The 71,027-nt window shown below is 44.9% G+C and overlaps 2 protein-coding genes across 3 annotated transcripts; one reads left to right on the forward strand and one right to left on the reverse strand.

The window, feature by feature from the left end:
• Positions 1-12,987: 12,987 nt before the first annotated feature.
• RHOV (ras homolog family member V) lies at positions 12,988-20,057 on the reverse strand. Of its 2 annotated transcripts, none has more exons than XM_030949281.1 (3): positions 19,656-20,057; positions 16,131-16,189; positions 12,988-15,808 (listed from the first exon to the last, which is right to left on the reverse strand). In XM_030949281.1, the coding sequence occupies exons 1-3, from the start codon at positions 19,849-19,851 to the stop codon at positions 15,368-15,370; spliced, it is 696 nt and encodes a 231-aa protein (XP_030805141.1). In that variant the 5' UTR covers positions 19,852-20,057; the 3' UTR covers positions 12,988-15,367. The 2 variants fall into 2 exon arrangements, with proteins under 2 accessions (XP_030805141.1, XP_030805142.1); XM_030949282.1 differs by having other exon boundaries at positions 16,131-16,184; positions 19,656-19,998.
• Positions 20,058-29,006: 8,949 nt separating this feature from the next.
• On the forward strand, positions 29,007-38,286 carry VPS18 (VPS18 core subunit of CORVET and HOPS complexes). Its single transcript, XM_030950174.1, has 5 exons — positions 29,007-29,135; positions 32,020-32,161; positions 32,349-32,440; positions 33,142-35,012; positions 35,734-38,286. The coding sequence occupies exons 1-5, from the start codon at positions 29,045-29,047 to the stop codon at positions 36,460-36,462; spliced, it is 2,925 nt and encodes a 974-aa protein (XP_030806034.1). The 5' UTR covers positions 29,007-29,044; the 3' UTR covers positions 36,463-38,286.
• The last annotated feature ends 32,741 nt before the right edge of the window (positions 38,287-71,027 follow it).

Raw genomic sequence — 71,027 nt, forward strand, 5'->3', positions numbered from 1 at the left:
GTTGCTCTTGGGCCTCCCCATGGTTCTGAGAGCTTTCCCCTACACCATTTGTAGCAAGGCTGGTCTTTGGGCAGGCAATTTCCCTGCTGTCCTGCTTTGGCCCACAGTGCTGAAGCTGAGGGAGCCCAGGTGCTGCCCTAAACTGCCCTTACCTGCCCTTTCACATGGACCCGCAGCAACCTCATGAAAGGCTCCTGCTTCCCCCATGCCTCCGGGCTTTCTGCAAATCGCCTCATCCAGCTGCTGAGAAAAGGGGGCTTTCCCAGCTTTCTTTTTTCCCCCACTACATTCAGGTTTATGTTAATTGGGCATGATTAGTTAGCTGTGAGCTGGAAACTCTTCTGACTGTCTTTTCCAAGGAAACCATGAGGGAAGAGCCAGGAAACAGCGGTGGTGCATATGAAACGGCAAAAGTTTCTCCCTTGAGCCTGGATTTCTGCAGCAGGAGGAGCAGGCTACAAATGCCCAGGAGTGCAGTGTCAAGTAGGACCTGTCTTTGGGAGAAAAGCGACCAGTGATTTTGCATAAGTCACCTGAGACAGCCGGTCAAATATTTCCAGGCAGGGTTGTGTGTGTGACCATCAGCAGGTCAGGAGAAAAGCCTTTTTGTTTTTTTTTTCAGGAGTGCTGAAGAGCTCGTCAGGTGTCTAGGCTGGAGGGAACCAAGCCCTTTGTCCCTGCTCCCCTTCCTGTGCTCAAGAAAGTTCCTCCTGAAGTTTTTGTGGCTGAGTTGATTGCGAATCTCAGAAAACCTGCAGACTGGGCTCTTGAGTCTCTCTTTACTTGCTGTCTTCAGCAGAAGCAAAGAAGAAATGCATAGTAGTTGTCTCCAAACCTGGAGAGGAAACTGAGGAAATGAGGACGGCAGAGGATGGCAAAGGACAGGATGCTTGTCCTTCCTTGGGAGATAACTGTCTTTCCTGACTCTGTCCTCCTAATGCCCTTTCCACTTCATAGCTCCTAATGAGCTTTCCTTCTGAGATGGCCTAATTGATATGTAATTAATGAAATCCAGAACAGTTAATCTCAGTTTGTAATTGGCTTTGGAGTATGCTGTTTCTGTTTCAAAATAGAGAAGAGCTTGTGTGCCCATCCGTTTGCTTTGAGTCCTGCCTCTTCTTACCAAGCTCAGAGCTTGGTCAGACCATAGAGAAATCATACTTTGTAGGGTAGCAGAAAGGCAAATGTTCTGGATAGGGAGGGTCATTTCTCTTCTGTAGAGAGAGGATCATGTCAAACTGCAATGACTTGTGAATCTACCTGGTCCTGTAGCCAGGGCCTCCTCTGCCATCCCTTTCAGCAAGCAGGGATGCTGCTGAAAGCAGCCATCCTTTTCAGCAAGAAGATGCACCTTGAGGTGCACTGCAGAGATCACTGAAACCTCCTCTGTCACCATGCACTTGCTTCCCAAGTCCTGAAATGGATGCCACACGTGGATCAGTGTTTCCTCTCCAGGGCCATTTCTGGTTCCTGCACATGAACCTGTGCAAGGGCTGCCAGCTGACTGGCACACTCATTGCAGGCTGTCTTGGCCACCTTTCCTCCACAGGAACACGACCAGCAAACAAGCCCCATGCTCAGCACTGCTCAGCACCCCAGTTCCCACTGCAGTCACTGGGCAGACTGGTCTGTGGTCAGGCTGCAGACAGGTAGAACCAGTACCTGAGGCATGACTGGGCTTGTTCAAAGTCTTAACTTCCTATTGCTCCTTTGCCCCTCTCCCGTTCACTTTCCCATAAACTCTGCCTTTGTTTGACTCTCAGCACACCCTCCTTTCCTGTCTTTCTGTTTTTTCCACCAGAGACTTCTGATATGCATTGCAAGATGTCTGGAACTGCCAGATTGTGTGGCACAATCTAAATATCACAGCATCAGGCAGGAGATAGCATCTTTCTCCAGTTGCAGAAACCCCATGTCTCTCTGTATGTTCCTGGACATGGTAAACTTTCTGCACCAGATATAAGGGTGACAAAAAAGGAAGTGATAATACTTTTTCCCAGTTTGAACCACTAAGGGGGTTTTTGGCACTGTGCAAACCACTGCAATAGCTCTCTGGGCAGGACACTTGCAAACTTCGCAGAAAGCTCCATGGGAACTCTAAAGATTGAAAATACTCCTGTCTGTAAAAAAAAAGGAGTGCCTTTGATTTGAAGAAAGCCAACCTCAGTTGAGTAAACAGTGAAATTCAAGATAAGGAAATGTTCACCCCAGTATATCCACACTGGACCCACACTCCAGCTCCTATCTGTGGGCAATGTCCAGCAATTGTATGAAGATAAAAACGACCTGGCTGTTCTCTCATCCAGCTGAATGGTGCTTTTCAGCAAATATGAACCAAACTGTCCTCTCTAGAGTGCCTTTCATCTTCTTAGAGCAGAAGACAAAACAACTCCTCCTTAAAACGTTCAATGCTTGATTAGCCACCTCCTTGTGACCAGACTGCTGCTTATGCGGCATGGGTTTGGGGCTGTCTGCTGAGATGTGCTCCTGGTGTCTCGGGTAGATTTTTGTGAGTCCAAACCTGTGGGGGTTAGAGTCCTTGTCCCAGCTAAAGCAGTAACTAAATCAGCTCTCTGTCCAGTTTTCCCTGGAAAAAAAGTGGTGATCAGGAGCCCAGGCTCTCACTAAGGACACTTACCAGGGAAAAGATGATGCATGGTGCATCTTAAAAGTGGCCACTGAAAGCACTGAGACAAACCATGCTTGGTTCCTAACCAAGTCAATGCTTATTTGTGCTGCAATTAGAGTGGAATAATACATGTTGCATATGGTACAGTCCAAATTTCTCATAGAGATGAGTGTTGTGGAGCTGGGCAGAGCTCAGGAGCCAGCCCCAGCCTCATTGTAATTGAGAGGCACGGCAGTCCTTTGAAACTGCTTTTAATGCAGGGCTGGAAAGAGCCTCCTGACTCATGTCCACTTACCTTCTATTTTAGACAACTTTGTCATCTAGTGGTTTTCACAAACAATACATGGTCAGTATCCAAGGGAAGGGGTTGTCCTTACAATGTTCCATCTGCTAAACTCTCCAGAACCTCCAGGCTCTGTGATGAAAAAAAATCTGCTTTCTAACCTGTCTTGAATTTTGTCCAGCTCATACCCACTTAATTTTTGGGCAAAATTGCTCTTTTTTTAAAAAAAGCTTCTTTTCTTTTCCTAGTATGAGCAGGCTGAGAATCTCATGACGCGGTTACCCAGTGTCTGTGTCTCAACTTTTTGCAGTTCATCCCAAAATGCAGTGTGTAATCATTAGAGCATTGGATCTCCTGGCTCCATAGGATTAGCAGTGAATCTCACAAAATAAGAGAGATTTCAGAAATTCTTGGGGTGTTTAAAGAAACTAAGACTGCTGATCACCTCTAGGACAAATTAGAGGGACTACCCTGCTGTTCCAGCATCCCTGTTCCTCTCAGGCAAGGGTTAGTATCCAAGAGGATTCTGCCATGGCCAGTGACTCTTTCTAAGTCACTTGTTTGCCAGCCGTACTTGGCCAAAGTTTAGACAGGGTGATAGGAAAGCAAACCTCCATGTTCTCATGACAAAATATATTTTAACATAGCAAGACCTATTTGCTCATTTAGTTTAAAAGCCCATCCGTTTTCAACCTCCCCAAACTCTCAGGAAGCACCCCTCCCCTTTGCCTCTCCAGTCCCCAAGCCTAAAGCCTTGCAGGTTGTCATCGCTGAATTGAGACAGCTATTTAAATTAGGGATGGGAAATCCATTGATGCTCTCTGCTTCCCAGATACAGAAGAAAGATCAACCCAGCTCTGAGGAGTTTATTAGCTGATGCAAGCATGACCCCATGCCATCTAAACCTCCTGGAAGCAAGTCAGATTGATGCTCTGCTGATAAACATATCAGCAGCTGAGGAGCTGAGCACGGTGCAGCTCCCATAATTACTGACTCTGGTTCAAAGGCTTTTATGCAAAGGAACAATGGGCACCAAAACAGTTTTCTAGCCTGTTATGCACTGCAGTGTTTTGCTGTGAAGGAAAGGCTTGCTCTGTCAGAGAAGTCTGCTTTTCACGTCCCTGTCCTCTTCACAGCACAGAGGTAATTCCTGCTGGTAAGGAGGCTATTGTCCACCTTTTAAGAACAGAAGCCAGGGGTGTACCTGCTGGCTAAGGAGATGAAAAAAGGTCTTAGTAAAAAGGGAAGCGCCAAGCAAAAAAATGTTCTTCTCATTGCAAATCTGTCCCTATTATCAAAGGATTTCCCTGTCACCAGCAGTGCCTGGGATGGAACTGACAGCTCATTTGTTTTGCCTTCACTGCCAGCAGTGGAGCACATCTGTGCAAGTCATTAAGTAGTGTGCAGAAGACATTTACATTTACATTTTTTCCTCATGTCCATTTTTCCTCTTTGCTCACTGAGCTGTGAGCTTAACACAATTAAGTCTGTGTTCAGCATCATCTGGGAAACTGTGGGATGTGAGCTGCTGCCCAGCCAGGCCCTGCCATTCTGGGGTGCTCTCAGAGCTGCTCTCACCTACGTCAGAACCAGCTTCTTCTTGTGCAACTCTGCAACGAGCCATGCATATTATGACTGGACAGCTTCCTTATACCCAGAGCAGTATTTACTTTGCAGGGGAATGCTTTGTGTAAAGTATTCATGCCCTGCTCACTCAGCAGTGCTGAGGCAGGACTCTCTGTGCAGCACCTCACATATGGAGTGAGTCCCTGCAAGGTGCTTTCCAGCCTTTATGAAAGGCCGGCCTTTTTCCAGTTCCCTGGGTTTCTTTGAACTCTGACCCTTGTACACAAAACTAGATTATCCCTTACAGTCTTTCATCTCTTTACTGGGATGTGGTTTATTTTCAGTCGGTTGCTTTTCTTCCTGCTCATTTTTCCTTTTTGACCCCAGAACAGCAAAGCAGTGTATTTGCACAGCAGCTAGAGCTACAGAGAGCGCATCCATGCTATTGCAGAAGAGCAGAATTCTGTCCTAGATGATGGACTGCTTGGAGGCAAGGGAAGAAATAAAAGGCCAGCGATCCTCATGGAGTTATCCCAGCAGGCTCCTAACACCTGTACTTTTCCAACCTCATTTCATAGTGTGACAGCTGTGATGTGAAATGCTCTGCTTCCTGACCAGCCAGAGAGGTTGTGCTGGAAGTCGTGATGGAAGTGCAATTTTAAACCAGCTGGCTTCTTTTGCTCTGCTGCAAATGCTTGCTTGGATCTCTGGAGGTACAGGCAGGCTGGTAGGCAGGGTCACCTAAGTGTTTATCTACAGTCAGGGTCTCTGTGAGGTTGACACAGACTTCAGCTGTAAGAAAGCCTACAGCCAGCATCCAGGAGTGTGTGTTGGCAGGCTGAGCTGAATAACAAAAACATGAATTAGCTACTAATAGTAACATAGTACCTTCTTCATATTGTGCATAATACTAATTTTCATTTTTCTTCCAAGTGCTGCACCTTGCTGGAACTCGATTTCTTCTCTGGGGCATATATTCATACTGCTTTGGAATATTTCTGGCAAATATTCCAATGCAGATTTTTGTTATGAGCTACACTGAACCCCAGGATTTCTGTAGGACAGAAAACTTCCCCTCTAGGAAACCATTAATTCTTTCTCTCATAAATGAAAGAAGCAGCGTGGTGTGCTCACCTCTGAGATCTCTTTTCCCACAGACACAAGGGATCTTGAAAGAGATATCCTTCCAGCCAGGGTTCTGATGGTATCAGAGCTGCAAGGGCTGAAGGTGCAACTTGTTTCTTTTCAGCAGGAAGGCAAGAATCCAGAAGATGACCAAATCAGGAATGGTCAGTGTGGTTGGCTTTTTTCCAGAGTTCATAAAGACTCACTGCTGAGAACAGGCCTGTGATCCAACAGCCCCGGTTGCATTGCAATGGGTTATCACCAAAATGGGACTGTTCCACACACAAATCTATTGGAAAAAAAAATACTCGATCAAAATGTGAAAATGTTGGTTAGATAATTCCTGGCCAGTACCAACCTGTAACCCTTTTATCAGTCATGCTGTGTGAGATGAAAAGACAGGTATGCAGAGTACATGAGGCTGTGTAGTAGCTGGTGCCTGCTCCCTGCCAGGAGAGTTTCCCAAGAGTAGAATGACCAAAGGCAACAGCTGAGGACTCCAGTCAAAGGAGATGTCTGGAAGAACCTCGCAGGGGGAAGCGATCTTGCAGTGAGTCACCCTCGGCTCAGGTCTGATATCCCTGCCCAAAGAGGCAAAGGTAATTGCCTCTGATTAATGCTGGCAAACTTCTGTGAACTCCAGTGAGGATATGAAAGGACTGACATGCCTCTTTGAGATGGGGGTAAGATAGAGTACAGCCAAGTGTGGGAAGAAAATTAAGCTGAGATGTAGTTTTTAATTACCAATAAAGCCATGCTCTAGAATAGAGGGTTGAGAGCAGGACTCGGTCTCTTCCTACTCTTTTGTGATCCTTGATGTATAGAAAGGAGTTTAGGGAAGAGCAACCCAGGATTGCTGTGGAGTCCCATTTGTAGCATTTAAATGCTTGTGCTGCCCCCTCACCCTTTCTTGCTCAGAGGCTGTAATTATTTAGACAACAGATGTAGCCAGAGATTTCCAGTGGATGCCAATAAAACATGGAAGGGCAGCATCAGTGAAGTCAGCACTGATATTTAGCAGAAGAAGCACTACATCTTTACTGGCTAGTTATGTGGATGAGGCAGGAAGAAGGCTGCACCCCAGAGTGTGCTGTTTCCTCTTGATGAACATCCCAGGTGCTCAGCAGCCCCACTCTGGTCTCATCTCTGGAGGAGGGAGAGGGGAATGGTCCAAGCCATGCCTGACAGCAAGTGGCAGCACAAGGCTTTCATACCCCTTGGGTGCATCTGTTTGCAGCTCAGTCAGGAGGAATGGTGAGAGCCTGGTGGTGCTCAGCTCGCTTCGTCCAGCCATGTTGAGTGTCATGACAGCAGCAAAGACTTCAGTGTGGCTTTGGACATGACTGCCTGGGCACCAGCTGCTTACCCAGAGACCTTGGCCTGCTTGGAAGCCTGTGCTGCTCATCAGCTGCTCTTGTCTACCGAAGTCTGCAGAGATGTCTTAGCATTCAGAATGCCTCTTCTCCCTCTGCCCCTCCTGAAAATGATAGACTCAGAATGGGATGCCGTTTCTACACCCATAATTAAAGCTAGCTTAGACTCCTGTTCTGGAAGTGTTCCTGCTGCTTCTGGGCTCCTGGACTTCCTGTGTGGTGTCCTCTCATCCACATGGGCTGCGGCTATGCTCAGATACTGCTGCTTGTGCTACAGGCATCACATGAAAGAAGCAGAACAGGCATGAATGTCCCACATTCTGCTCTTGGGCCCATCTCTTTATTTTAACCAGGGACTTGATAGCTGTGTGAAGACACCATGTTTCAGTCTTCCTCTTCTCCCACCACATCACCAAGGTGGTATATGCACAACTAAGTAGCAATAGACATAGAGCTTCCTTTTAATCATCTCCTAACTTTGCAAACCATATGATTCATGTTTCCTTCAGCAATACTAAAGATATTATAAATATATAATATTATAAAGATAATATAATATTATAAGATATATATTATAAAGATATATTGGAGATCATTGCTCTCAGAGCTGGAGGTATAACCAAGAGAGTTTGATTTTCCAGTTCTCTCTGGAAACTCACAGGGGGCAATAATGGACACATTTCGGGACTTTTATCCCATTTTAAGGACCATGAAAAAAAGCATTGTCATGTTCCTGGCAATAACCTTCCCCTCTCTGTGTACCAGTTCATGAATGTTTATCATACTCCATGAAGGGGAAGGAACTCCATTTTGCAAATTGAAAAGGAAAGTCATTCACGCAAAACTGCACAGGGAAATTATGTTAAAGCCTGGGATAGCATTTCCAGGTTTCTGATGACCTAAATTATATTTAGACTTACCTTCTCCCTCAACACCTGATGCAGTATCTTCATTATCCAAAAATAGATGTTTGGAGATAGTGAATAAGTGCACTGCATGTAAAGCTAGGATACTGCCATTACTGGTACTCACAAGGCAGGCAGGTACTGCAAGAAGTCCTCTTCCTCCCGAAGTATGGTTGTATTTTATTTATTAGCACAGAGTTCCTGTATGTCAGGTTCAGCATCCTTTGACAGGAGTTTTGTACATATAAGATTTTACTGTTAGATGCTAATAATTTATTGCTCTACAAATCTATTTGGCTTACAAGAAATAAAAACAAATCATCCTGCAGAAGATATCACTACATTAGATAGCCTCTCCCACCCTCCCTTCAAATTATACACTGCTGCCCAGATAATATTCCAGGGTGGCTGACATCTTTCATCTGCGCTATGTTATTAAAACCCCTTTTAGCAAGTGGTATGAAAGTTCCTCTGTGCTATGTATAGCACCATGTGTACAACTATTTACAGCTGGGAGTACAGCCTGGGTACCCACACTTGGATCTTTATGGTTTGGGTTTTGCAAGGCTTTTTTTCTCTGTGCCTGCCAAGCCTCTGGCTGGCTGGTGGCATTGGCACTCTGCAAGAAGCCTGCTGCTCTCCTTTCCTGGCAGAGGTTTCACAGGGTTTCAGTCTCCCTCCACTGCGGTTATTAAAGGCTTTTGTTTATCTTGTGAAATCTGCCCTGTGAATGCTGACACTGACTGAAGTGCTGGGAGAGTTTCCCTGACTCTTCCTCTCTCAGTCTCTCACGGGTCTATTCCCATGAAAATGATCTCAGGTGTGCTGTGCGTCATCAGCCTGCCCCGGGCGCTCCCTGCCTCGCTGGCAGGGAAGATGAATGCGCTCTTTCTGAAGCTCTGCCCGTAGCTGGGTGCTCCTGCTGCCTCCTCACTGCGAAGAGGGAGAGCCATCCCAGCGGCTCCGGCCGCGCAGGCACCGGCTGTCCCCGGGCACAGCCGCTCCCCAGGCGCGCAGCCCGGCAAAGGGCTCCCTGCAGGAGAGCAGCGAGGGCTCTGCAACACCATCGAAACCCATGGGCACTGCTTGGGCAGCATTTTCCCAGCCTCTCTCCCATCCAGCCCTGCAGGGATGCAGCCTCTGACGGGAAAACCAAATCCTCCCACGATGAGCTCTCCTTCGGCACGTGATGCTGACTTTCCCTTTTGGATGAGAAAGGTTCTCCAGTGTGTAGGGCTGAGGTACTGACCCAACTTCCAAGGGAGATCCCAGCTAGATCCTTGGCAGATTCCAGCTACATCCCTGTGTCCCTGCTGCCACTGAGCAATGTAACCAGGTGTTAACCTGGAGAAGCAGTGTTAAGCTCCCTGGCAGGGTGAGATGTTTATGAGGATGGTGGATGAAGGGACAAGCCCACGGCTTGAGCACCCTGAGCTCCCTGCAGAGTTTAACATCTGTGATGGCACCACCAGCACCACCATTCACATGTCGGTAGCTGCTTGGGAATCTCCAGTGCTGTCCCCACCAGGAAATCCCACCATGCCAGCAGCAGAGTGACTGGCAGTGCAGTCACAGGAAGGGGGCTTTGCTGTCTGTGACTGATTCACTAAACTGGGCTCTCTTCCACAGGAGGTCAAGCTCTTCCACCCTCACCACCGGCAGAGCCAGGTCCCACGGGTGAGCTCCTGTTGCCAGCTGGGGGAGCAGCAGGTACCAGGCCTGGCTCTGAGGCTGCCACTGCAGTGCTTCCTTCTGCGCTGAAAGCCCGGGGAAGGTTTCAGCAGTGCCTGGCTCGCTTTCTGAGAAAACAAGGAAAGAGAGCTTTACCCCAGACCCTGGGAAGCCCGTGTATTTTCATTGTATTTTAATTTTAAGAGATTGTCTGCCCCGCCCAAGATTATCTCATGGGAAAGAAAAGCCTGGCTCAGTGACTCGTGGTGAAACTTGTCCCACAGCCAAATTTCTTTGCACCTGATGTTCCTCCATAGCAGCAGAAACCAGAGTATTTCAGTTCACAACACTGCCCTAGGGGTAGAGCTGGGGATAAGGGGCTGGCGGGGGAGGATGGGACCCACATCTCCTCCTGCTCCTCTAGAACAAGTCCTGCAAGTTTGGATGCCAAGCAGCTCAGTCTGGGAGCTGGAAAGGGCATGGTGTCACCCTGGGAACCAGGATCACATGGGGCTGCAGCAAAGGGAACCTGTCTCAGGGATAAGTTGAGACATACCCTGCCCTCTTGTGCAATAGGTCTTTGCAAGTACAATGCTGTATTTATACGGTGGGAATGGGGAGCCCAGGGCTGGACTCTGCAGAGGCATGAGTAAGCAGCTTCCAGGAGGCCCAGGTGCCAGCTGGGCCAGCTCTTTGATTCCTTCTCTGGGAGCACATGCAGACCAAATGCTGGGCCTCAACCAGCATTCTCCACTATAGGAAGGACAGTCTTAGAGCCATGCTGTAAAGTTCAAGTCGTTCCTTTGGAAAAATGTTTTATCTCCTAGGCTCACTACAAAGTGATTTAGCACCGTCAAAGAGAGGCAACGATGTAAACTGACTCAAGATGTACAAGCAGACCATGTGGCCAAGGGCAGCACCCTGGGCAAAAAGGACTCTCAGCAGAATGCAAGAGCAGCAGTTCAGTTAGCACATAGGCTGTGAGAGGACAAACACGCCTTGTGGTGACAGCATCTGTTTGAGCAGTGCCTCTGCTCCCTTCTGCTCTTGTGGTGTTCCCACACTGCTCTCTGAGAGACTGCAGAGAAGACCATGGGAAAGGACCAATCTAGCCCAAATTAGGGGCAGGAATGTTTTAGGAGCAAAGTTGAAGCAGGCTACCTATCTGCCAGTACAGCTGAGAAAGGTCAGGCCCTGCTTCCAAGCTGGGCCTAATTGATAAATAGGTTAAACTTGGAGCAATCTGAAGAAAAAGCCAGTTAGCACCTGAGGATTAAATTGGGGAGTGTTAAGAAAGTGATAAGGTTGTCAATGTAATCACACCCTCTCAGGAAATGGGGGGAGGGGGCCATTCCGAGGTAATTGCATTTCCGCAGGGTTCCTCCTGCTGGGCTCATGTCAGCTCCTGACCTGGTAATAGTTCAGCTTGTCCCTTCAAAATAAATAGGATGTGACCTACAGGGCCTAAAGATCTCCAGAAGGACTTTCAGACTTGCCCTTTTGGTGCTGGAATGAGGATGTGCTCAGTCAGATGAAACTTGTTATTATTTTGGGGTTTAGTTCCCAGTCAGAGTTCAGTGGAAACTGAGGAAAGTGTTACTAGCTGGAAACCTTTTTGGCACGGCTAAGCCCATTTAGGGTGCAATACCTACAGAAAAAGGAAACTAAAGGGTCCATTCCATACTGTGTCCCTACTGTTGCTGACATCCAAGCTCAGGTCCTTTGGCAATGGCAGCAAGCACGCTGGCTTCTTGTGGATTTACAAAACATGGTGTGTACCTGTACTGAAGTACTTGTACTGTTACCTATACTGGGTCTCAACCAGCATTCTCCAGTACAGGAAGGACAGTCTTCCTTATCAGTTACTCTGCTGGATGCAAGGATATGCAGGAGTCTGCTACCCAGGATCCAAGTCAGAGCCCTGAGCAAGAAAGAAGGTACTAGAGAATTTCTACCCTGTAGAAATGTTGGTGCTTTTAGCATTTGATGCTGAGCTTTTGTTATGGAACAAGTCAGATCCAACTAATCATAAGGATCCTTTTTGGAAGAAACTAAGCAGCACTTGTGGGGAATTGTGCTGGCCTAGCAATGGATTTCACCCAGCCTGGTGGGGTGGCTTGTGTTAGCAACAGTTTCCCAGGAACTCCTCTGTGCTCTCATCAGCATCTGAAAATACAGGTTGGTCAAGCAGCACTGCAAGGCAGAAACAAGCCCAGACTCTACCAAAGCCAGGTAGTAGCACAGATCCAGTACTGCACCGTAAGAGGATGAGAGCAAGGCTTTACAGACACCTCAGGTGGCTTTGGTAGGAAACTCCATTTAATGAGATAGATTCACCTCCCCACACCCAGGAGTTCAGCTTTGTTCACGGATTTCAGGGAGTTTAGAGTGCTTATTGTGCATATGACAGGATATGGCTCAGTAGAATGACTCACTCCCTGTAAAGTTAATTCACACTTTGCTGCTATTTCCATTCACAGGTGCTTCTGTAAGATTTAGTGCCAGGAAGTTACAAAGCTAGGAGCCAGCTCTAAATACTCCCATAGGTTACTTTACACATAGTAAACAGTGGGTCTGTAGAAGGAGAGTGTGATTGCAGACTTGGTAAATAGCTATGCCCCCTCCCCCCAAAAAAACCCAAACAAATCCTAAAAATCACAACAACCTCCTCACCCAAAACACAAGTTCCCAAATCATGTTTTATCGGTAGTGATTTCCTATTCCCTTCTAATTTCTAAATTTGAGGTAATTTCCCATTACCTCTGCTAATCTGTTTTTTTGTCCATTTTCTTTCCTAGGTCTCTGCTGAACCTCCACACTCCTCCTTCAGCAACCTCACTTTCCAGCCCTCTGACTCTGGAGCAGCTATGGGGCCCCACATCTGGACAGGCAGGAGCCCTGACCTATCTGTAATACTGAAGACAGGGCTAAAAGTGTTAGTCCTGTGAGCTGTCTTGGATGGAGCCTTTGCATCCTATGTATCACAGACAAAATTTTTCAGCACTTGAGCAGTGTTTAACTGCCAAGGTAAGTGAAGTGAAGCTGGTCCTAAATTACCCATCAGCCTAATGATAGAGCAGCATGCTGTCATTAGGGCTCCAAATGCAAGTCCTTCATGGGCTTGGCTCAGTGGGTGCTGGGAGGGCTTCCTGACTGGTCCCTGGACAGGCATTGAAAGCCCTGGATGTTTGCTACTCCATCCCCCTCAGCAGCCTCCATACTGAGTGGCTGCTGAGGTAGAGAAAGATTAACTGAGGTAAGAGAAGGAACCTGGAAAGTTTCAGCTATGAGGGGATTTTTACCATTGCTAGTGGGGGTTAGGACATGGAGTGAGAAGTGGGGCCATTTCCCTGTTATGCTTTTTGTCAGTAAACTCCCTCTCCATATTAAAGCCCAACTTAATTTGCACTGACAAAATTACAAACACAAATTATGGACATTAAAAAAATTTATTTGAAGAAATTTTAGACACAATCACATAGAACAAAAGTAGCTCTCAGCACAGTTTCTTTTCCAGAACGAAATAACCCCTGTTTCATACCAAGCTACTGCAGGACAACCCTTGCTGTCCTTGGCAGGAAGGAGGCTGGTGTTCTTTCCACCTGTGGATTTGCTCCACAGGGATGTGGCATGCTCTTTGGCAGGTCACACCACAGCCCTTGGTCTCACAGGCTAAAGAAACGTGTAAAGACCCAACAGACAACCTGAACTAGTGATACAGCAAAGGTGCCTGTACAGGTACGATATACACGCAGGGATGCATTGCTGAGTGAGAACTTTGTCAGGTGTCCTACCTAGACCTGTGTCAGACATGTCACTTCTAGCTACTGTCTCTGCTCACCATCTCTTAGGACTCCTCACTGGACTCAAATGGCATTTCAGTTGGAGGAGTCCTTTCAATATTCAGCTTATTTTGCTGCACCATCCTTTTCAGGTCTCTGAGCCTTATCCTAGAAGCAGCTCCAAGGCTGTGGGCTACTTCCCTTCCCGGGGACAGTTCACCTCTTTCATCCTGCAGTACTGCCCACGGAGACAGCATCTTGTCTCACATCCTGGGAACTACAGAAGCGGCACTACAAAACCAGCTGGCTGTGAGAGCTGTTGAGAGGCGTTTGTTTGGAGCCAGACTGCATTAGTCACATTTGCCTTGCTACAGGCTCACCACCTCACCTGTGCTTGTCTTTGGTCTAGGGCAAACCATCCACAGCTATTTCTCTTTCTGTCACATTACTCCAGAGTGCCCTCAAAGTGATGGGCTGTGGCCAGATGCAGAGAATCCCCTGAGTATCAAAAGCATCTTTTGACAGACCTGTCATGCTCTCTGCTACATAAACCAAAATGAAATGTCTCTGCAACAGAACATTTAGAAATTGTTGCAAGTTCTGTAATAAAATATAATAAAATGTGAATAGACTCTCTGAGGTATTAATCCCCTGAGAAACTGGTGAGAGGGGAAGGGAGTGAAACTTAAGGAATTATTTTCTCCAGCAAAAACTTCATGGATTTCCTTTGCTTTTGATTTCAGCAGATCAAGCAGTGACTTTTGAAAAAGGGAAGATAACAGAAAGAACCTTGAGTCCTCTGTTCCTGTTCTGTAGCCTCAGGAAAAACAGTACAATGTAAATTCCATTCTTCTGTGCAGATCTGAAATGGGAGATTTTACTTCCATAATAAAGAGGAACTCTCTCTCACTACAACCCCCTCCTTTAGATTCAGAACTGAGTGTATTGACATTACTTTGAAATTCATATCACTAGCAAAATTTTCAGGTCCCTAAAAGTTACCCTGCATATTAGCATCTCAGCTAAGTAGAATCACAACTTTAATTTAATTACATTCATTCTCCTTTCCTTCTCCATCTACCTTTCTTCATTCCATCTTTCTCCTTTCTATTTGCTTCCTTTTCTCCCTTCTCCCTCCATCTACATTTGACCCCTTGGTAGTGTTATAAATCCTTTGCTGACACAGTTTTTTCTCTGCTAGACAGAGCCACACCTCACTCTTCCTCACCTCTTCTTTCTTTCGAAACACCACACACACAAAAGGCCTTTCAAAGTTGCTCTCCAATTCCACAACTACCTCTTAGGATAAGACTGTAACACCTGCACCCAGAGGACTAGAGAGTCCTCTCAGAGAAGGTTTTGCTCAAAGTATTACTGTAGCTCCCAGTGCATTTTCTCTTCAGCCTGCTAATGGCCTTTATTTAGGAAATAACTTCTCAACAGTACTCCTAGTACAGGACCTTTAAAAAAGAGAGCTGCTTTTTCACAGCCAAGTGAATTCTACTTATTTCGGCAAATGGAATCAGAGGGGGAACCCAAGTCTCATGTTACAAACTGCACCCCATGCCTGACCACATTGCAGTTGCATGTTACTCCCCCTGCCCTACTCTCTGCCACGCCTGTAAATCAGCCAAAACACAGGCTGATTTCAGAAGTCCCTCATGTTTATTATGCTACATCAGAACTCTGAAAGTGTGTGTGTTTCAACCAGAAAACTGGTCATTTTGAACAATGTAAGGAACCTGCCTGTTCTGGGTTACTGAGTCTTGATGTACTAACGGCTCTCATTAGTCTGGGACACTACAGATGTGTCCAGCAGGAATTACAGCTGCCTGGACCATTCCACATCTCAGAACCATGGAAATCTAGTTCATGTCTCCTTGGCATCTGATACTGTACCCAGCAAGAGACAGGTTTCCAAGCCCAGCAGCTTATCATACCCTCCTTGCTGGGGCCATAGGAGCAGTCACTCCAAGAAGGTGCAGAGCCAATTCTGGCATTGGGTGTTCCTTTTCCCCTCCCTCAAAGCAGCTTCAGACAAAGCAAAAGAACTTCTTCCAGCGGCACTTAGAGAGAGTCTTGATGCCTTTGGCAGTCATCTTCTTTTCCTGACGTGCCTTGTGCTCAACACCGCTGACAATGGCCATGTCAAAAACTTCTTTAAGGTTCTTCTGGGTTAGTGCTGAGCATTCCAGGTAGGCTTCAGCCCGGATTTTGTCAGCTAGACCTTCTGCCTGAGGCCGGGGCACGGGCTTCACATGGTAGCGATCCAGGCTGATGAGGACATTGACATCATCCCGCAGGTCTGCCTGTGTCCCCACGAGCAACACTGGCGCCCGCGGGTTGTGAGTTCGTATCTCAGGGATCCATTTCTCTGTAATGTTCTGGAAGGAGCTTGGGTTTACCACACTGAAGCAGACAAGGAAGACGTCGGTGTCAGGGTAACAAAGCGAGCGCAAACAGTCAAAGTCCTCCTGTAGAAAAGGGAGGGGAAAAAAATCTTCACTGGACTGCTCTTCTAACAGAATGATGCTGCAGTAGCTTTTCTACAAGTTAACTAGGATAGCAACAGAGGCAGGGCATTGTACTGACTTCGTGGTCATGCCACGTTTCAGACAGAAGTTTCAGAGTTGTGGGCATCTGTCATTCACTTGTCTGTGACTGCCATACCAGCAAATGGCTGGTGCTGGACCAGTGCATTTCCTCTCTTCCCAGTTAAACACCTCCTTCCTCAAAGCCTAAAAACAATGCCTGTCCCACAGGGCCAGAGCTGACAGCTATTTTGATAGAGCTTACCTGTCCAGCAGTGTCCCACAGCTGAATTCGGACTGGGGCTCCATCCACGAGGACCTGCACTGTAGCAGAAGGAGAATAAGGATGAGTCTAAAACAGCTGGCCAGCATACACACGTACACTCACACATACACTCAAGGTTTTTCCTGAGCGCTTTGCTTCACACCCTGCTGAACAGACTCACTGAAGTCACTCACATCTCCTCCTAGCTGAGCATCCTCCCAAACCTCACTAAGACTTGAAGCTTACACTGGAAACGTTAAGAGAACTGCAGCAGACCTGTTTTGTTAGCTCTCAGGTGTTTTGTGCTCATCTCCAGAATTCTGAAAGAATAGTTCCATGTTACTGGACAACTGCTCCTCTGGATAAGGAGAGCCCTTAGCCAAACAGTTCCCTGAGAACCACTTCTTCTTCTTCCACAACCCAAGAGAAAGGATAAGGATAAAACCAGAGAACTTCAGCAATTTGTTCCTATATTCTTGGCCAAGAAAATTCAAATCAGTCTCCATCAAACAAGCTGTTGGAGATTTTTCCCATCCAGACCAGAAATTTGGCCTTAAAAAATGTTATGTGAATGTCCTAGCTAAGGAAAAACCCACCTTTGTAATGAAGAAGCTATGAAGGAAACAGTGATGAGTGAAATCCTTTTCAAACTATCCACACACCGAAAAACTGCTGAGTTACACCTGTAAGACTTGCTCCCATTTCATTCCCTAATCACAGTAAGCCTTCATGTGGTATCAGCTGACTCAGACTGAAGGCTGGCAGGACCTCTGTCGGCAATCAGGAATGAAACTGCCAGATGTTTAAGTGCATAGACACCACAGAGATTAGGCTAGGAACTGAGGAGAGGGAAAAAGGGGTTGTGGAGCTGGAAATCACTTGAAAAGTCCTGACAAGGTGGATGGGGCTGTGCTTGGATGAATAGAGGCAGACATCATGGCTAAGGTGTCAATGGCTGACACTTGACATGAGTTAGCAAAACTCCACTGCTGTGTGCAGGGAGGAGGCCTTATTGTCTTTTTTGTTAAAAAAAACCAAAAAAACCAAAAAAAACAATGAAACCAAACCAAAAAGCCCCCCCAAACCCACAAACAAAAAAATCTTACAACCAAAGGCAGGATAAATCTTTTGTGATTCTTGAAGTAACTTGTCAGGTGAGAAGTGACAGAAGAGTTTAACACAAGCTTTTGAAGGAGAGCACTCCTCCCTGAAAACAGTCTTGGGAAAAAAAGGGGGACACAGACAAAAAGATGAACCGAAGTTTGGTGGGAGACCAAGACTGGAAGAAAAAAGAAGAGGTGGTTGCATCCACCACAGAGCCACTCCTCACGGCGTAGCTGAAAGTCTTTGCTCCCGTGTGACTGGGAAACAGTTGGGTTGTTACCATATCTGCCCCAGAGGAGGAAGAGAAACCTGTTCCTGATCAAAGAACCTGCTAGATCCTGACTTGATCTGCAAGGCAGCAGGCATTTGACTTTCTAGTATCTGGTTTTCTCTGTCTCACAAGTGCATTGAGAGAAGGAATTAGCATCTCTGAAATGTCTCGCCATCTTCAGAAGAAACTCACCACACATATTACCTACTGCTCCAGCGTTTGCACAGAGTTTCATCCCATCTGCTGCTAGCTTGAGCTACGTTGGCAACTCTGCAACAGCCCTCCAAATACCGCCCTCACAAGGTCCACACCCTCAGGATGAGGATAGATCATGGTACAATAGCAAGGGGCTGGCAGAACAGGATAGCCTGGTGGAGAAAGGTCACCGGGTGCACATTTCACTCAAGGCTGCTCTAGCTGGCAGCGACACCCAGCAGGAGGTAGAGCCAGACTACATCTGTGTGTGGCTGGGTCACTGTCCCAGAGACAGTCCCCCTGACAATGCAACACTTTCTCCTATCTTGTTATTGGCATCACAGTCCCATGACCAGGATTAAGGTTAGAATTTAAACTGCTGAGTTCTGCAGGCTGTTTCAATGGCAGGTATTCCTCAAAAGTGGAAGGAATTGGGTTGAAATTTCTGAGCTGGATCCTGAAGCATAATATTTGACTCCAGGAAGGGACTTTGTTCAGGCTTACCCAGGGTAAGAGTAGGAGTGGGAAAGGAAACTTGTCTGTTCTTCCATTTCCTCCCAATAAGCAGAAAGTGAACTTCACAAGACACATTTTTAATGGTTTTGATTTATATAATTACAAATCCTATGAACCTCTGAAGGCAGACTCAGTACTGGGACATCCAGACTGGAACTGAACCCATGTGCATCTATCTTCAGAATACCTGCTGTTAGTCAGGGAGTCTCTGCACTCATCTTGCCTTCACCTTTCTGGACCATTTTATTATATATTTGCACTTTCAAAAATGTGCAGTCTAATAACTACACTAATGTAAAGCCTCTCTTACTCTAATCCATACACATTAATGCAAAGAGAGCAGAGAGAGCAGTAACCTTTCCCTTGGAGGACTCATGATTCCTTACATTTGTTCACAAAGGGCTTCTGGACCATGAACAGCAGCGTGTTCCCAGTCCAGTTCCTTCAAGTAACAGTGGAATAGCTTGGAGAAGGTCAAGGTAAATCAACAGCTCTCAGAGTGAGCAACTGAGGGGGGACATTGAAACAAAACACTCCCTCTAAGCAGCCCTAAGACTATGACACATTAGATGTCTCATTCCTGGTCTGACTTGAGCACATCTCTAATCTACCAATCTACATTGTCAAGTAGTGCTGTGTTTCTTCATATCAAATGAAGATAAGGAGTCTTTCAAAGGGCTTTGTATTCTCCTGGGGTTTATATTAGAAATTGGATCCCAAAGGAAGAGGAGTGTAGAACAAGAACAAAGATAGCATTTACAAAAGTGGAAACTAATGAGAGTTCATCAGCTTGCAATTCTAGCCAGACTTATAAAACCTGTCAACTTTTTGACAACCTCTGTTCAATGCAAACTTCACCAGATATGGAGAGAATAGGATGGTTTTCTCGAGTACCAGTTGAAGCTAAAATCACAGCCTTACACTGTAGGCGATTTCTGAAGCTAAAACCACCACTAACGATTAAAAAAAAAACCAAAACAAAAAACCAAAAAAACCAACAAAAAAAAACCAACAACAAAAAAAAAAAAAAACCAAAAACAAAAAAACCCAAAAAAACCCAAAAACCAAAAAACAAACAAACAAAAAAACCCAACTAAGCCCCGTTTTATTTAGTCATAACAACACCACAAAACCAGGAAGATGCCCAAGTTCATAGAACTTGCAAATCAACTTGACACAGATGCAGAACGGAGGACCTCCACCTGCTAAACCTCACAAAACGTCGGAGGGACTCGGTCCGAGTCTCAGAAATCCCCTCGGGCTGTGTGCCCGCAGGCCGCGCTGCCCGCAGAGCCCCCGGTGCGCAGCCCGCGGTCCCGGGAGCGCTCGCCTCCATCCGCGCCGGGACCCCGCTCCTCCCGAGCTTCCCGAGGTCTCGCTGCTCCAGACTGGATCCTCCCGGCCACCCCGTGCCCCGCGCAGCCCGGGCGGGCACCTACCGGAGAAGGTGTCGAGGGCGGTGGGCTGGTACTCGTCGGGGTACCCGTTGGTTGTGTAGCTGACCACCAGGCTGGTCTTGCCCACGGCGCCATCGCCCACCAGCACGCACTTGATTCCCAGCTCCGGGCCGCTGCCCCGGGACGGGCTGTGTCTCCGTAGGGCGGGCGCGTAATCCAGGAGCTCCTGGGGAGGCATGGCGATGACACTGACGGTGGCACGGCGGGCTCGACAGGGCTCAGCGTGGGGAGCGGCGCGGTGAGGCCGCTGCCATGCTCCTGAGAGCGGGCTGCTGTCGGAGCTGCCGTGCGGAGCCACCCTCTCCAGCCCGCCGAGCTTCGCTCCTCATCACTACACCTGCCACCCCGCGCACAAAACCAGCCCCCATTTCCCTAGTCCCGCCCCGTCCCGCCCCGCCGGGAGGTGGCCGGGCCCAGCCCTGCTCTGCCCGGCCCGGCCGCCTCCTCCCGCCGCCGTCCCGCGGGCGAGGGTCCCGCTGCTGCACCCCCATCCCCCGCCAGGGCCCCGAGCGGCGCCTGCCCTCGGAATTTCGGCAGGTGTCACGCCGTGCTCTGAGCCGCGCACACACGGGAAAGTCGCGCTCCATCCAAGTCGCCCCCGCTTGCTTTTTGAAAGCAGCAGCTCCACTGTGCCATTTGGGGCATCTGTGATTTCTGCCATGAAATCAGGACAGAAGTAAAGCCAACAGTGCTGGTCAATATTGTGAAGGACAATATAAAACAAATGGCCAAAAGTCATCCCATCTGTTAACTACATGATTGGCATTACTGGGTTGCTGGGGCCCAGCCAAGCTGTTCCTACCTGCTGGCAAAAGCTGCAAAGTGTATTTTCCCAGCTGCATGGATAAGTGCAGGAGTTCCCAGTCTGCTGCCTGTTTTTCATATTCACCTCTGGTAGCTCCCACACCACACTGCGCCCTTGGCAGCTAAGAAGAGAGTTCCATCCCTGCCCTGAGGAGCTCGCCGTCTAAAGCAGTATGACTAAACACAGAAGTGGGAACACACCACTTAAAAGGAGAGATCCAGCCACACTATCTCAGCCATCACTGCACACCAGTGTAGCACCTCCAAATGATTGGAAACACTGGAGGGAAAGTATTAATTCCTGCAATACCCAATATTGCAACATTAGCTTTGAATGTGGAGCTGCTTCCTAATGGAGGAGCTAAACTCAGGCTATCAATGAACAACACTCATTTAGTTACCATGATGTCCTTCAGGGTCCTCTCAGCAAGGCAGACCTGTCTGCACTAGGCAGGTTTGTGCTGCAAGCAGCTGCTGATTAGCAGTTCATGAGTTTGTCTTGCTGTAGTTTGCATCCATGCTGAGAAAGATACAAAGGTGTTCCACCTACACTAATGTTGAACTTGAGAAAAATTCTTTAAGTCGGGCACAGTCTAGAGCGCTTTTCCCTGTGGGTGACAGAAAGTCATGAGCACTGTAACCCTTCAGGTTCAGAGGACAAAGCATGTGCACTCTTTGGAGACAGCCAACAAGCTTCCTGGGAACTGCAAGAAGGCTTCTCCTCGGCACTTTTCTCTAGCAGTTTGTTTGAATCAACCCCTTATATGTTTTTACACATAGTACAGCCTTAAATTTCTACAGCTACAAAAAATGGGGATGGTATTAGAAACTAGGCTGCTGCTAGAACATGTGCCAGGTAGTCTTGCTAGAGCAAGTGGCAGCTATCTCAAGGGACTGGTTTGCATTAGATGGGCTTTTTCCAGTGCCATGCTCTTCAGTGCTAGTTCAGAGCCAGGTGACAGCTGAACTGTTCTAGAAAAGGCAGAATGCACTGGGGCAGGCCATACTCTGCAGTGTGTGAGCTGTGGCAGTGCCTCCAATGGGACCAGCAAGGACATAGTACACTGCAGCTGGGACAGGCAGCACAGCAAACAATGATCTTACAAAGCTTTCCCAATGCATTTCAGACTCTGGCTGACTTTCTGTGAACTATGACATTTCCATTTAATCAGAAGAAATGAATGTAAATGAGGGATTATTCACCAAATTGGCAGGGATAAGAGATGAAAAGTTGACAGTTCAAGTTCCCTATTTGCTGTTTGCTTAGGAATGTATCTCCCTTAAGAAGATACACTGTTGCCCCACTCCACAGATCCAGCCCTTTTTCTCTTATTCCTTACCTAAAATCTCTTCCTTCTGGGACTAAGCTCCTTTTCCCCTTCAGTTTCTGACAACCGTTTGGTGACACACACTTAATTTGTCAATGAGCTTAAGTGATTTTTAATCTATATTTAAACAAAGTGATTAAGCAAACAAACAGGGCTGCTCCCATGGATTCGTTTCTCAGGTCTTTCCTTGGTCCTGACAGCTAACAGTGGATGCAGGTTTAGTTTCACAATGCAGAGAGCAGTCAGATATTTTGGGTTTGCTAGATTTTTTTTCACAGTTCTGGCTTTTTTGCAGTGAAAGTCTGTCCCATTCCCTGAGCTGCTGAACCAACAGCTCTAGGGACTGGCTCTGCCTATGTAGGTAGCAGGTACATTAGGAGAGCCCCATTGTATGCTGCTTGCCTGACGTGCTCCTCTGCCAAAATCAGTTGTGCCTGAGTGGGAAATACACAGTCTGCAAGGCTGTATTTGGCCTCACTCCCAGGAATTATAATTACTACAAATTATGATGGTATTTCTCATTATGTGAATTCCTATCCACCAGGAACTAAGTGCAGAAGATCAAACTCTTTCCAGGCAGATCAAATACAGATTTCAGGTCCTGTTAGTTTGCAGCCATTACTCAGCTGGGCTGCACAGAAAAGCTGCTCCATTAAAGTGATTTACAGTGGAAATAGATTTCTGTATTCAGGCAGTGTGTGACTGTCACCACTAAAGAAACTTTATACATCTGTACAAAGTCCTGTTATTAAAAACCCAGGTATTTAGAGGAAGACACTTCCTGTTCCACCCATTTCTATTAATTATAATAACTTTTCTCACCACTGCTGTGGCAGGAGAAGTCCACCTATGGACCAAATCAAGAACAGTACATAAGCCAGTTTGGATGAGGAGGACACATGGGCTTGTCCCTTGCGAAGACGAAACTAGAGATCAGCTCAAACTATTCCATATAATTTCCATTCTGAAGCACAGTACTATAATATGGGGAAATGGTGACACTGGGATTTTAGCAGATAGTGGTCCTGACTTTCAGTGGCTCCTAAGCGATATTTGACCTCCAACAACCTTGTATTCTGTTCCTCTGACATCATTGTGTTCTGCCTCCTTGGATGATATTCTGCTTCCCAGTCTTGTCAGAAACTCACAGAGTGAAAGCCACCCTCATTTTTGCAAAGCTTAGCAAATTACTCATGTTGCCTCAGAAAAATCATCGTATGTTATGGGAGGTGGCAGTTTTAAAAATAGCATAGCTCCCTTCTCACCAAGGGAAAGGAAAAAAAAAATATCAGCCCCTCCTAACATGGTAGTGAGCAAACCCAGCCTTCAGCGTTACCTGCATTTGTACAAGTGGGCCGCATTTGTCAATATGGCTCCTTAGCAAATGGTGTCCTGGGATGCCATTTCTGAGTCTGTTCACAGAGCTGCACAAGAGAAACCTAAACAATGGGAAAGGGGGGCACACTGAGAACAGGAGACAATGCCATCACGCACAGGGCAGGTGGGTGGGGATCTACATTGAGAGGGGGCTAAACTGGAGTGTAGGTGTCAGAGCAAACTGGATCCCATGATGCCAAGAGACACTGAAGAAATCGAGGTACAGCCGCTGCCCAGCTGGTCGAATTCGTAATTGCAAGCAATGACACAACCACTTCTGAGTCACCCAGTGTTTGTCATGCACCTGAGTGTGCTTCCTCCCTGGGAAAATTCGAGCTAACTATAATTACCACTTAAAAGGAGCGACAGACAAAAGGGTGAAGACAAGAGCCCGAGCCCGGTTTTCCCTTGTGGTGTGCCTTGTCTAGTTACTGTAATCTTCAGGAAGTGATGTCAAACGCTTCTTTGTATCATTTTCTATCAACTTCGCTGAGGCAGAAACAGACACAACACAAAGTCAGTGAAACATCAGGCTGTACCCAGTCAGAGAAAAATTATGACAGGAGAAGTCTAAGGAAGAATTATTCTAGTACGTTCTTTCCTATATAGAGATTTTGATTAATAAGAACTCCATAGTTTCTGAGTCTTCAGCAATAAAAATGCTTTATAATTCTATAGCAGCAAATGGATACTTCTGCTGAGAACTGGAGATGTGTGCTTTTGAAATGCCTTTGGGGGGAAAAAAAAAGGAGAGAGAAACAATATTAGAATACAGCTCCCACTATCCTGGCCTCTGAACTACTTCATTGCTTTTTGGAAATAAAGGCAATGTCTGAGAAACGCACAGAGAAGTTCTGGTTCACCTGTTCACTGCCGCTCTTGTTAAATGTGGAGGCAAAGAGCCACAAGAATAGCATTATACTACATTTTCAGATTTAAGGATAGTAAGTTTAAATGAAATAACAATGCCGCCAACTTCAAAAATATTTTCTTGAACATTCCAAAGGGAGACAAGCACCATATTGCACTAAGTCCCTTTCTCAAACTCTACTTCATCTCCTGACTTGCTTAGGAACTACTTCTACCTCTCAGACATGCTGTGAATAATTTAGAAGTGTGTTGCCATCTGCTGGAGAAAGTACTTATTATAATACATCAACTGCTGAATGTGAAAGAACGGGCAAAGTTTAAGGAGTTCAAAGACTTTGTTTAAATCTGAAAGAGAAACAGCAAATTTCAGACTAAAGACGGGTTGGAAGACAATGGTCTGAGCTTAATTTAATTATGTTGCTCAATCGGACGTTTTACACCAAAAGAGGCGCTAGCGTTTAACAGGAATGGGTGAGGGAATTAGCAAGAGAAAAGTCCTAAAGTTCACATCCCTCCTGTGAAACAAGGAAAGGCAGGCAGTTAACACTAAACAGTGAAGGGCTGGGTTTAAGAGGGATCAGAATACCATAAAATGCTCTAAGATCACTGTCTCTGCCAAGTTATCAGTTTCAGTTCTCAGGCTTATCATTTATGGATCTCCCTTGAGGATCACAACTGAGGGATTAGCCACAGGGTGCTGGTGATGGGAAAAAGGTTTTCTCACTGCAAAAGCATGTTCCCATCCTGCTTTTTTCACACTCTAGGACAGATGGGTTACGCCCTAGGGCTTCCATGGGGGCGCTCGGTGGGCTTACAAAGGGCAGCCTGCTCTGGAATGCACATGTAGCAGCAACAGATATTGGTAGTCCACCTGTGGGAAAACAAAGTGTCAGGGGAGCCGCGGTCTGCAGGTCTGCAATTGCTGCTCGGGCACGATACAGTTCCACCCAGTGTTTACCGGTCTGCAGGAGTCTGTTTCTGACAATGGATTTGAAGAGCTTGGGAGGTTGGTTAATGGTTAGGAGGCGGGCTCTGGCAAGATTCTGAGCTTTGATCTCTTCCACGGTAAATCCTAATTGTCCTATGGCTCCCCGTGTAAGTTCCCGTTCAGGTTCTCATGGGTAATTGCGATACCCAGGGTACATAGCCACTGAAATTCTGTTTACTGCATTTAATTTGTATACAGCATTCAAAAGGTCACTCAGAAGTGCTGTCCCTTCTCTTGGGACAAGGTCTCTTGATTGAGTGGGGGACACAGGTACCTGCAGCACTCTCAAAGCAGTTACAGGGTTGTCTCATAGCCTGGAGGCATGTTACACCTTTGTGGGTATCTTATGGAGGCTGGTGCATTTAGGGGGTTACACCTATTTGCCTACGGCTTCTGAGAATATAGGGTACTTTTAATGCTGATGACTGTGAAGGAATATTCTATATACAGTGAGGTGGAGTGATGATCAGTACCGTCTGTAGTGGAAATCTGTGAGGAAGTCCAGGGTTTAATTCAAATTTTAATTGTGTCACTAGATTTTGCCCTTACTTCTTTCCACAGCCACATCTTCCTGCCCTCTCCTCTGCACCAGCACTCATGTTTACATCATGGAATAACAGTCATCTGCTGCAGGGCAATGAACTGTCTCACCCTGCAGTCATATACAAACTGCTGTGCACCAAGAGGGGGTTGGACAGGGCAGTCAGGAATGACACAGACAGCATAGAGGAAGCCCAGATTTAGACAGGGTTTATCTCCTGGGAGTCTGAACCTTGGACACATTTATGTTTGTCAATGTAGTTATCTAGAATTACCTGTTTCTCTAGGCATTTGAGGAGAATAACATGCCATGCAAGACCTCAGTGTTGATAGCTGTGTCCACAGCTTGGAGAAAATGTTAACTGTTTAAGTCAAAATTACTGCAAATTGCTGCTGTGATCACAGCCGTACCAAAGCAAGACAAGGATTTAGGTTTCCAATCCAAACATATCACCAAAATCTCCTAAATTCTCTCACACAAGTCCCTCTTATAGACTTACACCACTGCTACACACAAAATGTAATCACCTGATTCTCCACACATTCCTGGTGAATCAAAGAGCTGATAAATCTTTCCTCTGCAACCCTTGCTCTTCTCTTCTTTTCAGAATACCAAATCTGCAAATGTAGCACTGGGATATAATTATGGCACATGTTTGTAAATTAAATAATCACAGTAGATGATACTGCAGATGGATGGAGCAGGCTTGTGGGCTTGGGTTAGCTTTAGGCTGATGTTTTATTTCCAAATAAGGTGAAAATCTGGCTTCCAATTTAACCACATTAAAATCAGACACAGGTTTCTCATGAGGTATTAGCCCTAACAGGCAATAATATCTGCCAGAATGAGAACAAAAATCTCTTCCATTTCTAGACCTGACCAAGAAAAAAACAACTTATAAAACATGGCCTGATCTAGGCTTTGAGTTGAAACAGCTCACAGAGCTGCACGCTGAAAAGTTTGTGCACAAATGTCAATTTGCCCTAATATCTTGATATATTTCAAGACAGTTTATTTCCCCCTTACCAAATAACCCTTCAGTTTTCTACTGCTAAAATATGACTACAAAGAGGAAAAGTAGAAGCATCGTTGCTGAAGACAACAGGAGGAGACCTCATCGCAAATGAGGGGTCAACTATGCTCACCCCTGGGACATAAACATGAGCTGAAGCTGCAACCAATGTAGAGAATTGTAGGATGCTCCAAGGAACTAATCACCTCCATTTTTTAAGAGAAGTTAAGAACTTCTTGGTTTGATAAATCCTGGATTTGGTACCTCCAAATGAAGGCTATGATTGGTGATGATTTTGCAGAGGAAATGAAAGCTCAGTAATGTCCTGTATACTAAAGATCAGTGTTTGAAGAAGAACAAAAGGATTCAGACTAGCCACAGCTTATGTTAGACTGGAAATCAGAGCTCGAAATCATGGGAGTGTTTGGAACAGGTATGTGCTAGAGCAGTCAGGGGAAGAAATACCCACACTATCAGACAGAGCTTGACTGGAATAGAGAAAGGACTATATGATGTGGTATCTACAAGAGTGGGAGAATGGATCTGATAGTCCAAGAAGTCCCTTCCTACCTCATTACCCTAAACCTAATCTAATTTGTTTGTGCCTTTTGAGATGCTGAAAGAGAACAGTTGCTGCTTATGAAGATCAGGATGATTAGACAGCAAAAGAATGTGGTTTTGCTATTTTGGCTCAGAGCTGCCACATAAAGAGGGTAAACAGCAGAGGCTGGGACTGGTGCTTGCAGGCAGGCTAGGTCAGCAAAAGCCATGTTCTGTTTTTAGCAAAGCAGGCAGAGGTGACCCTGTGGAGGCGTGCCATGGGAGCCTTCACAAACCCAGCTAGTGTGGGACCTGCATGTCTGGCTCAGCCCTGGGGAGAAGGCCTGAGGCTGAGTGATGCAGACCACAGCTCTAGTCTGTGAGGGTGTGGTGTCCAGTAAGAGCAGAGAAAAAGGAGGTGTAACTTGGTTTGTGAGAGGCCAACCACATGGAACTGCTGCTTGTGGTGCCTCACTGCCACCTGATGTGCAAACTAAGTTTGGGAAGACCTCTTGTGTCTTGTAATGGATCCCTCTGTGTTGCAAGCTGTCCTGTACCCTGAGAGACATTTCTCCATTGCTTCCAGAAAGTGAAGCTTGTGTCTAATATGCAGTATACAGTATACTCACAGTATGGTGTATGGCACACATACAGTGTACACATACACCTCTCTGCTCATTTTATATAGGATGAAACCCAAAGGGTTGTGTAAGAGACTATTCTTTTTTGTTAATGCCATTGTTATAAATTCTGCTAGTTTAAGCTAGACAGTAAAACTGTAAATAACAGTTGTTGGCACACCAGAACATAAGAAAATTCCAGGTTATAAATACTATTTAGCAACACAGAAACTGAGTCCAACACAGAAACCTGGGATAAACTTGCAGAGCAAGTCTAGTGTAGTTCAAGGAGCACCTTACACTGGATCCCCTTATGCTGTGCCTCAATGATCATTCTAGTGATAAAGCCAAGATTTTGCCACCCAATGCTACATGAGAGCCACAACACAGGAGTTTTTACAGTGTTTTAAACCAGATAATTCCCAGTTGCAGTCAGTAGAATTGCTCTGGCAATCAGGACTGATTCTAGTAGGGCACACTTCTGCATTAATGAGGTAATTTCTCACACATGCAGCTGCACACAACAGGACAGTGTCACTGAAAACTAGGAAAGAAAACCTTCAAATCAGAGCTACGGGTTGGAAAGTGGCCACTACTTTGTTACAGCGCCAGGTTAATGGAGGGTAGGGGGTGTATCTCTGCCTGTTATGCACACTGAGATTCACATTTCTATTATCTATATACAATTTTTTATATGGATATGTATTTACATTCCAAGAAGTTTACAGCTATTTCCGAGCAGCCTTCTACATCTGCTAATTAATTGTGTAGGTCTTATTACCGTGCTTATGTATTACGGAAGGGGTCTCTAGTGGTCATTTGAGGGATCTCCAGTGGTCGTGTGGGACGCCAACCTACCTCTTTTTAGCCCTCTTTGGTGGCAAATTCAAGTTTTGATGTTATATCCAACAACAAACCCAGAGCGTGCATCCCACCTAGAGAAACTTCTGGTTATTACTGGCGTATAAAAATGCTGACTTTGTTTATTCGAGTGGGCCCTTTCTTAATACGACATAAGCCTTCCGGTATCCACGGCAGTGAGCTGAAGCGGCAGGCACCGCGCGGAGCCCAAGGCCCGGCAGCAAGGGCACAGGCCGACCGGCCAGCTCCGGGGCACCACCGGGGACAGCAGCGTCGGGGACAGCAGGCTCAAGACACACCCGCGCCTCCCCAGCCCCGCCGCCATTGCTGTGAGGCAGCGGCCCCGCCGCCAGCCCCGCTACGCCCGCGCACGCGCAGGCGCACGTGCCGCGGGTCAGCTGAGCGCGCCGCGCTCGGGTCGCGCTGGGCCATGGCGTCCATCCTGGACGAGTACGAGGACTCGCTGCACCGCTCCGTGTCCGTGCCGCAGAGCCGAGCCACCGTGGGCATCCCGCACTCCGGTACGTGTGCGCCGGGGCCTCCCGCGTGCGGCCTTCCTGCCGAGAGGGGGAGGAGAGGCGGCAGCTCCGGGTGGGGAGCAGGGCACGCCAGGCTGTGCTGCCTGGAAGAGGTGTGTCACTGTGTGCGTGTGGGGCAAAGCATTCGGCTGCGGCTTGTTTTTCCCACGGCTTGCTGTGGGAGGTGTTTGGAGACGGGGAGCACTCCATTCCTGGCTGGGCAGAGTGCTGATGCAGGCCAGCCCAGCGAACCCGCGGTGCTGCTCTGTGTGGGAGGCTGCGGCCAGGGGGGCTGCGGGAGCAAACGCTGAAGAGTGCGTGGAGTCGCAGGTGCCTGTGTGTCACAAATTACACCAGCCATACCTCAGCCCTGTGCAGCTAGAGCTGTGCTAGCGGGTTGAGAACACCCAGTCACTTTACTTCTCCTTTCTGCTCCTTTCTGAGGAAGCCTCGCTTTATCGTGTTATGGATGTGTGCGCAGCTGGTCCTGCACGGAGTTCCTTTCCTTACCCAGGCGCAGTTTATCAAAGAGTGGTTTCTCTAGAGTGGTTCCTTTAGGCTGACTACACGATGGCAAGGTGACCTGCAAAGCAATCTGTATCACTACTACACTTTTCTGTCAAGGGATGTGAGGCTTTGCTATACTGCATTGCTCAGTGTGGTGTCCCATCAGTGTAAAGTAACAGTGTGATGACCAGTCCGTTTTTTCTTTCATGTCTGAGAAATTTATTTCATTATTATTCCATGATCAATTCAAGATTTACTAGGTTCAATAACCATTTTCTACTAGACGTCACCTCTCAATGTTTTTTTGGTGTGCTAGGGAAATGTAGGTTATGAGAGGATTGTATTGTACCTGGTATTGTCATGGTAGTACCAGCTGCTATGCAGAGCTGGTGGTTTTGGGTTACAAGTTTGGAAATACATGGACACATTCTTTCAAGATTTTTTCCTTGTATAGTGTTGCCCACTGGTAACCTTTGGGGAAACCAGGTTGTGAGGTTCATCTGTGTGCTAAGAATTGATAAATTCTGTCATGCTATGTATACTGTGGAGTATAAATACACTGACACAGTTACTCTGAGTCTAGATATTGAAGTAGGTGTGTTCCCCTTGTTTGTTTTGACATGCATGGTTATTGTGCAATGTTAGATACAGAATAAGTGGCCTGAATAGGTGTTGTGCAGAACAGTGTTGGGACAAGTCATGTCACGGAAAATAATTTTTCCAGGACTCAGCTTTTCTTCTTGACAGATGAAACACTGTCTTCAGTCATAGCTGTCTTACATGTGAGAAATCTGCCTGTTTGCTCACAGTTGATATTGGCAGAGGAAGTTTGGGAACTGCTTAGGCACAGCCTAATCAGGATTTCAGTTATTCTTAAATCAGGCCACACAGGCAATTTTTAATAACATTTGGGTTGGTAAAAGTTGTTGACAACCTGCAGTTTAAGTGAATTTATTTTGTAAAAAGATACAATAGTTACCTTCCCGAAAGCAGTCCTTAAGGTTAGGTTTGCAATTTTGGAAGATGTTGAAACTTATTCCTAATTTTCAGGGAGTTGTTCCCTGTGCTTGTTAAATTGCAGGTACTGTTTCTCAAGGTTGTAGGTAAACAAGCAGTGATTCTGTATCCAACCTGAAGTCCTGCTGCATTGTGAACTTCAAGTACTGTAGCTCCAGCTTTGAAAAGTCTGCTTTGACCCACTAGATCATACTGGTGATCTTAGATCTTTGGACAGATAAAAAGGTCTGAGGAAATAGTTAGCTTTGCCCAGAAATCAGGGTGTGAAATGCTGCAGTGGAATCTTGATTAAACAGAAGAGGGACACTGGGGACAAGATGAGGGAAGAGACTGTTTGAAAGGAATGAATGTTATGAAATAGACATTTCCTTTGTATAGAGAACTGTATATTAAGGAAGCTCATCCTTCTCCTATAAGGGACAATAGCTAAAATCCTCATGTTAATGGTGATGATGCTATGGGTGTTATAAATGTAATGGATACAGGCCTAAAGAGCCCAGAATGCTAAAATCCAATACTTTGGCTTGAACTATTATGGAATTAAACCATAAACAGCTTTTTCTTAACTCTAAACCCTTACCTCTGTACAGGTGCTATTTGTTCCCTTTCCTTCCTATGAGTTTCCTTGCTGAGTCAGCCTTGCTTTGCCAGGTGACAGTCTGAAAAAAATTTGAGATTACCTGGATGAATGTGACTTATGATCTGGTAACATTTGGGTTTTCCAGAATTATCCTTCCCCTTTATATATATAAAAATTGGTTGGTTATGATACCATGTGAGTCTGTACCTTGGGAGCTTTTTGTACATGTTTTGAACTGCAGTTCATACCAGCAAATATAAACTGTGGCATTGTGACTCCCCAATCTGAAAAGAAGAACATCAGTTCTACTTAACTGGAAATAAAGGAATGCACACTTGTATAAGTGGGTAGTGTGTAAGGTGTGGATCAATGCATAGGAAAAAGCACATGCAAAAGGCTGCCTACTCAGGTTGTGATTGCTTGTCTCTTCCTGCATGTGCACCTTTCTTCTGGAAAAAGTGTACTTTAAGGATTCTGCAGCTGGTCTAGAGGTGAGGCAGAGGCAAGGAGAAAGCATTGGTGGAATAGACAATTAAAGGATTTGCCTGTAAGGAGCAGGCTACTTTCCACTACTACATTGTCTTTTTCAACACCAGCAGGGCTGGAATTAGAGGGTTTTTTTCCCTCTGTATTCATGCTCCATGGAGCACGCTTCCTTCTCAGTAAAACTTGGAGCAGGACACAATCCTCTTAGTCTTTTAGGCTGGATTTTCATGTAGTTTGGGGTTGTTGTTATGGGGTTTTCTCTTATTCAGTTTCTAAGCGTTCACATTCTTTCTCCAGGATATGTGAATGCGCGACTGGAAAAAGAAACACCAATATTTAACAAGCAGAGGATTGATTTTGCTCCTCCTGAGAAAATTAACAGCTTAGTGGTCTCCTCTAACCAGCTTTGTATGAGCCTTGGGAAAGACACCCTTCTCAGGTAATGCTGCCAGAACCCTGAAGTTATTGTTTGTTTTTCCCCTGCCTTCTTTTTTTTCCTTAAGTTGTTAGAGAACTTACATTTGCAAACTGAATAAAAAGCCACGAGCCCAATATGGAAAACAGGTGAGGAGTTACAAGTATGTGAACTTTTGTTGGCAGCATGCATTCATGGTTTCTCTTTGCAGGATTGATCTTGGAAAGCCAGATGAACCTAATCAGGTAGAGCTGGGACGCAAAGATGAAGCCAAAGTCTACAAGATGTTTTTAGACCACACAGGTGAGGCAGTGGGTGATGGATATTTACAGGCAGTGAACAGAGCAGAGCAAGTGCTGGTGAAGGAGTTCTCTTTCTGCTTTGTGCATAAGGAGGACAGATCAATTTTCCACGAGCCAGACTTTCCCAGGGCCCCTCCCCACTGGTTTGCCCTTTTGCTATTAGTAAAGCACAGGCTTGTGCCTGTGTTGTGTTTTCAGACTCTGAAGTGAACACATGCAATTAGGCTGTTCTGAGCAAGGCTAAAACCAATCAAAGGAAGGTTTGCAGTCACTCTCTGCTGTATGCTTTATATAGGAATTTTTAAAAAGGGCCATAAAACATCTGCAGTTCACTGTAGCCTAGACTGATTTTAAAAAACTAAACAAAAATTTGGAAAGAGATGCTCATATCTCTCGCCAACTGCCAGGGATAGGAGGGAACTCTGGGAAGTGTTTATCCTTAGAACATTTATTTAAATAGAATACCTTCTCGCTAAAGCATCTGGTACCAGTTATTTAACATTGCAACATATGGACTACTGTTCTGGTCCAGCATGGAAATCCCCCACATTCCCATAAATGCCTGGGAAAGTTTTGGATTAAGTATGTTGATATTGGAATTTATCAAATGTTAAGATTCGAAGCTGCAGGAATTTGGCTTGCTTAGGCACAGTCTTGATTTGTTCTCTCCTTCTCCCTCCCATACCCCTCTGCTGTTGGCAGGCTCTCATCTCCTGATTGCTCTGAACACCAGCGAATGCCTTTACCTGAACAGAAGTGTTCAGAAAGTGCGGGCACTCTCCCGCTGGAAAGGACACTTGATTGAAAGTGTGGGCTGGAACAAATTTCTTGGTTCAGAAACCAACACAGGGCCTATCCTGGTGGGGACATCCCAGGGGCAGATCTATGAGGCTGAAATCTCTGTCAGCGAAGGAAGCCTCTTCAGCACTAACCCTGACCAGTACTTCCGACAGGTCTACACTCTGGAGGAGGAATCTGGACCTGCCCCAGTCTGCTGCTTGGAAATTGAACGAGGGCTAGAAGGGAAATTTTTTATTATAGCCACTACTAGGAAGAGACTCTTTCAGTTTGTTGGCAAAGTGCCTGAAGGGACTGAGCAGCAAGGCTTCAGCTCCATATTTGCTGTGCATGCTGACCATCTGCCCAGCTTTCGGGAATTTCCAGCCAACTTGGGTTTCAGCGAGATAGCCTTTTACACTCCGAAACTGCGTTCCAACCCACGCTCCTTTGCCTGGATGATGGGAAACGGTGTTCTATATGGTACCTTAGATTACAGTCGTCCTGATTCAATTTTGAGTGATGAACGAGTCTGGGTTTATCCTCCTGATATTGACATAACTGTGAACAAGCCAATATCCATTGTGCTTACCCAGTTCCACTTTCTCTTGCTGCTGCCTGACCGGGTGAAGGCTGTCTGCACTCTGAATGGACAGGTTGTTTTTCAGGATCTGTTCCTGGAGAAGTTTGGCTTGCTGACACGCATGATTAAAGATCCCACAGTCCAGCAGATATGGATCCACACTGAGAAAGTAGTGTTCCGCTACCATGTCCAGCGGGAATCCAGAGATGTGTGGAAGATGTATATGAATATGAACAAATTTGATTTAGCAAAAGAGTATTGTAAGGACCGTCCAGAGTGTCTTGACATTGTGTTGGCCAAAGAGGCAGAGCACTGCTTCCAAAACAAGAGGTATCTGGACAGTGCCAAATGTTATGCACTGACCCAGAACTACTTTGAGGAAATTGCTCTGAAGTTCATTGAAGCCAAGCAAGAAGAGGCCCTGATGGAGTTTCTGATTAAGAAGCTAAGTAACCTAAAGCCTTCAGAGAAGACACAGACTACTCTGCTGACCACGTGGTTGACAGAGCTGTACCTGAACTGGCTGGGCATATTGCAAGGAGATCCCTCACAGCGAAATCTCTATTTGGATACACGGGAGAAGTTCCGCACTTTCCTGAGCAGTCCTAAAAACAAAGACTGTCTTTTTAATAATCGAGCATCTATTTATGAGCTGTTGGCAAGCCATGGAGACACAGAGCACATGGTCTACTTTGCAGTCATCATGCAGGATTACGAGCGTGTAGTAGCTCACCACTGCCAGCATGACGAGTACGATGAGGCTCTAAATGTGCTGTCCAGGCACAGAGACGAGAAACTCTTCTACAAGTTCTCTCCGGTTCTCATCCAGCATATTCCCAAGAAGGTGGTTGATGCTTGGATTTCTATGGGCTCTAGACTGGATGCCAGGAACCTCATTCCAGCCCTTGTTAACTACAGCCAGAGTGCCAGCACCCAGCAGATCAATGAAGCCATCAGATATATGGAGTTCTGTGTCTACCAGTTGGAGGAAACCCAGCAAGCCATTCACAACTACTTGTTGTCTCTTTATGCTTTGTGTCGGCCGGACTCGTTGCTGTCATACCTGGAGCAAGCAGGAACCAACCCAAACAGGATCCACTACGACCTGAAGTACGCACTACGCCTGTGTGCAGAGCATGGGCACCACCGTGCATGTGTCCACATTTACAAAGTGATGGAATTGTATGAGGAGGCTGTGGATCTCGCCCTACAGGTATGTGTTTATCTGTGCATGCTGTGATACACGGGAATGTAGCTTGTTCAAGTTACCTTGAACAGCAGAGCATTGAGAGGAGCTGGACGGACTCACTGGTATCAAAGCGGTGTAGCTGAGGCTTGGAAAAAAGACCTGGCTCTGTTAACATTTTTCTGTGCTTTCACAGCTGTTTAAAGTAGGCAGCTGACTGGCAAGCCATAACTGAGGGTGGAGGCATGGAAAATACAAGGAAGAGTACTGTCTGTCTCAAGCTCAGTCTCTGACATAAAATACCTTTAACATATCTGCATTTATGCAAGATTTGTACAGCTATTGTTAAGGATTCTAATTACCTATTCATAGCTTTGCTAATTATCACAGAAGTCTTTGTCAGCTTAGTCTGACCTTCAGGGAGATGCTGGATTTTTTTCCTATTGGAATTGCTGTGTCTTCGCTGAAATGTGTGGCCAGCAAAGATACTATAACATGAATTTGCCCTTTCTGTGCTGGCCTCTGTTCTCTGTTGGGTAGCAAGCTAATCTTCAGTGAGGAGTACTGGTGGAGAGGAGAGGTGTTTGCCATGGAAACAAGGAGCAGGCCAGGAGTGCAGTCCAGCGCAGTGAGATTGCAATAGAGGTTTTTTAAATGCCTCTTAAAATGGACAGCAGGCTTTGAAGTTGAATGGTGGGTAAACAAAGAGGGAAGCTTAACTCTGTTTCCTTGTCTGTCCGACTTCTAGGTGGATGTTGATCTTGCCAAGTCCTGTGCAGATCTTCCTGAAGATGATGAGGAGCTCCGGAAGAAGCTGTGGTTGAAGATTGCTCGCCATGTTGTTCAGGAAGAGAAGGATGTGAAGAAGGCAATGGCCTGCCTCTCCAGCTGTGCCCTGCTGAAGATTGAAGATGTGCTGCCATTCTTTCCAGACTTTGTCACTATTGACCATTTCAAGGAGGCAATCTGTAACTCCCTGGAGGATTACAACAAGCACATCGAGGAGCTGAAAAGGGAGATGGAGGAAGCCACGCAGAGTGCCAAGAGGATCCGAGAGGACATCCAGGAAATGAGAAATAAATATGGCTCTGTGGAGCCTCAGGAAAAATGTGCTGCTTGTGACTTTCCACTTCTAAACCGCCCTTTTTACCTTTTCCTGTGTGGTCACATGTTTCACTACGACTGTCTCCTCCAAGCAGTTTTCCCTAACCTTCCTGCCTATAAGCAGGCAAAACTTGAAGATCTTCAGAAGAAGCTGGCAGCTACCAGCCAGCCATCCAAGAGCCACCATCGTCCCAAGGATGCAGACACCATTAGCTTGGGGAAGGGGCAGCAGAGCCGGGAACAGATCAAATCTGACATTGATGACATTGTGGCAGCTGAATGTGTGTACTGTGGTGAGCTGATGATCCGGTCCATTGACAAGCCTTTTATTGATCCCCAGAAGTATGAAGAGGAGATGCAAAGCTGGCTGTAATTTTCCAAATCTTCAACTGTCAAACAAATTGTGAACCTTCTGTGCTGGGGATATCACCTCCAGGAGCAGGAACACAGTGACTTCTGTGCAACTCTAAACAAAGGATAGTGCAGTCTTTTTACCAGGGTTAGGGAGAGCTAGTCTTGAGAAGTGGGGAGATGTAGATATGGCTGTCTAAGAACTTTAACAATACTTAGAACTAACCTACTGGAATATATTTAGCAGGCGTTTCTGCTTGCAGTTCTGAGGTTCTCAGTGTGAAGCTAAATGGAGTGCCTTGTTGTCCAGAAGAAATTGGGAACAGCCTGTGATTTATCTGCCCTGTTGGTGGTATTTGTTTTGGTGAAGACAAGCTGAAAGAGAAAGGTAGTGAAGGCCACTAAGCAATGTAGTCTTCATTCATAATTTTCAAAGCTAGAATTGCCCTCTGTTTCCTTTCTGTTGAGAGTCTATAACCACATACATAGAAACAACATGAAAGGATGGAAGCTCTTACCAATTTATATTTTGTAAACATCATGCTACACAATACATGTTTCTACACAATGTGATACAAGAATGTGTATAATTTTCAGTTATTCAATTATACAATCTTGCAGGAAAGTTATAAAAGTAATTTGCCTGCAATTCAAGGTGTATAATTCTCTTTCTCACAAGCTTTATGCATGAGACCAGACACATTTGGATTTTCTGTAGGTACTGTTTCTCGAAATGCTTGTTCCCCACTCCTCTTTCCATCCTGTTTCTACTATAACTGCCTTTGTATAGTGGGTCTTGGTTTTCTCTTCACTGCAAACCAAAACTGATAGATACAGTAGTAAGGTTTCAACTGACACCCTGCAAGCAGGAGCACAATCTGTGTATCTTGGTGTGGTTCTCTTCAAGCTGCACTTGAGCATTAGACTCAAGATCTAGTCAGGGGTTTGCTCAAGGGTAGTCTACAGAAATGTTCTGTTGGTGTGAAATTTGCTTTGCCCTTTGAAGCTAGTACCTTGTGCCTAAACAGTCTTTTGCCTTCCACTTTTTGGAGATGGCTGCATGTCAGTGCATCTATCTATTGCTCCAACTTGGAAAATTTTTCCCAGAAGGTAGCAATCACTATGTTGTGAGTGAGGGAAGAAAAAGTTGTCATTAACAGTTTGGCAAGGGTTCCTTGTTTTGTTTTAGGAAAATAAGATTTTAATTAGGTTTTGCTGTTTGGGACTGAATCACAAAGGTAGTAATTGACAGAAGAATTGAATGTTCTAAAAGAGAAAATACAATTCTTGTAATTAGGGCAATGGAAAATACTGTCTTCTGAAAAACCACCTCAGTTCTTTCACATGAGTATGTGTGCTTGTCTTGAATACCTCTCTCAATCTCCTAACCACTTACCCTGCTTGTAGGGTTGTAGAAATGGGTCTTCATGTTATTGTAGGAGAATATGTATTGGTTTCCTCAAGGATCTGACCTAAGAATTCTGAGTTCAGAACTTCAGAGGAACATTTATGTTTTTGTTGGGAGGATCAGCCTGGAACAAATGAATTTTATCTGTGTAAAATGACACGAGTAATAAAAAACAGACATGAAAGTAGGAAGACCTGAGGTTTCAAGATCCTCTTTTCTTTGATGGAGCCATGGGATAGGCAGTCCCATCACCACCTCGTGGTGTGTGTTTGCTGGCTTGTCAGAAAGCACTTTTTCAGAAAACCCACATGCTGTAGTTTTCTTTGGCTTTGCATAGCCTTTTGCTTTGAATAAGTTGGTGGGTCTGGCAGAAGGATTTGTGATGAAAACGAAATGTGATGTCTTTTGAAGTTTACCATTAAACCTGTTATAACTGGCCATTCCTGTGAATCATCATCTTTTCCTGTAAGCAGTGGGATATTTAAGATTGTACATGTCATTGCAAACCAACAGTAGCCTCCCACCCAAACCAATTTCTGGTCAAAGGTAAGTGGCTCTTTTTCTGCCCTTTAGCAGAACATGGGTATCAGCTCATTCTGATGCAGGGGTAATTTCACATTATTTTGACATGTTCTTAACACTTGTTCCATCTCTTTTGGGTTTTTACAGGATCTTTCCTGGTATATTAGAATTACTATAGTCTTCCATTCTTTTCCTGTTTGTGCTGGAGAAGTCACATCACTAAATTGACCATTGCAGAGTGATCTGCTTGGAAGAAGCTATGGGAAATGAGGCATAGCAAGTAAATAAAAATCCTCTGGTCTTTGCCTGAGATTGGGTGGTGGGGAAAGGCACCTCTGATTCCAGTCACGGGTGTTAATAGATCTCAGTTAACAAAACTAGAACTATGTATTTTTTAATGACTAGTATGCAATATTCTCTGAGGGCTGTATGCACATGCACCAGATAGGTGTACCACAAATCTCATTCTTCCTCACCATTGTTAACTGAAAAAACATTTGATTTGTTGTCAGGGTTATAGAGAGTGTTACTGCTGGCAAAGACTGCTGTAGTGATTAAATGATTAGTGCCAGTAATACAAAAAGGTACATGAAGGTATCTTCCAAACATTGTCACATGCTTCAAAAAGCTTCAGTAACCATTTACCTGTGCTTCTTGGCAATTTTGCAGCATCACTCAGTGAAAAAGGTAAGAGGGTTTATTTTTTCTTGCGGGGGTGGGGTGGGTTTGTGGTCGTGGAGGGAAGTGAACTGCTTTCTGTTCTCCCATAAATCTAATCTGCAAGATCTCTTCCTCTTTGCATTCAGAATAGCATTTTTATCTTTTCTCCTTGTAACTTCAACACAGTTACATTTTAGAACTTGCAGTCCTTTGTATATATTTTAAGCTATGAATGAACTGTACCAGCTGTTAAAAATTGTGGCCTTGGGTCTTGTCCTTGTCTGTGTGTATAATTCCTACCACTTAGCCTCATGCAGCTGAAGAACAGCATAACCAAAAGGGTCTGGGGAAGCCCCAGCCCTGTGTACCCAGAACAAATATCTGTAGCCCCATCTACACTGAAGAAATTCAGTAGTGCAGACAAGGCCTAGAGCAAACTTGTGCCTACTGCATGGCCTCTCCTAGGCTTTGAGCAAGGGATGGGGGGAAATGCTCTGAGTTGGGGGAGACAGTGGTGTGTGTTTTGAAAGAGTTTGTAGAGAATTTGGGGTGCACTTCCTGTAGTTGGCAGCAGCTAAGTGAAATGCTGAAAGCAGTAGGTTCTGTCTCCTTTCTGAAAATGAATGCCCAGGCTGGGAATATAGAAACGCAAATTCTTAAGCAGCCACTAGATGTCATTGCTGTCCATTTAAATACTGGGGTTTGCTGCAGACAGCTGAAAGCGTTCTGTAGCAGAAGGAAGAATGGCACAAAAGTGAGGAACTGAAGCAGGATCCCAGTGCTTTTGGAGGGGTGTGCTGGGTGCTTGGAGACACAGCTTTTGCTGTAAGGTAGCTTGGATTTGGTGTAAGGACTTGAGGTAAAGATGCTAAAAAAATTGTCTTCAACTAAATGGCAATTTCAGCTCACAGATCACTGATTTTAATGTTTTGAACATCAAAAGCTAGATTTACTATATTAATAAATGAGTATCATAGAATTGTGGAATCATTTACGTTGGAAAAGACCTTTAAGATACCCGAGTCCAACTGCTAACCCAGCATAGCCAAATCCACCACTAAACCACATCTCCAAGTGCCACATCCACATGCCTTTTAAATGCCTTCTGTGATGGTGATTCCAGCCCTTCCCTGGACAGCCTGTTCCAGTGCCTGACCACTCTTTCAGTAAAGAAATGTTTCATAATATCCGAACTTAATCTCCCTGGCACAACTTAAAGGCCATTTCTTCTTATCCTGTTGCTTGTGGCCTGGGAGAAGAGGCCAACTGGCCCCTTGCTACAACCTTCTTTCAGGTAGTTGTAAAGAACAATAAGATTCCACCTGGCCTTCCTTTTTTCCAGTCTAAACAACCCCAGTTCCCTCAGCCACTCCTAAGACTTGTGTTCCAGACCCTTGTTGCTCTTTGGACACCTTTTGGTGCTCCATCACTTCAGTATCTGTCTTGTAGTGAGAGGCCTGAGACTCAACGTAGGGTTTCAGGTGTGGCCTCTTTTGTTGAATTGTATTCTCGTGTAAATTCCCTATAGACCTGGCTGATTTAGTAAACTGCAGAGATATCATCCCTGGGCTTGGAGCTGCAAAATCTGGTGGCCTTGGGTCTGGGGTAATCTTTGCTTGCTTCTTCTTCATACTCTCGTGACAGCAGCTCCTTAGTTGCCTGAGTTCACATGTAGTTTGTCTTGTTAAAAGCACCCGTAAAGCTGGGTTTGTAATGTGACATTGGACACTGACTTGCACAAACAGATAAACTAGTATGTTTGCTTTTTCCTTTTGAGTTGTAGCATCATAATCCCCGTAAAACAGCAAGTGGGAGTAGGTACATCTTGTACTCTATCAAAACAAGATGTAGTTTGACTCAGACTGTAGTCATGTATTAGCATGTATTTCTTGGAATGGGTAGTTCCCATTCACCCCTGCCCTGTCAATGCCAACATATAGATTGTCTATGTTTACAAGTGCAAATTCTTAGTTTCTGGTTGGATTTCATGGGAAGTCTGTTGTTCCTTGCCTCACTTCATCCAACAACTCTGTACTGAGCTGTGGGAAGCCAGACCAAAACTAGATTTCTAGGTACAGTAAGTGTGCTGACCTGAAGTTTGAGGTTTGAAATGTACAAGATTTATGGTGGTTTTGAATTTTAAGTTGTTACTATTGAGATGGATTAAGTATTTTTCTCCAGAATAGAGGGAGTAAGATGTGATTAAGTATTTTTCTCCAGAATAGAGGGAGTAAGATGTGATTCACTGTGGTATGTGTAGTGTTTATGAGAGAATCTTATGGCATCTACAAAGCAGAGAGGGGCTGTCCAGGGTCTTCTGTTGGTTTTGTACATGAAAGAAGTGATGCACTAGAAGGGAAAGGGAATGGTGGTTTCTGTAAAGTAATTTGGCCAAACTTCATGTATCTGACTTCAAGGAAGCTTCTGCAATGAAACTGTGATATTGATGGATCTGTACTTCTCATGCTGAGGTGATAAAGAAGAAAAATAATTGCCTTTGAAATAAGGACTTTGTTAAAATTGAAGAGTTTGGGGCTTGAAAGGGGAAATTACAGGCATTCCTTAAATTCATTGTGAATTATGCATGCATTCAGCTCCTAAACTGTCTGCTATCTGTGATTATGCCCAGTCCTGACTTTACGCCTTCTGAGCCCTTTGAGATTTACATTTTATGGTAATACTGTGATTTTTGGAGACTTGTGATACTTTCCCCTCAACTCACTGTTTGGGTTTTTCACTTCCAGATCTCATGGAAAGGCATCAGGCTACTTATTTAGAGTATGAATTTCAAAGCAACCTGGCCTGCAGCTGCTTTCAGGTGAAAGGAGGGGGGAAAAGGATTAGACAAACTTGTTAGATCTGCTCGTTGAAACTTGTTGGGGTGGAGAGAAAAAGGGGCTCAGGCATTTCCTCTCTGTCATGGCCAGAGGTGTTGGAGGCAGCTTGTTTGAGTAGGACTGGTTGCTAAGAAACAGGGAAGCTACAGGAGCACTCTAAGGTTACAGTACATCTCTAACTAATCCTGTACACTGTCTTTGCCATGGAGGGGCAGCTCAGTAGAGGAGTTTCCAACTTGCAGCATGTCTGTATTAGGTTCAGACTTGCTACAGTGCTTCTAGGTCCCTGTGGTGATGGGAGAGCTATTCTAATTCAACACTTGAGCTGCAGAGCTTGGTGGGTATGGAAATAAGCACAACTGATAACTGTATCATATCAGGCTGCCTCACTGCACAGAGCTTTCCATCATGTGCCTCCTAGCCCCACAGAAATACCCTTGCTTTGTAAAGGGCCACACAGGCCGTACCTGATGTGTGACAGTAGGAATTTCCCTACTTTGCAGGAGTTCATATATTCCTGCTAAGCTGTTGTGTTGGCTGTGGACTGTATTGTCTTCAGAAGAGGATTAGATACAGCCTTTTGTTTAACACATGGTTTGTTTGCTTCATCTGAACTGAGAATACTAGTTTTTGGTAGAGTTTTATTACAGTCTGTTTCAGAGGAGCTGAGCTATAGCCTGCCCCTCATTTCATGATCCATCCTGAGTGGTTCATTGTAGGTGATGGCTAAGAGGAAAAGGATTGAACAACTGGTTTAGTATCCAAAACTAGATATTCCCTTACTTCATGTGTGCTGGCCATTTGGCATGGGGTATGATCTTCAGAACACAGCCTGAACTTGGAGGCTGCTGGACTCTGCTTAAGCAGACATCTGTGTTTTCCAATTAGTCAGTTATTCAACAGTCTTTTTTCATCTCTTTGTGTGTGCATGCTGAATAGATTTTCTAGTAAACAAATTATTACTGTGAAACTGGGCTCATAAGGAAGTTGTTCCTATCTAAAGATTCTCTTTTATTTTCACATGTTTATTAAAAGTGAGGTACACAGTGTGGTTTTGAGGAATGTCACAGGCAAAGAGGAGCACAAAGGCTGATGGATTAGTTTTTGAGGACTCTTTTCTACAGACTCTGCATGACAATTATTAGCAGCTGCCCTGGCTGTGTTTGATGGCTGCTGCATGTTTTTCACCATGTGAACAAGACACTTATCCTCTGCTAAGAGCCTAGGAAGGCATGGGTAGTGAAAAATTGGTCTTTGACTAATTACCAAAGTTTTAGCAAAATATCTGTTGTCCAATTTTTCTCACAGTAGCTATCAAGATAACAGTATCATTGATCTAAATAAAAAATTCCATATGAAGCTGAGCAATATTTTGCCATCCTTGATAACAGGACTGTAGACTTAGATGAGCTCATGTTGTTTGAGAGAATGGAACAGTGGTTGGGTAAGGAGGAAAGAGAGACTCGAGGTTTATGCTCCTGGATGCCCCAATTCTTTGTTGAATACTTGCCTGTGTGTCACAGTTTGACTGTCTCAGAGTGACACCTGCATTTGTGTCACAGTGGTACATTCTGCTGAGCAGCCTTTTGGGGAGAAACACATTTCCTTATGTTCTGCAGTCTGTTTCAAACACTTGTCTGCTTGCCTAGTTAATGAGATTGGAACAACTAGGACCATGTCATCATTCTATGTTCTTCTGATAAGTTGCTTATGGTAATCCTCAATACATGCTTCAAAGACTTGCAGTGGCAGGATTTCCAAAGCAAAAAGTATGTTAGTACAGAAACATCTAATTGAGGGTGAACAGAAATGTCATCTTCTGTGAACTTGAGGGGGCACAAATCAATTAATGTGGACTGTTCTGTTTATAAGTAGCATCTTCTTAAATTTGTTGTTGGCTGTTGATTGGGAAATGTCTTGTGACCTGGATGCACCTAGTATTGGTACCTAGAGCCAGTCCTAGGAGACAGTGCAGTGGAACAATGTGTAGCAGTGTTCAGAAGGCAGCAAGGCTGGACTCTGGCAGTAGTTTCTTTGCTGGTGTACAATCAGAGTTTTCTCCCTGAAGGCTGTTTTTCTCTGCAGTATGGTTACAGAAACAGAAGGGAGTTTTCAGAATAATCTTGAACAGCCCTGTACCCTTATGGAGAGGTTACCTAGAAAGTGGTAACTTACAGAATTGAGTGGTTCAGTATGGTGTTTTAGCAGCTGTGAGTTGCTTGCTTGATGCTGTGGCAGCTGAACCAAAGGTAAAGGTATGGATTATTTGCCTGCAAGGCATCTTGTCCTGCTTTGGGTTATGCTCTGAATGAAATCAACCATTTGAGAAGATCATGTTAAAATGAGGAAAGAGGAAGAATTTCTGCACACAACATAGATATTGCTGTGAGTCCTTCAGCACATCTGCATTGTTTAGGTCAGAGCAAGGTTAAATGCTCTCTGTAGGTCAACAAAAATCTGTAGGTAGGGCCTTGGGCAGAAGTTCAAAGTGCTCTCTTCTCATCCTGTTCTTCAGAAGTTAGGACACTTGTGGAGCTGACTACCTTCATTTGAGACCCTGAGTTGAGTGATGCCTAAAAAAATCATGTTTATTGATTCTTCTATCACTGGGACAGGCACCATCTTAGCAGCCACCTTTGTCTCAGTTAATTCTTTCACCTCCTTTGCTCACTGATTTAGCAAAGAACTGTTTGATTCTGACATAAATAGAGGAAGGGTTAATATGTGGGGAGTGGTGAAGCTCCTTGCCACTAAGCTTTAAAACTAAGGAAGAAAGGAAGAGAATTACATGAAGAAGGTAACAAGAGGCCCTCTGGGTTTCAGATTTCAGAAGGATGAAACATGGGATACAGACTAAAGCTGTGCCAGGGTAGTGTGATGTGTCTTGCAATGCTTACTTCAATACAGCAGAATCAGTACAAGCTGTGAAAATTCTTGCTTCTGGCAGGTCTCTCTTTTCTGAAGAGTGTACTACTTTTCTCTGAGTCATAGAGAGGAGCATCACAGATTTGTGAAGGGAAAGGAGTTTCAGATTTTATAATTTGCAGCAGACACAGAGAATGATCTACAAGCCTCCTTTATTGGTGAAATGAGGAGTTAGAGAGTAGGACAGAGCATACTTTGGATTCAAGAGCTCTCCTAGAGCCTGCTATCATATCTGGCTTTTAGGTGATTTCATTTCCTAAACAACACTGTGTAGATATGGAAATACTCAGGATCTTTAAAATGGTCTTGGGTGCTTGCACAGCTGAGTCATTTCTGAGGTGTCAGCAGGACAATTTAGTGTTGTGTCGGAACTAAAGCCACCTCTGCCATGTCCAGGTAGCTGTGCTGAGTTGTCTCAGTAGCAAAGCAATGGGATTGCAGTTTTAGCAAAGGTTGTGGTTTAAGTCAGCAGAGATTGCCCACAATAGCATAGTCATATTGAAGAACTGAGTCTGGATTTTTTTGGTGATTTTTTTCACTGCTTTTTCAGTGCCACAAATGACATGTGAAGAGGATTTGGCTTTTCACTGTGCTTCCATCTTTCTGACTTATACTATTAGTGAGTATGGGGGGCTCAAGATGGCTGAAGAAACTATTCCTCCCATTGACAATCAGGAATCTGATCTTGCAGAGAAGTGACTGAGTTGTTCTTCCCCGTTTCAAGATGGGCCACACAATTTCTCTATTTCAAAACAAAAACAACCACCCAAAAAGCAGTGTGGCAAATCTCTCTCAACCAGCTTTATTTCTGTTCCCTCTCTGAAAGTTTTAAGTTAGCTAATTTGGGTTACAAGCTGTACAAAACCCTTGGGTTTTGGTAGCAGTCCAAGTTGGTAGCCTATGAGAAGTTGTGTTCAGATGCCCTCTGAGTGGGGACGTAAACGCAACGTTGCAGGCTGCAGCTGTTAGATGGAGATTGCAGCAATGTCCCTGAAACACTGAATTAAAAAAAAAAAAGCAAAGTTGTTGGATTTGAATAAATGGGGGTGTTGCTCTCTGCCCTTATGTAGTCCAGTACATATCAAAGGCCCCCTTCCTTTAATAGCAGGAAGGAAATAAGATCTGTATCTCTTGGGAACATGCTTCTAAAACCAACTTTCACTTGCATTCCTATGTCTCCTTTTAGTCCCTCTGAATAGTAAAAATTCACATTGTCACATTTTAGTCACCTCAGCCTGGATATTAGATCACTTGAGGGTGTTGGTTTTTAGTCACAGTCTAACTAACATCTTAATTTGGGTGTTGGTGTTCCTCTCCCATGTTCAGGTGCCTAATATGGATTCTTATCACCCCAAAACAGTGAGCTTGGATCCCAGCCCAGCATGCGTGGGCATTGGCAGCACTTGGATATTTATAGGGATTTCTACTTCCTTCTTTTCTTTGGGCCACTTTCTTACTACAAGAATTCTTGATTTCTTCCATGCACCAATGAATGCAACCCTTCTAGGGTGGTGTCTGGGCAGGGGATGTTATGTATGTACCTTCCCAGCTGCCAGGACCAGTGCAAACAGGCATAGCACAGCTCTGGCCTGCAAGGCACTAAGGGGAAAAAAAGTACCACCTTTTTCACGCCCTTAGATCTAGTTTTGGGAGATTACTTAGCCTGGTTGATTTATTGTGTCATTATTAAACTCAGGTATCTTGACATCTCAAGCCCCATTACAATGTGGTTAGAGAGGGAGAGAGAGTCAAATGCCCTGAACATTTTTCTGGTTGATAATTTCCTCTGGATCTACAGAGTGGCAGAAGAGTGGAACTTTCAAAGAGTACTGTACTGGTTTTGTTTTGATCCATTCTTTGAAAGGTGAATCAATAAAATCTGATACTTACAGAAATCTTTACAATTGCCACTTGAAGTTTCATCTTACTTCCTAGGTGCACATGGTAGAGAAGGACATCAGCAGAGGGTAGCTGCTTGACAGGTCCTCATGTGCAGAGTAGCTCAAAGCATTTGCTGACAGACCAGCTAGGTGATAATGGGAATGCAGAGCAGCAAATTCCCTTTTCCTTTCCCTTGCTGGTGATTCTGTCTGAGTTTCTCTGTTCCACTCAGATGTCATTTCCCTCAAAAAATTGTAGGAATCTTGTAACTCTGCCTCATTCTGAAATTTCAGTTAAAATCTGTCAGTATGTCTCTGGGAGCTCAGCACCAGAAATACTATTTTAGAAGCTTTGTTTCCTTTGGAAGCCAGAGGAATAATGTGAATATTAGATCTGAGCTGCTGTAATCAAGACTTGGGACTATGTGGAATGGAGCAGAACCCTGAATGCATGGCTGGAGAAGGAAAACCTGCAGTGGACATATTTTGAGCATTTCCTATCAGAAGGCACTGGATTAGGAGCCCTTACTTGAATGAGTCCATAGCATCCTCTGTGTCTCATTAACAGATGGTTCTAAAAGGCAACAGTGGAAATGCAAACTCATGCATGTTTCTTCTTGCTCTGCTTGTGCCTCTCCTGGCAGCACTTGCTGGCATAATCTGTCAGAAATTAACCTTTTGCTTGAGGTATTGTTACACAGGCTGGTATAATTCATCCCATTGCCTGTGACAAGTATCTGTCTAACCCCTCCACACACTTCCCACCTAGATGAAATTATGTCAGAATGGTAGAGAAATGCTGGGTGTAGGATCTCACCTTTGTAATGGGCAACTTTCTTCTCCCACTCTAAGTTTTTCTGTGCTTTCATTGCCAGGATTGTCCACACAATCCTCTACCCCAATTACCCATTGATTAGGGCTCCTCTGGTAATCTGCCAGATGCAGGTTTGTTACCAACAGATGGCAGAAAGCATTTGAGGTAATGAGAGAAAGGATAATGATTGCTGATCTGCATAATAATCAGCTTGTGAACAGGTTTCATGGGTTTTTTTCCGTTTCCACTGGCTCAAAGATTGCACTGTCAGACAACCAGGCACCTTCTCTTAGGTTAAAGAAAGAGTAAGGGAGGAACCAATTTCTTCCAGCTACTGTTAAGATTTCTGGAGGTACACACACACTCCAGAACGCAGATTAAGATTTTAGCCAGAGTCAGAGGCTGCACCCGGAGTGCTAGGAATGAATGCTCAGTCCTCTTGTGATCAAGACCTCTAAGTGACCAATCTGCTCAGAAATACATTCCCTTTTCTGTTTTCTGAGACAACTTCCCCCAGTTGTACCACAGGACAAGAAGATCCCCATCTCCCTTGGACCAGCATCACCTTTGCACTGTCTAATACCTAGTATGAAAAAAAGACTTCCCACTTCCCTGTGTTTTGGAGATCTTCAAACAAATTCTACAGCTTTGCACATTGACACAGCCTCACACAAGTCTACATCTAAGCTACTCCAGAGTCCTTGCAGGAAGAAGTCTTCTCTGGAACACTCTAGAACAGTGTTATTGGAGTTATGTATCTTATAACACCAGTTTCCTGTGCTGCACAAGATCTATAGTACAGACTTTCACTGTTTGAAATCTATAGGGTGCTTGGACTCTAACTGTCCCTATCTGAAATGAGCCCTATAACACTCACTCAAAAATAATTTTGGTGCCATTTACTGTGACTTTTGGCAAAGGATTTGGATTGAAGAACTTTTCTCAAAAAACAGCCTTGCACATGTTGGTGCTAATGCTGGGCTATTCTCCAGGTGGACTGGCAGACATGACAGACAAGTTTCCATCAAACCCCTTTTACTTTGTGGAATCCCTTCCTTGGTTTAAGATCTAGATGGAGATTTCTGAAATTTAGACTTGATTCCATAGAATGGTAAATGCAGATGTTTTCCCTGATAAACCTTTGTGTTTACTCTGGGTGCTGATAATGCAGCAGCCTCCTGCCAGTTCTTTGCAAGGATGATATTTATCACATTCTCAGCTGTATCACTTGTCACTATTAATTTTAGTATCTGAACCTTACAAGGCAATCACTATCTACTCCTGTCCATGTGTTGCAGCTGTATCCTCCCTTTCCAGGAGAGGGAGGATTTTTTTTTGAGCTCATACTCTAAAGGACAAGGATTTACTATTAAGTCTTGAGGCCTTGCTACAGACATTGCTGTTGGTTACAGGATTTTCCTGTCCTTTGCCTGGTTTCTAAGGAAACAATGCCTGGGCATCTGAGCTTGTGCACATTTGTTATATCCTTTTTTTCTGTGTCTGTGGTTTTTCCTCTATGCTTTCTGACTTTATTTGCCAAGTGCAATTTTATTTGACACATACATTTAAGGTTGCTGACTTACTCTAAGTTTCCTGAACATAGATGATGGGGAATGACTCTAAAGACAACACCCATGGTGTACACTCAGAATTGGAGATACTAGAGAATCTATATGAAAGAAAAAGAGGGGAGGCTGTGGCCAGAGGAAAAGCTTCTTCTGATGCTGGAACTTATTAGACACATGAGAGTTCCAATGCTAATTCATATAAGAACCATATTCTTTAATTTGACTTCTGCAATTGTTAGTGAAAACTAGCCCCAGTAGTCACTGTGAGGGAAAAAAACTCCAAGTTCCTTGTATTTTTCAGAGACTGTCTATAACTGTCTTAATTTAGCACCACTGCAACCCTACAGGCCATCCTTGTAGATGCCTGCAGGACATTTATTAACATGTTCTATTTATTTTCTGGAAAGAGAATGGCTGAACCATGTCCTGTGTTAGAGAGTGATGTTTGTGAAGAAAGATGGAGCTTTTAGCCATTCTGTTGAACAGGTGACCCCTGATTAAGTTGAGTCTTGCCCAGAAGCCCTGCAGGGAGAGAGAAAAGCCTGAGGCAGAGACTCCACATGCATCTGAGCTGGCATTTGATTCTTCTGACTTGTGGATGACAGCAGTGGGCAATAAGATCTGACAAGGTATGTGTAGGGACAGAAGAGGTGAGAAAAGGGGAAAGGACTTTCATCTCCTGCTAATAGTGAGCTATTTAATTTACTGTGTCTCAGGCTGCTGAGACTTTGGATATGTAAAGATAATGTGTATTGCTAAGGCAAGAGCTCTCTTGGTGGAAACAATAATCATGACAAATGGGAGTCAACTGCGAGACTCTGTGTATCCTGACAGCAGCATGCTGGGTGAAAAACAGACTTCTTGGAACTGATCAGAGTGTAAGTAAAAACAAGTGTGTGGGGGGTGGAGGGGAGCTGGTGTTGGGTTTTATGTTTCTCCCAAAGAGCACTGTGTGTTAATGCATCTTTCTTTACCCAGGGACCTGCCTGGTGCTAGCTGGTTGCAGTAGTGGGCAGACTTTAAGGTGCAGTGCTGTTGCAGGGTTAGGTATTCTCTGCCATGGGAAACAGAGGCACTCTGGGGCAGGACTTGGGTCTGCACAGGCCGCTTGGGAAACAGTGACAGCACAGGCTGCTGGTAATGGGCAGAGCTCTTGGGCAGAGCTCTGTCAGGCAGCAGAGACTGGGGAGGTGTCCCTTGTGCTTAAAGGGGTCTTCTTTAGCTGGGTTCTGGGTATCTGCATGTGGGGAAGGGGGGTTTTCCAGGAGGAGAGATGGGGTCTGGACTGTGTCCATCTCCCCCCATCCCATTGCATTTTGTTGATCTTTGCAAAGACAGCTGCATTTGTTAGCTGGGAGAGGAGAGTTCCTTGACTGCTGGCAGAGGGTAATGCTGCTGAGCCTGCTCCTTCTGAGGGAGGTTGAGCAGAACTGTTTCTGTCACTGAATTGCCAGGGACCATGTGTAGATTGAGGCTGTCACACTAGTTACAATGATCCACAGAGGTACCGGAACTTCTGCACTGATCTTTTGAGTCAAGAAATGGAGAGAGTGAGGGTTTATTTAAGGGACAAATAGAAGTGCATCTGGAATACAGAAATAAAAGCACAGGGGCTTTAATGTTTTTAAGAGCCTCCCTCTCCATAAGTTTCTTTGAAAGTGTTCTCAAGGCTGCTGTCACTTCAAGCCTATACAAGACCAAAACCACTTCTCTTTAGCAGGTGAAACAGATGCTCAAATAAATGAGGCTATATTGCTTAGGGCAGTTGTGTTCAATGAAGTAGTATCCAGGACCTTTCCTGCTGGCAAAAGTGAGGCTAATCTTAGGAGCCACTGAACTGCTGTTAATAGCTTATCACAGTTATTTTCTCTCTGCTGCTATCCTGGCTTTGACTCCTGGCTTTGGTCCATAATAATACTGTGCATCTCATGTGAAAGATGCCCCATACACTATTTTTTCAGACAGCAGAGAGGTGCAAAACTTCCTGTTCAAAAGCAGTTATTTGTTATTGATTACAGATATCTAACTGTTTTCTCTGGCCTTAGTCTTTTTTCAGATGAACATAACCAAAAGGACTAAGAGGGAATAGGGAACTCACATTTCTACATGTCTCTATCTCATCCTAATTTGCATGTGCTTGTTCAGAGTTCTGCTGAACACCTGTGTTTGCTGCTGCTGAAATTGCATCTTGGGACTTTTTGGAAATAAATTGCAGGTTTTTATTATTTATCCAGTACACCTGCTTTCACTTTCTTCCTTCCCTCCTTCTCTGGGAAGCCTCATCAATGCCACTTCTAAGGCTTCAGAGACAAACTACTACAAAAATATTGCCAGTGGCTCCATAGAAAAGAGTGGCTGGCACAAGGCATTTCTAATTCCTTGTAGTGCTTAACTAACTAGTCTGAGAATGCTGAGCTATTCATTAGCACACATAACAACAGTACTGTGTGCTACTTCAAAGAGGGAATTTAAGCTCTGCAACAGTCCTACTGAGATATTTTATTGCCTTTGACTTGAGAGCCTTTCTTCCTACTGAAGATGTCTGGCTTCACAAGTGCAGGTTGCTTTATTTACAGATGGTACACTTTAAATTAATCTTTAAAGGGGCTCGTTCATAGCAGCCCCAACTCTAGAGTGAAACTGATTGTGTTCTTGTGTCATGTGGTGGGTGATTCTGAGAGAGGACTGGACACTTGTAAAATGTTGATCTTTAATAAGAGCTAGGAAGATTTGCAGCCACAGAGTGGTTTGGGTCCTCCACAAAGCATTCCACTCTGCTATACATCTTGAGTCTTGGTCAGGCCATCATCAGGCAGGACACTTCTGTCAGTGCTCCAAAGCTCCAGAGAAGTGCTAAGAGCTGCAGAATAGGGATGATGCAGGTAGTGTATAGGCAACAGATTAAGCTGAGATGTCTGAACTGATTAGGATCCTCAGCTGTTCTGTCCCTTCCCAAAATGGTTGCTTTGCAGTGGTGTTAGCTGGGGAAGATCTGAGTAGAAGAGAAAAATCAGTGCTCACACTCTTAGAGAACAAATTCTCTTCTTGAACCAGCTCTGCTAAGTAGGAAGGAGGATCTGGTGGTGAGGAGTATCTTACCTCTTAATAATTAGCAGCAGATAGCAAAAAAAAACCCCATTGTGAACTTGGCTTTGATACATGATGGTGATACAGGAGCTGCTATGGCATTTCACCTGATTGCAGCTGATCCTGTAGTGAGGGTGCAGCTCCCTGCTTGAGGGAGGCATGGTAGGTGGCTGGAGGAAGAGATGGGGGATTGTTCCATAACTATCACAGTTTAATCTGCCACCACACATGAGAAGTATCACAATTCTAGGTTTTGTTCAGCAGGGCTCCATTTTCTGCTCTCACTTTACGGGGCTGACCAAAAGAAAGCCTATTTTGGGGAGAGTCTATTTTTAATTGAGTATTGATTTTTTTCTCTTCCCCTCTTATCATAGTATATAATGATGGATTCTTCATGCAGTCAACACCTTTTCCTTAAAACTGGTGCAAACCAGAACCAAATAAAATAGTTCATGATAAGTTACCATTTGCTTAATGTTGCTGTTCTTTGAAGGTGTAAAAAGCTTAGTACATCTTCCTGGTTCTGCCACTTGCCTGCTCTATGGTTTTTGAGTCACACAGTGGTATGATAAAGTGAGAAGAATGATACCTGTGGCAGATGGCTGTGTGGCTAACTCAGGCTCTCAAAGCTAACAGGAGTATAAGACAGGCTTATTTCTGAGTCAGAAAAAGCACTGTCACCATTTCTGTGAAGTGGATAGGGAAAAGAAGGCTCCCAAAGAAAGTCTGTTGGAGGTTTTCTGTCCTCTGCCTGGATTGCTGCCAGAGCTGGTGATAGAATGAGTGCTGCAACAGATTAAAGTTACACTAATCCAGATCATCCAGAAATGAGACCTCCAATCATGCATGGGGAGGCCAGAAAATTACACTGTTGTCATTCTAAAAAAGAAAATACTCTTTCCTAATGTTGCACTGGGACTACCATACTGCAATCCAGCAACCTTACAGTGAGCACCTAGGAAGTCCTTGGTGATTTCTTGCTGCTCTTTCTTCATGTCTTTGTTCCTCTGGAACTGAGGAATACTTTGAAGGCTGCCTTGTGGGGGCAACATACCTATTCAGTATTGCACCTTGATTAATACATACTTAAGTCTTTGAAAATTGTTATTTATGAAAGCAGTGCCTGCAGTGGTTCAGGGTGCAGATACGTTGCTTGAGCATTATCAAACAATTGTGAGCACCAGGGCTTAGAATTACAGAGTACCTCTGAGGCAGGCAATGCTTATATAGACAGCTTTATTTCAATCACATTTTAAACTGTGAAACAAAGTTGGTCCATACTGGAATGACACCAGCTGAGCTCCCTTCCCCTGTCTAAAATACAGGCTTGTGGTCAGTTTTTCCAGTTTCTTTTTTTTTTTTTTCCCACTTACTCTCTTCTTGGGTAGTTTTCTGTATTACATCAGGGCATCACTTTGCATAATCTGAGACATCTCATGACTGTCTTTTTAAATGTGTTCAGTAGGACTATTCTCTCTGCATGCAGAACAGTTTGGGCTTCAATTTGGGCTGATGCTACAGAAGAAATGCAATTGTAGTAAGTCAAAATAGAGTAAGGGGGAGACCCTTCTCTGAGGACTGGGCATGCTGGGACTGAAAAACTTTATGCACATACAAGAAATAGCACTGAGTGATTCACTTGCAGTCGGTCATGTGAGTTTCTTTGGCAGTCTGCTTCTGTTTCTCCTTGTTATAAAAAGCAGCAAATGCACTTCCACCAAAAATCTGTGCAGGAGTGGTTAACTTTTATTAGACCCTTAGGTCCAAACAAGAACAACAATACTGTGGAAACTTACAGATTTTTCCACTCGGAAAAACATAGCCCTCATGGAGAGTTAGGCTATTCACCACTCTTGTTAGCCTTCATAAAATATGCATAATTATAGAAGCAAAAATGGTAGGAAAGCAATGAAAGGATGTGTTCCTGCATGTTTGTCTAGATGTTGCAGGTCAGGCAAGCTCCTGAGGAAGAAGTCCCAGGGCTTTCAAACAATCTTGCCAGCTAGAAAGCATGAGTCCAAGAAATTTTGACACTTACAAAATGAAATCCTTCTGCTTCTGTTTTGGGCCTCCAGCATTTTTTATACATTCTTCTATAGCAGAGAAGGACAGAAGCTAACTTTGAAAATACAAGTACTTCATCATTGTCTTCTTTCAGAGCCTGGGCTTTAAAACAACATCAGAAAAGAAAGATGTGAGAGTTGTCACAGTGACTGTTCCAACTCGCTTTTTCAAGCTCTTCTGTACAACTGTCATGTAAAGAGACATAGCTCTGACCCAAAAGTGAAGTCATAGTGCATATTCACAACTTTGTCGCATGGCATGGCTGCATGTGCAGTGTGTGGCGATGCCATAGGGCTCTCAAAGTCCCTCAGGCTTTTCTATTGGGCCCCCATTCTCAGAACTTCATGTCTGTTTTCTGTGAAGCTGATATCCTTTGCCTTTTGCAAGGAGAAAAGTAATGCCACTCCTTGTCTAAATCAGTGCCATTTTTTCCTCTGATGAGCCCCTGCCAAATGCTGTATCTGAAAAGAATCTTTATTGTGTGCAAATATTCATTTGTAGCTCACAAGCTGATTGATCCCCTGTGGGTCAAGAGGAGAGTGCCAGGAAAGGGAAGAATTCAATTCTCCTTTTCAAGACTAATCCTGAAGCACAAGTGTTCGCATGCTGGAAAGTGTTTTGGTACATTTCTGAGAATTATGAATATAACCCAATACAGCTGTTGTGCTAGCGTGTCACTTCCTCTCCTCTGGCACCAGATGTGGGCCCCTGGATTTTGGAGACCTGTATAGGAAACCTCCACACGTGGTTGTACAAAGTGTTTCTGCTGGCCAATGAATTCAAGCAGGACTCAATACTCTGCAATAATGTTATTGCCTTTTGTGCTGCAGAAAGTCCTGTTAAACTTTGGCCAAGTGTAGGGCACTGAGTTTGGCTTCCTCTGAACTGTCACAAGGTAGAAGGAGGTGCTTAGTAAAAAAACCCTCACCTTTGTGTTTTTGGGGGCACTGTAGCTCTCAGTCTTTATCTGGTGTTAGGATAGTGCTAGAATTGAGTGTTGTTCTGTCTGCTATAGACTTTGTCCTGAATGAGATTGATTTGCAAAAAGCAGTGACACTGGTGGAAGAGGGGAAGATAAATAATCTGTGTGTGTTATTTTACCAGGTTGTATTTGCTACAGTTCTATGGGAACTTCTTGCTTTTCTTGGAGAGAGGAAAGGGTGGGGGAGGGGGGCTTGAGGGATGGAGAATGGAAGGGAATATCCACCATTTTACTTTCATTTAGCCATGTTTTTTAAGCTAAAAGAGAGATTTGAAAAACCCAACTGATCTTGCAATGCCCACTATATAATAATTCAAGCTGCTCACAAAGCTTACAGGCTGCTCTACCTCTCCAGTGCTGTTTTTCAGCCATGGAGAAATCTATAGTTCTGGCCCTGTGGCATTTTTTAGAGGCATGGGGATGTTAATGCCAGAATCTTGGCAAGTTTCCAACCAGAGTAATTACATTCTGCCGACCTGAAATTCTTCCTGCTTCTACACAAGGTCACTTTAGGCACCAACAGAGCCAGTTGGTTACAACCCGGTGCCCTGCTTTGCCCTCCCCTCCCCTCCATCCCTTTGGTCAATCCTTCAGCCACCTTCTCCTCAAAGGCACAGAGGGCTCCGTGCTCACCCTAAGGTACCCAGTGCCCCGTAAAAATTGGGCAAAGGAAATGGGTCTGATCAAATCCCCTGAACTGCTGTCATTAGGTTTTGAAGTATGACCTGATATCCTGTTTCCTTTGATAAGTCAGGGGCTGGTATTTTAACAGACAGTGGCTCTTTTCTTGTTTTCCCTTCGACCCCTTTGGAGCCACTGTGGCACAGCTAATTCGTGGAGGAAATTACATTTATTACTTCTCTGAGCAAATGCGCCCTCTCTGCAATGCTGTTTCGAGCAGTGTAGGGCAGATGCAAGTCAGCCAGCCCATTTTCCTAATTTCATTTGGAGGGATCAAGAGACACCATGCTGGTCTCACAGGCTGGGGGCTCAGTTTAGAAAGAAAAGGCGCAGCAGGCTCCTGTATTGATGGAATCTATGGCATTGCCCCAAATGTTGGTTGTCCAACAAGAAAAAATCTCAAGGACAAAGCATATCCTTCCAAAACCAAAACAAACTGCCCCAACAAAACCAAACCTGCCTTTGTGACAGCCCTGACTGGGAGGAAGGGATCTTGAGTAGAGGCAGTAACTTAGTTCTTGTTTCAGTGTAGATCTGCTTGTTGCTGACTTTGCCTTCCCATCCTGCAAAGCAGAGCTGAAAAAACCCTTGACCAGGAAACTCTGATATTCAAGGCAGATCTTTTCTCATGCCCTGCCTGCACAGTCTCCACTGTGGCTGTGAACAGACCTAAATCTCCAGGCACTAATCCCACAGGTCTTTGTGTATTAATTCTTTACAGTGCCTCCATGCTTGCTTTCCTCTTATGCCTGGACTCTCTTTGATGTCCCAGCTTGCAGGTTTTTAAAATGACACAACCTAGGAAGGATTTGGGGAGAGGATAAAACATGTGAGAGACATGTATTGGCCAGCTTTGGAGCTGGTTTTGTTGTAAGGAAAAAAAAAAAAAAAGAAATTTTCCTCATCTACACACTCTATTTTCTTTTTAGCCTTCTTTGCCTCTGATTGTTTATTTTAAGGAGATGGTGCTAGGAAGAGACATGGTAATCATGTCTGATAAAATTATACAAAGGTGGTTTGAAGAGATATCAGGATGGTCCTTCAAGCTTTCTTAATTCAGCAGTGCTGTCAAAACAAATATTCCAGGACTTGTTCTCAAATTTCTCATTCTGATTTGAAAGTGGTAAAAAGTGAACAATTATTCAGAACAAATATTCTCATCAGCTTCACCTCAGAGTGAATTTAACACTTGTATGGGTTTAAAAAACTTCTGTAAAGAGTCAGGAAAAGAAAGTATAATTGCATTTCTACTTTAATTAAACCTAAGGCAGTTCTCTATGAAGGTTTCATCTTTTCAGTGGATGAGGCTAGATTTGAAACTGTCTCTTGAAACACATAAGATAGAAGTGCTGGGACAAAGCCCGGTTTTCAAATAACTGTGAAATCTCATGAACAGCATGCAGCTAAATAGCATAGCTAAAGATTAAAAAGACTGATCTAATAGGGAAAGCAGATGACCGCCTAATATTAAAGCTGTTTTTAAAAATGTATTAACCCAATTTCTAACCCTTCAGTCAACTGCCTCAAAATTCTACTGCCTTTGGCTTCTAGCCAAAGCATCACTGTGCTACACAGAATTACAATAACCTACGGACAAATTTAGAAAAGAAAAGAAAACCAGAAATCAGCATATTTGAAACTCTCCTTGTGATCTCTTGCTATTGTATTTTTAACCTCAGTATGCAATAACATTCACCATGAGCCAAGGCAGAGATAAATGGTGTGTCATTGCTCTGGTTCTGGGGTTTTCAGGTGTGCCCAGCTGTGCCTCTGGGGTGCCAGTCAGAGGTGGGGTGTGGGCAGGCTTCGGCACATCACGCTGTCTTAATCTCTGCAGCATTTGGCCCCTGCAGCTCTTCCCCTGATGACACCATGCTTCAACAGAGAATTTGCTTGATAAACAGCACCAGTTTAGGAAGTGGTGGGGAGACTGCAAGACTGACTAGGTAAAGAGAGGGCACGTCTGCTGGCAGGCAAGAAAGCAAGGCAAGGAAAAGGGTGAAGCCTGCAGATGGGAGAATTAGTGCCTGCTGTTTGTGGGGCAAGGGCAGAAGGAGCTCCTGCCAGAAATCTGGTGCTGGCAGAGGGATACATAGGCACACGCACACACACGGAAGGAAGCGTGTGTGTATTCATGGGTACATATGGCTGGGCCCATGTGCTTAGACATGTGGCATGTTTATGCAGATTCCCTATATGTATAAACACACCAGGAACAGGTCTGCCTTTTCAGAAGTGATTCACAGTTTGGGGTAAGCGCGCACGCTGCCTCCATGCAGCTTGCTTTGTCGGGAAGAGCCTGGTTCCCTGTGGCCTGCAGTTGCGGCCCTGCAGGAGCAGCAGCAGCATTTGCGGGGCCATGCCCGCTGCGCTGGGCCCGAGCATGGCTGCGGTGCCACTCGGTGCCCGCCGGAGCCGGGCTCCTGGGCCCTGCCGTGCCAAGGCTGACTCCGTGCTGCAGCCACGCTGAATTTTAAGAGCAGCCTCGAGGCTGGGCCTGAGGCCAAATTTGCCGACTGCCCACACGCGGGACTGGGTTGAGGGTGAACTAGTGAGCGTATTCAAGGCAAGAGCCTTGAATGAGCTCTGTGTATTTACTTGTCGCACAGGCAGGTCCTTGCGTGCCGTGCCTGCCCCATCTGCTCTTGTGGCGATGGCACATGACTGACAGGCACACAAAATACCCCAGTCTCTGCCTCAGTTGTCACCTGCCACAGGGGCAGCTGGGATTAGAGCTCTGCTGCAGCTCAAGGCTAGTCGGGCTTCCATGCCCTCCCTGGCTGGGCCTGCTCAGGTGCACGTTGTTGCAGCTGTGAAATGTCAGGGAATGCTTTTACCCCTTCTGTAGTTCATTCATCCCTCCAGAGCCAGGTTCCTACTAAGTGCCCCTGCTGGGACCTTTGAGGTTCCCAGTGGAGGTCCTGGGTGGGACACAGCTCTGTGTCCAGCACCATGGTACCGAGCTGTACCTGCACACACATGCAAGGCAGTACTCGAAAGGCAGGAAGCACTGTGCATCACATAATCTCCACTCAGACATGCTATAAAGTTTTCTAGTGACCCAGTAGAAAACTTCCTAGTATTGAACTAAGCATAGAAGCATAAATATGATAATTTACCCATAAGATGCATGAACTGGAAAAATTGTACATCAGCCAAATCTTGTCTGGCATCAGCTTGAGGTACTGCATCAGCAAATTGCGAAATGAGCTTTTTTCGCCTCTAAAATGCAGTTTACTTTGAAAAAATAGGCACCATACATCTGGCCACAATTATACTATTAAGAGAGCAACAAAACAGAGATTTGGATTTTTGTTTTAGTTATTTGGGCTCAGAAATGATCACTAGTTTAGGTGCCCCACTTTTTAAAAAATCTTTGAAGTTCTTAATGCCATGTATCAATGTGCATATCAAAATGGCATTGCAGTGTTACACTGGACAGGGATCAGTCTAGAAGAAGTTTACTATACTGTGATTTATGGCCCCACTTAAAGTGCTTGCATTGAAGTACTTTGATGAAATGGGGCTGAGTTCAGTTTTAAGTGCTCATCCTACAGATGCCTTCAAACTTTTCTTATTGATGGATTTGCCATGCAAAAGGGGACACCTTGGAGCCAAACACATGGCACAAGTTTAAAAACAGACCTGAGCAACACAGAGCTTTAAAGAGCTACATCAGCAGTTAAGCACCTGTAAGGCAGATAAAAATAGGCAGGGATGGCATAAGAGTATCTGAAATATCCCTTTCCAGCCTGTGATGCACTCTCATCTTTTTCTCATGCTGAAACAGGAGCTTTGTCACTTGTCAAGAATCCAAAGCATTCTTGTGTGCTGCAGACACTTACATTGAACCATTTCCACCAGAGTTTCAAGCTGCTTTCAGGATTGCAGCAAAACTGTAGACTGCAAACTCTTGCTTGTCCACGTGGAAAGTGCAGCAGCAGCAGCTTCCAGGGTCTGAAGGAGTGCAGGGAGACACGGGCAGCCCTAACACGTGTGCTGGGTGGTTGCTGGCTTGTGGTATCCCATGGCCCTAGAGCTGATGGATGATTGTGAAAGAGCTGTCCCCTCATGAATGTAGGATTCAGTACTGCCTGACACATGGAGTGCAGAGGGTGCATCCTCCAGCTTCTCCTCTAATTTATGCACATTGTAAAGCCTGTCCTCACCAGCATCTGAGAAGGCAGTGGCCCCATATTCCACTGAGAACAAAAGCCCCAGAGCACCAGCCTGTTCCTGTGACAATAGAAAGGCTCAAGGAATTCTGTCTGTCCATTTTTTTTTTTTTTAGAACTGGATTCTTTGTATGAGTCTTGGTTAGAAATTTATGCTGCTGGTTTTGGTTTGTTATAGGTTCAACTGCAGTATGGATTTGGCCATATTTGTTGTTCTGGGCACAGATTTTCTAGAGGACTCCAAATGAGAGGGTGCAAGAGAAAGAATTACAGATGTTCCTATACATCTCCTTTTACTATGTGTAGTCCTGAAGGTCATTTGAAAATCTTGAATTAAGGTCTTTGTGTTTTCTGTGCCAAGCCTCAGTTAAACTTGCCAACATGACCCTCTTCTCTCTGGATCACTCTAGCACTAAAGACCTTAAACCAGTGTCAGAGTGATTTGCAACAGTATCTATATTATACAGCAGACTTGGAGGGAATTTCACAAAATTGGAAATTGGAAGTGCTGTAGGAACTGTGAAGAATATTGCCATCCACCAGGCAGCGGGTAGAGTCCAGTTGCTGTTTCTGGCACCTGGCAAAACAAGACAAATGCCCTTTGGCCTCTGGGTTGGGCAGGTTCTTGCTTTGAATACGCAGGCATTAAAACCCGATTTGTGGTAAAAAGGAAAGAATGAAAAAATACCAACCAAACAGGAAATATCTTAAGAAACTGTTACAAAATAACTACCAGAAAAACACCTTGCCTGTATTTAAACAGGGAGAAGAGGCCAGACACTAGCCTGGCAGAGGAAGACATCAGACATGCAGGAAGCAGTGGGAGGCTTAGCAAACTTTAATGGCCAGTGGGCTGGAGACAAGGCTGGGCTGAGGGTGTGCCTCCAGCCCACCTGGGAAAAGAGCAGCACATGCTTCCCTGTAAAGGGCACCATGGGCTGGATTTCAGGAGAGGGGACAGAATGGAGTGCTGCCTGTATGGTTTGTTCCTGCCTTTGAGCACATCAGAAGAAAGCCCTCTGAATTAGTCCCCTTCTCACCGATTGCCCTCAAGTCAGGGCTTCAACAAGGTATTTTGGCCCCCCAAGATATGTGTCATGTATTTCCCATCAGTTCCTCCTCCTCTTTTGCTAGGCTCCTGCCAGCTGCGTCCACATACTGGGATCAGCCAGCATGCCAAGAGCAGTTGATGTGTTTGAGCACATGTGCTCCCCCCAGCAGTCCTTGCTCAAACTGGCCCCCAGTAGAGGAGGGGATGCAGTGCTGAGAAGTTCCACATCACCAAAAAATGAGACACTTCCATTCTGTGTAACTAATCTTATGTCAGATGGGATGGATGAAAGGAAATGTGTACACCAAGCACAGGTAAGTCTGCAAGTCTCTGCATGATACTCTCCCTCCCACCACAACATATGCATGAACTATTCCCAGATTGCAAATATAGCTGATTAATTGTACTCATTATTTGTTCGGCCTAAGTAAAGAGTAAGGTGTTTGAACAGGTTGTTTGGCTGAATTCAGGAAGCTGAGTTCAGGTTGTAAACCCAGAAATTCCTACTGTCCTCTCTCACTTAGCACCATTTCCCCCCCCCACCCCCACCCTCAAAAGAAATCACCATCCCCAGAAAAAAACTTTGTTTTGGTTGTTCTGAACAATTTAGTACCTGTCTTCCTCAGAGCTCGCCTAAACTGTTCCCAGGTGTGTATTTGCTGAGAAAAACCACTGGATGCTGGGGAATAGTTTTGATGGCTCCTATTAAAAAGTTTCACTGTGTGGGGAAGAACCCAATACCCATCAAGCCAGAAGACAAGTGCAAGAGGGATCCTCACTCCACATCCCCTTGGGAGCCCAATCCCCCTTCTCTGCTGAGCTGCCTTCCTCTGTGGGAAGTGCACACTTCCCCTTTAGTTGGTCTGGGGGATCTCATTCACATCTGCAAGGTAGAGCAGTCTTGTGAGGAGACTCAGTGCCTCTCCCCCAGCCTGTGGATCTGGACTCCTTTCTGGAGGCTGGGAATCAGGGAACCAGATGTGGCTACACACAAGTCCCTTAGCTTCCTTCAGATGGGGTTAAAACTTTCTGCACCTGGTGCTGAGTATACCCTGGTGGCATTTCAGCTGTTTTTTTAGTAGTAGAGAGGTAAAAATAAAGTCTAAATATTCCCTTGACCATCTTTTCCTAAATCTGATCTGTAGGACCCTTCGCCTCTTCCTTGGCATTGTCAACTTTTCCTGCTCTCTCCCTACTAAAACCCTTCTCCCCTTTGCAGTGGTTTGTGATGAGAGTTTGAAGGGGTTTTCTCATTTTGGAATGTATCTTGCTGGATAGGCCTTTCTCCTATCCCAAAGTAGCCTTAAATCAGACATCCAGCTCCATCAGACAAATTTGTACATGAGGAATGTCATGGAGCCAAGCTCAGACACTGGCAAGTCTGGAGTCAACTGAATCCATCCAGAGCACTGTGGTGCAAGGGGAGCCCAGGTACAGCTCTGTCCCCCTTTTCCTTTTAGCAGATCCTTGTTCTATGCTCATCTGGTCTATAATGTGCTTGTGGCACAGCAGCAGTGCTGTGTGCACACCTGATGGGTTGGTGAGTGCAGAGCAGCATTTCAAAGCAGTGAGGGATCATCAGGAACACTCTGGCTAAAGTCATGCCAAATCCCCGAGCACAGAGTGGTGCTACTGAATTTCATGTGATCCACTGTGTTCAAATCCAGAAAAAAGCATGATAAAAATATATCTAATGGTACTAAGGCCAGGAGGATGTAGCTCAATCCAAGGTGAAACCTGGTGGAAGGAAACACAGTAGTAGTGGAATATGAGAAGGGATTTTAAATTCTTGCAAACAAAGATACCTTTTGTGACCATGGCCCATCCTTCTGCTATATCAGCACTTTGTCGGTAACAGCTTGGGAGTCTGAAATCAGCTTCTAAACCCTTGACCTCTTCGTGTGAAAAAGCAGCAGCAGGCGGAGGTGGATTTGCTGTGGATAAAGCTCTTTTCCACAAACTGTTTATCATTTAATATCAATCTAGGGACAAAGATAGCCATAAATCTATGTGAAGCATCTATATACTGTGTCCATTCTAATACTGAATGGGATGTGTGCCAGGCAAGTGGACTGTGGGGTGGCTGGGCTCTTACTCTGTGAAGAGTTCTGCCAGAAAATTGGGAAAATTACATTCAGGCAAAAAATCAGATTATTCAAGTAGGTACTATTACATTTGTGTTTATCATTAAGGCTCCTACTAAAATGTAAAATATGTCATTAGCTTTTTCAATTTAGGTTACCTTTTAAAAATTGATACATAAAAGGCAAAGAAAACATGAAACATTTTGATAGATGTGATTTCTCGTGCCTTTATTCCTACTTTCCCCTCTTTGAGATGGTCTATTTGCAGATACAGTTAGGATAGAATTTCTTTTTTAATTTGAAAGGATAGAGACAGCACTGACAACTGGAAAGTTCAGCATCATCAAGATACCACTTTTTTTTTTCCTTTGCTGTGCTGCATTACTTCTTGCTTAAGTGTGCTTACCCTGGTCCATGTGGTGCTCTAAAATGTAAATCCCAAGGCAGGTCTATGGCTCATTTTTCCTTATGGGCTGCCTACAGAAATTGTTCTGGGGACACAAACCCCCATATGATCAGATCTGATCCTCTACTGGAAAATTCCAGTCCCCCATTTCTTGGAGATCAGTAGCTAACTGCACAATGCCCACCTCTAGCCTTCAAAGACTGTTCCCTCTCTTAGGATACCTGTCTATCTCTGTTTCTGGTAGTTTTTCTAGCAATATCAACTACTCCACAGTTCTGAGCCCTGTACCAAGGAGGCCTGGATAACTGGTCTGTTTTGTAGCTGTGTGCCTGAGCTTGATGGAAAGTTCTGTGCCAGAGAGCAGGAAATTTGCAGTTCTGGTTAGGCAATATTGTGCTTGTGGCATTGTAACAAGAATGTATTGTTGCTCTGAGGCTCTGCTTTCTTGAAGGGAGTTAGAGCCTCAGAAGAATGGGAATGAACATTTTTGAATGCCAGCAGTTTACAGCTGATCATAGCAAGGGCTCCAGGAGCCATCTTCTTCAACACATGGGAGCAAAAAGTTCATCAGCAGCAGTCTCCAGCCTCCCAAAGCTCTATGACAGTGACCACTCTGGGTTTGATGGGAAGTAATCTGAGCCTCAGGTGTTTCTTGAAGCTTGGTCTTGCCTTCCCCAGTCATATTTTGGTTTTGTTTTGGCCGGGGAGTGGGAAATGGTTAATTTCTTTTTTTCCCCTAGCGTATTTCATTGCATTGCAGGGAAAATCTAAGCAAAGTGGGTCTCAGTGATCTTCCATGCCAAGGCAGGGTCATTACAGCCTCTGATAACTTTGGTGCTGGGCAGAGTGATTCCTTGGCAGCATGGATGTCTGCTCTGATGTGTTGTCTCTTGACACTTGTACCAGAGCATTTATCTGCTCCTATGGAGTATGCTGAGGCAAATACTTGCTCTTACATTGCCCTGTCCCTGAAATGCTGCCCTAAACTGTGGAGAAGAACAAGTTGGTCATCTGAGGAGAGTTCATGGCTTTCTCCTACTGCAGCTTCCCACCTCATGTGACAAAAATCCTTCAGCTCTTCCATGACACTGCAGCAGCATTCACCTGCCAACTTGTCTGTGACCAGTGCTGCATTCTTGTAATGGCATTTCACCAGCCCACTCTGTCATAACAAACAGGCATCTTTGCCAAATAAGCCATGAGACTTGTGATCTGCCTAGGGCTATGTACGTCTAGCTTTCCAGGGAGCCTGCAGGATTTTGTCTCACTATTTTCTCCAAGCAGCAGCAGACGTCCTTCAATCCTATATTGCCCCAGCTGTTGCACTTTCTTATCCCAGACTCACCTCTTCCCTCCAGGGCTTCACATGACCCCAAACAGCTGGAGCATCTGGCATACCCATGTTAGCAAGACAGGACAGTCCTGGGCTCTTCAGGGCGAGTTCCTGACTTCTTGCTGCTCAGGAAGCGTGGGGCTGGGCTGCTCAATGCCTTGTTGTCTGTTGTCTGCAATGCAAGCAGCATCTCCCCCTCCCCACACCCAGACAGACCCAGATGCCAGGGTCGGCAAGCGAGGGCACTATGAGGGGACCTGCCAGCTCTGCCACTGCAGCTGCTCCCTCTGTTGCTGGCAGCTGGGCTTGAATATTCATGGCAACAAAAGATTAGCACTGTGTATGCTTGGCACTGGAGACAGATAAACTTTCTTGAGGTGCCGGTGGCTCTGTTCTCATCCCATTCAAAGAGCTTGCTCCCTCTCCCCTGCTCCACTTGTCTGCTTCATGGACCAGCTGATTCCCTTGCTCTATAAATGGCCTCTGTTGGGAAAGGGAGGCGAGCAGCTTGATTAAGTATTCAGCAAAGTGGCTCAGAGTCCAGACAAACCAGCGTGGATCTTGCCAACACTTGCACTCAATTGGCACTGAGGAAAGGCAGGGAAAAAGCTCATTTATAAATAGGCAAAATTTTTCAAGGTGTACTTATCAGCTACTATCCCTGATCAACTAATTTAGACTTTTAAGGCTATTATTACCTCTGATTTCCTCTGGGGTTTAGGGGTTTTAGTATCTAAAGAACGTTCAAGAGGACTTAGACCTTACAGTGACACAGAAACTTTTCAGTTTCATCTCACACCATGACTGATAGGCTCAAAATACTGTCTGCCACTTCTTCCTTCCTTCCCTGAACTGGTCTGGAAATAAACAAAAAAAAAAAAGCAATACCAAATTAATGATTGTTCTTAAATTATTGATGTTGGTCAGAACTGGAAGAGGAAAACTTTGTTACTCTCCTCCTTTTGTCACCAGGTTATTGTTTGTGAAAGGAACCTGGACTTGTGAAGCTGAGAGCACAGGACAGTTGGCAGCTTTGAAAACGGTCTCAAATCTTAGAAAACTGTCTCAAATGAGGGGATGACCAACCTGGGCAGACAGAAAATGGGAGCTGGGAGTGTGATGTGAGTGCTCATGTGACCATCTCGGAGATGCCCTTACTTACCCTATATTTGAACTACTCTTTGATCCTTTCTTGGTATATGCCTTGGCAGTTTTCAGTCCTCCATGGGCCGGCAGGGCTGGGCCATGTTTAGCACAGAGCAGATTATTGCTCATGCTGGGAAGGGGAACCTGGAAAGGTTACAGAAAAACACTGTCTGGAGACTGAAGTAGAATTGGTTATGGATGACCAGGCAAAACCATCAGTGTGATAGTGGTAGCTCTTCAAAAGCATTCAGAAGTTACAGAATCACAGAATCTCAGTCAGAAGGGACCCAGAAGGATCAAGTCCAATCCTTAACGAATGGCTCACACAGGGATCAAACCCACGTATGCAGAAGTGGTTTGGCTATTGGGCAACCTTGCTCTTTCACCCAGGACTTCTTCCCTTTCCCACCCAATAAGGGTGGTGGCAGCTCTAGGCAACTGAGGTGCTTTGGTGCTTCAGTGGTTCTGCTGGGGCTGTGGTGCTGCAGCTCTCCTTTGGGAAGCACGTTGCTCCCATCACCTTTTGTGCTGAGAGTCAGACTGCCCAACTCAGGCTGATCTCCCTCCCCCCAGGACTTTATGTTAAATGTCACACTTTAATATAAAGTCACACTGTAATACTGTTCTGACCCCCAGATGAGTGCTTTGTCAGAGTCAGCTTTTGGTAAATAGAGCAAACAAACCTATCTCCCCAAATCTGAGACATTATCTTTTCAGTCAGTGGAGAGAGAGCAAATCACCTGAGCTCTTCCAGCCCTCTGCTTTAGGCTGAGGTGAATTATATGTTAGAAGTGCCTGATCTTTTCAGGTGTTAGAGGGGAGTCCAGTCAAGGAGATCAAATATGGACATCTGTGCTCCAGATGGGTACAGCAGCTAAACTGGTATCTCCCTCAGACAGGGCCAGTAACACCCCAAGGATCACCAGCATCTCCAAAACTATCTGGAGACAGAGGGATGGACCATGTTCATGCTCTGAAGAACTGTGCATGTAATGGCTCAGCCCCATGTAATGTAGTCTTGTGCTGACAGTGGAGAGAGAGGAGTTTTCTACCTCTTCCCCAGGACACCATATAATGAGGCTTCGGGGACCCAGCAGTAAATGAATGTCACAAAAGGCTACCTGATGGGGTCTGCTCAAAGTAGCCAAATAATTATCTCTCTTTGGCAAACCACACACCAACTCACTTCAACTCACCACAATATTAATAGTTTGTTATTTGCTGCTGTGTGGGAAATGAGAATAACTTTGAATTTTCAATAATTTGCTAGAAAATTAATTTCTGATGCCTAAAGCAAGGGTGCTGCATTGATAACCATTCTCCAAGGGTGACAGTGGGGGAAGAAAAGAGCTTAGGGGCATGGCCACCTGCTCTTTCTTCATCTGACACTGCCATAGTCACAGTCTGCCCAGATTTGGCTTGACAGGTCTCTGGTGAGGACAGTTGGGAAAAGCTTATTAGAAAAGAAGAGTAAACTGTTGAGAAATGAAAGGTAAAATTTGTGTCTGACAGTTTCATGGGGCTATTTGGAAACAGGATCCTTGCAGTGCATGAAGTCATGTTGAAAGGTCAGTGCTGTAGAAAAGTCCACAAGTGTTTTTTCTATGAGGCAAAATAGTTAACATTCCCAGTTGGACAGGTCTGTTCAAAGCTGAAGTTTTCCTCTCATGCCCTCACGAGTGAATTCCTGGTAATGATGATCACCCCTTGGCTTGTTAAGTGGAAGGCCAGACCACAGTTCTCAGCTACATATTGCTCTCCTGTTTTGAGAATTCACTGGAGGAGATACCATATTACATTGTGCTGCTTTGTTCCCAAGCACCAGAAGGACTTTTCTCACCTCTTCCATATTCCTTCTTTTCCTCTCAAGCCCCCAGTTAGGATCTTACAAGTTTTCTTCAGCAGATTATTTCCTTCTCCTTTCACTGATTTTAACAGAGTACTTCACTCTCCATTTGCACACATGAAGCATTTGCCACCCTGTGCATTACCCGGAGCCTCCCCTGCTCCCAAATTGTCCCACAGTGCAGCATTTGTCACTATTCTGTTCTCAGTCCTGGAAATAATGCTCACTTTCTCATCCATGCTGTGTGCTGCTCTGACTCCTGTATTTCCCTCACAAAGGGAAAGCTACCACACAGCATACCAATTTTTCTTGAATCCAAACACATGGACAAGCTGGAATTTACACTATTTCATACCAACACAGAGCAAACTGCCACTTCTTTGCTTCCAAGCTCCCTTGACCTGTCCATCTCTGGAGTCACTGTATTGGTGAATGTAGATGACACTGCCTCCGTGGATCCCAAAGCCATGAGCATGCCCAAGCTGCTCACTGCAGCATCTCAGGTGATATACCATCATCTGGCTGGGAACCACAATCTTTTCACTGCCAGTTTCATCACAAGAACAGAAACAAGAAAGCCTCCTCTCCATGGCAGCACTGGGACACTGTAGCTCTTCCCCAGAGAGCAGCCTCGGGGCATCCATACCTCATTCCTAGACAGAGTCACAACAGCAAGTGTGTGATTCATGTGGGGAGCAAAGCCAGCTCAGCCTGGCTCTTGCATGAAGAACTGATCCAGGATATTAGGCCTTCCTGCTGTTCTTATTTTAACTAATAGCAGAGAAATCCTTTCCTAATATAGACTGAGTGTCTGGGAAGGTCCATAATTATTCATTAGCATGAGAGGTGTCTAAGTAGCCGGTACAACCCCTCCTCCAAACATGTGAAATATATCCAATGGCCTCAGAGAAATGGGCACAGGGCAGAGCTGAGATTCAGGACTCCCTGCTCTGAATTCTGCTCTGGGACCTTCCTGAGAGCTAACCCTGCTGTTGGTCCCTTTGGTGCCATTAACAAACCAGATGCTCCAGGATATCAATGCTCAATAGTTACTGCAATACGTGGAACATTCTGGAACAGTCCTAGGTATCCTTAGAGATGCTACCTACTTCTCAATAAATTTAGCATCTGGCATTTGACCCAGGGAGCATGTGTTGTTGGCTTGTTGTGAGCAAGCTCAGGTTGACTTCTCCTGGATAAAAGTTGTTCTGGCAGCTACAGCCAGTGCTCTCATCCTACTGCTGGCAGCCGCCTGGAATGCCACTGGAGAAGTAACATCATCAGCTTGCAACAGAAGGATTCTTGTACCTCTGAGCAGACATAAACAGCCATCTTTATCCAGAGCCAGAGTAGAACTTGGTAAGAAAGAATTATTGATACTATAATATTTTTAAATCTTCACTTTCATACAGCTTCTATGCAGAGATGCACAAATGCAGAGGTAAGGAGAATTGAAAATTAAGGAGGATCTCAGAAATGAAACGTTTTTTTACATTAATTTTGAATGCTAACAGACTTTCAGTGGACCTGAGAAATGCAGTGATGCCCTTGCTGTTGAAAAGAACTACAAGAAAATGGAGCCCTTACTTCCTGAGCACAATTATGATGCAGAGGCCTGTGGTATTCACATGCCCTCTGAATGGAGAGAGACATAATTCTCTTTCTCAGATTTTTTCCTGGAGAAGCACAGAGGGAGAACAATTTTTATCTCTGCTTGCTGCTCCTGGTGTTTTGCACACATGAAATGTGTTGGGAAGGTTGTTTACCTGAAGGAATTTGGTAATTGGATTCTGGTGGAGATTGTTTATGTTAATTAGCCTATCCGGTCCAAGCTGTGTGGACTGTTGGTCTGCAGACAGTCACGAGTTTTTAGTTAGTAGTAAGTATTCTTTAGCATTCTTCGTAGTATAGTTATGGTATAGTATAATGTAATATAATACAGTTTTAATAAAGCGAGTGTTCAGCATTCTGAAGCCTTGGAGTCAGATGCCAACCATTCCCTGGTCAGGGTCACCTGATTTTACTATAGAGGCCCAGAGATGAGAGCTGTGCTAGAAAACCAAAAGACAAAACAGACCAAAGAAAGGCAGAGAGACCCACTTGCTAGACCCCTAGGCATCTCTCTGGGGCATTTGAAGAACTTTCTAAAGGACTTTTAAATAAGGCAACCTGGCAGTGTTAATTTGTCAGAAATTATAGAGGCAGAGAATTATTTGAAACCTTCAAACTAAACAAATCTACTTAATGACTTTTCTGACAAGTGCCCCACCACAGTCAGCACTGAGAGACTGCTTAGTCCATAGAAATGGCCTGGTTTGTAAAAACACAAACAAACACAAAATCTCCTTGCAGTCTGCATGAAGATTGCAGAGATAAGGCTCTCTCAGAGTACAACAGGAAGCTCTGAGCTGGCAGCAGACCTTCTTCTATAAGGAATCTTGGAAGAGCTTTAAAGAGGCAGAGTGTTGGGACATAGGAGGGGAAATGAGTAACAAACAGGAACCCTGCACAAAAACAACTGCCTTCTGTGGGCTGTGATGCTGTTTTTTCTCATGCTGCATGGGGAGACAAGGACTCTTCATTCTTAAACTTTCACCTTTGAAACAGCAGGCTAAGCATCAGTATTACGCAGCAAACCATTGCATTTTCAGCAGTTCTCTCCTTACATGTCCTCTTCCTTTCCCATGAACCAATTATTATCTGTGAATTATCTTCCTGGAAAAGAGATGATGGTTTGCAGATTGTGGGACTCTGTTTTCTTTGGGGTAAGCACAGACCTTTCCTGGTGACACTGGCAGTGCTTATGTCCCATTAGGGCAGAGATCCCAAGACACATGTGTTAAATGTGCAGTCCAGCATTATGATGTAAGTTGTGATATTGTCTCTATAATTGGAATAGAATTGGTTGTGATGAAGAAAATACACCAGCTTACCTGGTGAGGGTGGTAAATTGTATGTGTGAGTACAGATGGGGAGAAAACCTGGATACACCATGGAGACAGTTTTGTATTAGATTACACCATATAATCAGCTCTTGTTAGCCACAGGTTTCTCATTTAATAATGGATGCCTTGATTAAAAATGTGAGCTTCTGTTGGAATGAGGCGTAGCAAAGGAC

The sequence above is a fragment of the Camarhynchus parvulus genome, chromosome 5 (assembly GCF_901933205.1).
Source record: "Camarhynchus parvulus chromosome 5, STF_HiC, whole genome shotgun sequence".
NCBI classification, from domain to species: domain Eukaryota; kingdom Metazoa; phylum Chordata; class Aves; order Passeriformes; family Thraupidae; genus Camarhynchus; species Camarhynchus parvulus.

Excerpts from the sequence above, each read along its gene's own strand:
- RHOV (XM_030949281.1), bottom strand. The coding sequence starts at position 19,851 with ATGCCTCCCCAGGAGCTCCTGGATTACGCGCCCGCCCTACGGAGACAC. Across the intron at positions 16,190-19,655 it reads CGCCCTCGACACCTTCTCCG|TGCAGGTCCTCGTGGATGGA; the intron begins GTAGGTGCCCGC and ends CTTCTGCTACAG. Across the intron at positions 15,809-16,130 it reads TGTGGGACACTGCTGGACAG|GAGGACTTTGACTGTTTGCG; the intron begins GTAAGCTCTATC and ends CCTTTTCTACAG.
- VPS18 (XM_030950174.1), top strand. The coding sequence starts at position 29,045 with ATGGCGTCCATCCTGGACGAGTACGAGGACTCGCTGCACCGCTCCGTG. Across the intron at positions 32,162-32,348 it reads GGGAAAGACACCCTTCTCAG|GATTGATCTTGGAAAGCCAG; the intron begins GTAATGCTGCCA and ends TTCTCTTTGCAG. Across the intron at positions 32,441-33,141 it reads GATGTTTTTAGACCACACAG|GCTCTCATCTCCTGATTGCT; the intron begins GTGAGGCAGTGG and ends TGCTGTTGGCAG.